Source organism: Syngnathus scovelli, chromosome 10, assembly GCF_024217435.2.
Source record: "Syngnathus scovelli strain Florida chromosome 10, RoL_Ssco_1.2, whole genome shotgun sequence".
Lineage (NCBI taxonomy): Eukaryota > Metazoa > Chordata > Actinopteri > Syngnathiformes > Syngnathidae > Syngnathus > Syngnathus scovelli.
The window spans coordinates 16241561-16313649 of NC_090856.1; the positions used below are offsets into that span (position 1 = coordinate 16241561).

The 72089-nt window shown below is 46.3% G+C and overlaps 3 long non-coding RNA genes across 3 annotated transcripts; all 3 read left to right on the forward strand.

Moving 5' to 3' along the window:
- Positions 1-19544: 19544 nt before the first annotated feature.
- On the forward strand, positions 19545-20341 carry LOC125973534 (uncharacterized). The gene is made up of 2 exons (XR_011087626.1): positions 19545-19669; positions 20039-20341. It is a non-coding gene; the product is annotated as an uncharacterized lncRNA (long non-coding RNA).
- Positions 20342-37267: 16926 nt separating this feature from the next.
- Positions 37268-39523, forward strand: LOC125973509 (uncharacterized). The gene is made up of 2 exons (XR_011087578.1): positions 37268-39133; positions 39192-39523. It is a non-coding gene; the product is annotated as an uncharacterized lncRNA (long non-coding RNA).
- A 7980-nt stretch (positions 39524-47503) lies between these two features.
- Positions 47504-51626, forward strand: LOC137840678 (uncharacterized). Its single transcript, XR_011087579.1, has 2 exons — positions 47504-49328; positions 49467-51626. It is a non-coding gene; the product is annotated as an uncharacterized lncRNA (long non-coding RNA).
- The last annotated feature ends 20463 nt before the right edge of the window (positions 51627-72089 follow it).

A 72089-nucleotide genomic window follows, 5' to 3' on the forward strand; every position in this document is an offset into this window, starting at 1 on the left:
AAGAGCAGAGCAAGAGATTTACCGTTCTTATTTCCCATCTTAATTTTAGTCGCTTAAGGTTTTACAATTTTTTTTCAATTTTTTTTTTTTTCTTTGAGGATCCTCAATGCAGGTTTAAATTGACCTTTCAACAAATTACTAGCCTGTTTTATTGCCATGGATCAACGCTAGAACTGCTTTTTAGTCAATTTATCCTACCAGTCACACACTCAATCACACTAACTCCAGCGCTTTTTTAGGCCTCATGGCTCGGACAAACCAAAGCCGTATCTCATAGCTCGGATAAACCAAAGCCGAATCTCATAGCTCGGACAAACCAAAGCCGAATCTCATAGCTCGGACAAACCAAAGCCGAATCTCATAGCTCGGACAAACCAAAGCCGAATCTCATAGCTCGGACAAACCAAAGCCGAATCTCATAGCCCGGACAAACCAAAGCCGTATCTTTAGCGCTTTAACTTACTTGTCCCCTGGTTCGTTGCACCGCCGGATCCCGTCAATCCACCTCTGTCAGACGAAGGCAGACCTAAGATGCTGGCCCAGCGAAGAATTCTCTTCCCAGGACTTTCTTTTCCAGGTCCTCCTAATGGACGCTGGCTTGTCGACAATGCAGCACGTCCTCCTTCGCCGGTCAGATGGTGGGTATGAGGATCCCGGGTTTCGGCACCAAAATGTTAGAGATTTGCTCACTCCAACTTATTTTGCAAGAACCAAACAGAAGACAAGCAAGTTCTTTTAGACACCTGCAGGTGGAGAGTCCATTCGTCGCTGTCTGAACAGCGATTATCGAATGAAGTCTGAAAGGTCTCCTTCCTGCAAGGGCATATTTATTAGGAGGAACAGAGTGGGGGTATGAGTGGGCTGAATAGAAAGCCCTTGTCCTCTAGTCTAAACATCTCAGGGGATGTTTTACGATCTTGTGATAAGGAGGACAAGGTAAGGTATTTATTACCTGTTGCATTCCAACATAATCCTATGATAAAGATAACCTGGAAAACCCTAACACGTGTGAATATTGGTCCAGGCGAAATGTTAATGTTTAATTTCATTCCTTTAGGTTCCACGGTGTTTGTTGGCTGCAAGTTTTCCACTGCAAGAAGAGGCTCGTATCATTGACCAGGAGCGAGCTACAACGGTGAGTAGCCATAACATTTATGTTAAACACTTCCTATTTCATGTCTAACAGTACTTGATTTAACAAATAACCATAAATAAATACAGTGTGGGCACTGAAGTTAACATATGTGATTATACTGCCTAATCTGTCACCGAGTATATTGTTGCAAAGTAATATAAGATCCAAAGTTGTAATTCAGAATAGTTTTCAAAAGAAGGCCATTAGAATTATATACAAGTCTGATTACCCTGAACATAACAACAAGCTATTAATTAAATCACAAATTCTTCAATTCAAAGATTTGGTAGATTATCAGAATAATAATGTCTAACAGTAATTGATTTAACACATCACGATAAGTAGATTGAGTGTGGGCACTCTCAAGTTAACATATGTGATTATACTGCCTAATCTGTTACAGAGTATGTTGTTGCCAAGTAATGTAGAATAGATCCAAAGTAGTAATCCAGAATAGTTTTGAAAAGGCCATTAGAATAATAAACAAATCTGATTACCTTGAACATAATAGTTAAGTGTTGAATATGTCCTATGAAGTCAAAATTTGGCACCATCATGTGGTGAAATTTGGAATTGCATCACATCCAATTTTGCCTGGGAACAAACAGATTAAATAAATCTTAGACTTAAATAAGCCACTCCTTCTCAAACAAGTAAACTCTGCCCATTTTGCGCAGTAGATGTTCTGTTAATATCTAGTATTTATACAAAGTCATAATTTAAATTGCTTTTAACCTTCATTCATCGCTTCAACCAACATTACTCTCTCTTATTACCAACTTGTATCGATTTAACTGAGCGTTTAATACTTCCTATCAGGTCTCAAGTCAAGATTTGGCAAAATACAATTTCAGCAAATCCAATTTTGCCAGGCAACAAAAAGAGATTAAATAAACTAAATAAGTCTTCTTCCCATTAAATAAATCAGAAAAGTCTGTCTTGCAACCAGTCCTCTTCAAACAAGTAAAGTCTGCCCGTTTTGTGCCGTAGATTTTGTGTCTATGCCTAGTATTTATACAAAATCATAATTTAAACGACTTCATTCCTTCATTCACTTTGGAAATTTGGAATTGCAGCAAATCGAATTTTGCCAGGGAACAAAAATAGATCAATTAAACTAAATAAGTCTTCTTCCCATTAAATAAATTAAAAAAGTCTGTCTTGTAACCAGTCCTTTTCAAACAAGTAAAGTCTGCCCATTTTGTGCCGTAGATTTTGTGTTTATGCCTAGTATTTATACAAAATCATAATTTAAAGGATTTCATTCCTTCATTCACTTTGGAAATTTGGAATTGCAGCACATCAAATTTTGCCTGGGAAGAAAAGTAGATTAAATAAATTTAATAAGTCTTACTACTTCCCAATAAATAAATTAAATACGTCTTACTTGTTCCCACTCCTTTTCAAAAAAGTAGTTTAAAACGAGGGCCCTTCACTCAACCTTTAACCTCAACACCGCACGTCACATTGTGTTGTATCTGTGAATGTTGGTTGTGGCCAAATGATAGTTTTCTTTCATTCGTTTAGGTTCCACGGTGTTTGTTGGCTATATGTTTTCCACTGTCAGAAGGATGAAAATACAAAGTACAACGCTTGGACGTGGGCGACGACGTCACCGGTGAGTCCTTCCTTCCTATTTATTTACCTTCTATGTGCTAGAGGCTAAGTGTTAGAAGCTAAGTGTTAGAGGCAACACAATACGAACAACACAACACAATACGAACAACTCAACACAATATGAACAACTCAACAAAATATGAACAACACAACAAAATACGAACAACACAACACAATACCAACAACACAATACAAACAACACAACACATTACGAACAACACAACACAATACGAACAACACAACGATACCGCACTGAACAACACGATACCGCACTGAACAACACGATACCGCACTGAACAACACGATACCGCACTGAACAACACGATACCGGACTGAACAACACGATGCCGCACTGAACAACACGATACCGCACTGAACAACACGATACCGCACTGAACAACACCATGCCGCACTGAACAACACCATGCCGCACCGAACAACACCATGCCGCACTGAACAACACCATGCCGCACTGAACAACACCATGCCACACTGAACAACACCATGCCGCACTGAACAGCACCATGCCGCACTGAACAACACCATGCCGCACTGAACAACACCATGCCGCACTGAACAACACCATGCCGCACTGAACAACACCATCCCGCACTGAACAACACCATGCAGCACTGAACAACACCATGCAGCAGTGAACAACATTATACCGCACTGAACAACATTATGCCGCACTGAACAACATTATGCCGCACTGAAAAACACCATGCCGCACTGAACAACATTATGCCGCACTGAACAACATTATGCCGCACTGAACACCATGCCGCACTGAACAACACCATCCCACACTGAACAACACCATGCCGCACTGAACAACACCATGCCGCACTGAACAACACCATGCCGCACTGAACAACACCATGCCGCACTGAACAACACCATGCCGCACTGAACAACACCATGCCGCACTGAACAACACCATCCCGCACTGAACAACATTATGCCGCACTGAACAACATTATGCCGCACTGAACAACATTATGCCGCACTGAACAACATTATGCCGCACTGAACAACATTATGCCGCACTAAACAACATTATGCCGCACTGAAAAACACCATGCCGCACTGAACAACACCATGCCGCACTGAACAACACCATGCCGCACTGAACAACACCATGCCGCACTGAACAACACCATGCCGCACTGAACAACACCATGCCGCACTGAACACCACCATGCCGCACTGAACAGCACCATGCCGCACTGAACAACACCATGCCGCACTGAACAACACCATGCCGCACTGAACAACACCATGCCGCACTGAACAACACCATGCCCCACTGAACAACATTACGCCGCACTGAACAAAACCATGCCGCACTTAACAACACCATGCCGCACTGAACAACACCATGCCGCACTGAACAACACCATTCCGCACTGAACAACACCATGCTGCACTGAACAACACGACGCCGCACTGAACAACACCATGCCGCACTGAACAACACCATGCCGCACTGAACAACACCATGCCGCACTGAACAACACCATGCCAAACTGAACAACACCATCCCGCACTGAACAACACCATCCCGCACTGAACAACACCATCCCGCACTGAACAACACCATCCCGCACTGAACAACACCATGCCGCACTGAACAACACCATGCCGCACTGAACTACACCATGCCGCAATGAACTACACCATGCCGCACTGAACAACACCATGCCGCACTGAACAACACAATGCCGCACTGAACAACACCATGCCGCACTGAACAACACCATGCCGCACTGAACAACACCATGCCGCACTGAACAACACCATGCCGCACTGAACAACACCATCCCGCACTGAACAACACCATGCCGCACTGAACAACATTATGCCCCACTGAACAACAATATACCGCACTGAACAACATTATGCCGCACTGAACAACATTATGCCGCACTGGACAACACCATGCCGCACTGAACAACATTATGCCGCACTGAACAACATTATGCCGCACCGAACACCATGCCGCACTGAACAACACCATCCCGCACTGAACAACACCATGCCGCACTGAACAACACCATGCCGCACTGAACAACACCATGCCGCACTGAACAACACCATGCCGCACTGAACAACACCATGCCGCACTGAACAACACCATGCCGCACTGAACAACACCATCCCACACTAAACAACACCATGCCGCACTGAACAACATTATGCCGCACTGAACAACATTATGCCGCACTGAACAACATTATGCCGCACTGAACAACATCATGTCGCACTGAACAACACCATGCCGCACTGAACAACACCATGCCGCACTGAACAACACCATCCCGCACTGTACAACACCATGCCGCACTGAACTACACCATGCCGCACTGAACAACACCATGCCGCACTGAACTACACCATGCCGCACTGAACAACACCATGCCGCACTGAACAACACCATGCCGCACTGAACAACACCATGCCGCACTGAACAACACCATGCCGCACTGAACAACACCATGCCGCACTGAACAACACCATGCCGCACTGAACAACATTATGCCGCACTGAACAACATTATGCCGCACTGAACAACATTATGCCGCACTGAACAACATCATGTCGCACTGAACAACACCATGCCGCACTGAACAACACCATGCCGCACTGAACAACACCATGCCGCACTGAACAACACCATCCCGCACTGACCAACACCATGCCGCACTGAACAACATTATGCCCCACTGAACAACATTATGCCGCACTGAACAACACCATGCCGCACTGAACAACACCATGCCGCACTGAACAACACCATCCCGCACTGAACAACACCATGCCGCACTGAACAACACCATGCCGCACTGAACAACACCATGCCGCACTGAACAACACCATGCCGCACTGAACAACACCATGCCGCACTGAACAACACCATCCCGCACTGAACAACATTATGCCGCACTGAACAACATTATGCCGCACTGAACAACATTATGCCGCACTGAACAACATTATGCCGCACTGAACAACATCATGTCGCACTGAACAACACCATGCCGCACTGAACAACACCATGCCCCACTGAACAACATTACGCCGCACTGAACAATATTATGCTGCACTGAACAACACCATGCCGCACTGAACAACACCATGCCGCACTGAACAACACCATGCCGCACTGAACAACACCATCCCGCACTGAACAACACCATGCCGCACTGAACAACACCATGCCGCACTGAACAACACCATGCCGCACTTAACAACACCATGCCGCACTGAACAACACCATGCCGCACTGAACAACAACATGCCGCACTGAACAACAACATGCCGCACTGAACAACAACATGCCGCACTGAACAACACGACGCCGCACTGAACAACACTACGCCGCACAGAACAACACGACGCCGCACAGAATAACACAATACCGCACAGAACAACACCATGCCGCACAAACAGTTTTAGATAATATTACGTCGCAGTCATGTGACGCGGACATGACGTCAATAGGCGGAACTCATGGCAAAATTATAATCCGTGGGCGTGGCTTGCAACAGGAAGTAGGAAAGCGGCAATGCTGGCAAACAAGACACAGCGGTTAGTAACACGACGACTAACAAGACAAATATTTTTGTTTTCAGCTTGCAACTTGACCGTCTAGAGTGTACAAGGTAATTACAACTCATTGTTTTGAAAAATATGTTTTTTTTGTTGGCCTGAAAAGCGAGGCAGTGTGGCATTTGGGAGGAACGTCGAACTCGGCGTCTGCTTCCAGCCACAGACGCCAAATTTCGACGATTATTTCGACTGGTCAACGTTTGTAAATTATTGCGTTGATTAAAAACTTTATTTAACTCTACTCTTAACTTTGCCGTTTCAGATATGCGGGTATTACACCGCGGAAATGACGTCAATAGGCTGAACTCTCGCCAAAATTCAAATCTGTGGGCGCAATGGCCTTGAGCGAGACAACGGATACAAACACGACGATTATCAACAGAAATATCTTTATTTTCTGCTTGCAAGTGGACCGTCTAGAGCGTACACGGTAAGTACAACTCATTGTGTTTAAAAGATTTACGTTTGTGTAGTTTGCGTTGCGTTGTATCTGTGAATGTTGGTTGAGGCTAAATGTTAATGTTTAATTTCCTTCCTTTAGGTTCCACGGTGTTTGTTGGCTGTATGTTTTCCACTGCAAGAAGAGGCTCGTATCATTGACCAGCAGGAGCTACAATGGTGAGTACCCCTTTCGTCGTCCATTTATGTTAAACACTTCCTATTTCATGTCTAACAGTACTCGATTTAACAAATAACCATAAATAAATACAGTGTGGGCAGTCAAGTTAACATATGTGATTATCCTGCCTAATATGTTTATCACAAATATGTCACTAATATGTTTATTTGTTTATCACAACACCTTTGGACCTTCAGCAATCGATTATTTCCCTTCATCTACATAGAGACAGAACGATGGTGTCTTAAACATCTCATTCATTTCACCAAATAACTTCACGCAGGTGGATAACGGCCGTCTCGGTCACGCTATGTTGCGTGATGCAGTTTTGAAGAACCAAATGCATTTATTCAATGAATAAGTCAAGCTAGATCTATGTTTATGATGTTGTACGTTACGGTACCGATTGAAGTTGAGTCCGAAGCCAGTGGAAAACAGCGCTGCGTTTGTGCTCTCCAGGTACAAATGTTGTGATCTCTGACTGACGACCGGGCGAGACTCGAGTAAGAGATGTCCAAACGAGCTCCGGCAGGGCGGGTCAAGGCGGAGCGAACGGACGCCTTTCAGGCCGCCAATGACGAGCTGAGAGCCAAACTGATGGACGTCCAGTTAGAACTTCAGCAGGAGAAGAACAAGGTGAAAACCTCAACAGACAGACACTGCCTTCCTCCCTGCCTGCTTCCCTGCCTGCCTCCCTGCCTGCCTCCCTGCCTGCCTGCCTCCCTGCCTGCCTGCCTCCCTGCTTGCCTCCCGCCCTCCCTCCCGCCCTCCCTCCCTCCCTCCCTCCCTCCCAGTTTCCCCGATGTAGATTTGACATGCGTGTGCCATGACTGTGTCAGCCTACGTCAACAAATGCACCGAGGACGTCAGCACCACTAAGAATATCATCACCCGGGGCAACCAACGACCCTGGATGACTGAGGAGGTACATCAAACGCTACGAGCGCGGAACTCTGCCTTCAAGTCTGGCGACAAGGAGACACTGAGGACAGCGAGAGCCAACTTGAACCGTGCCATCAGGGTAGCGAAGCGAGACCACAGTCGAAAAATTCAGGATCGTTTCCACGACGCCAACAACACCAGGAGTATGTGGCAAGGCATACGGGCGATTACAGACTACAACTCACCCTCCCCCCCCGGTGGGTGAAGTTGATGCTGACTTTCTAAATGGTCTAAATAACTTCTTTGGGAGGTTCGAGGCACTAAACGGCACTCCAGCAGTTAAAACTGTCCCCCATCAGGAAGAGGAGGTACTCTGCCTTGACTGCGCCGATGTGTTGAAGACCCTGAGGAGAGTCAACCCCCGTAAGGCCCCTGGCCCCGACAACATTCCTGGGCGTGTGTTCAGGGAATGTGCAAGTCAGCTGGCTGGGGTCATCACAGACATTTTTAACACTTCGCTGGGCCAAGCCACAGTGCCAGCGTGCTTTAAGACTGCCTCCATCATTCCGGTGCCGAAGAAACCTCAAATCACCTCATTTAATGATTACCGGCCTGTTGCACTGACTCCGGTCATGATGAAGTGCTTCGAAAGGCTGCTTAAAGATCACATCGTTTCCAGACTCCCCCCATTATTTGACCCGTTCCAGTTTGCCGACCGGCAAAACCGCTCCACTCAGGACGCCATCTCCTCCGTTCTTCACCTGAGCCTGGCTCACCTGGAGGAGAAGAACACCCATGTTCGGATGCTGTTCCTGGACTTCAGCTCAGCGTTTAACACCATCATCCCACAGCATCTAGTAGGAAAATTGGAACACCTGGGCTTCAACACCCCCCTTCGCAACTGGCTGCTAGACTTCCTCACCAACAGACCTCAGTCAGTCCGGGTCGGACAGAACACCTCTGATGTCATCACCCTCAGCACAGGCTCCCCTCAGGGCTGCGTCCTGAGCCTCCTGCTGTTCACCCTGATGACACACGACTGCGTCCCCAGGTTCACCACCAATCACATCGTGAAGTTCGCAGACGACACAACGGTGGTGGGGCTCATCAGAGACAACAACGACCTGGACTACAGAGAGGAGGTGGAGCAGCTGGTGGGCTGGTGCAGAGACAACAGCCTGATCCTGAATGTGGAGAAGATGAAGGAGATCATCGTCGCGCGGACAGAACATTGGACTCCGGTAAACGCAGAGGTGGGGGGCTTTGTATGTATGTGCACGAAAACTGGTGCAACAATGCGACCATCGTAGGCAGCCACTGCTGTCCGGACCTCGAGTACATGGCAGTCAGGTGCCGGCCTTTTTTCCTCCCGAGGGAGCTAGCTGTTGTTATCGTCATTGCTGTTTACATTCCACCCGACGCTGACGTAAGCACGGCACTCTCTCTCCTGCTGAGAGCTGTGAGTGAACAACAACGGGCTCACCCTGATGGCTTCCACATTGTAGCGGGGGATTTTAACAAGGCCAACTTAAAGACTGTTCTGCCGAATTTCCACCAGCACGTAAAGTGTGCTTCACGAGGTGAGAACACCCTGGACCATGTCTACACCAACATCAAACATGCATACAGAGCTATCCCCCTCCCCCACCTCGGGCAATCAGACCATCTGTCCCTCCTGCTCTTCCCTGCCTACACCCCCCTCAGACGCAAACTCAGACCCACCTTAAGGACCATCACCTCCTGGCCTGAGGATGCACTCCACAAACTCAAAGACTGTTTTCAACGGACAGACTGGGACCTGTTCGACCACCAGGAGCTGGGGACACACACAGACACAGTTCTGGGCTACATCCAGTTCTGCGCCAGCAATGTGACTGTGACCAAAACCATCCGGGTCTTCCCTAACCAGAAACCCTGGATGTGCAGCCAGGTCCGCTCTCTCCTCAGAGCCCGCGACACCGCCTTCAGGTCAGGAGACAGAGCTCTGTACAGCGCTGCCAGAGCTGAGCTGAGGAGAGGAGTCAAACGGGCGAAAGCGGACCACAGAAAACGCATCGAGTCCCACCTGTCCAGCAACAATGGCCGCAAGGTGTGGCAGGGCATCCAGGAGATCACCAACTTCAGGGGCAGTGCCGCTCAAGTCGAAGACCAAGGCGCACAGCTGGCAGAGGAGCTAAACAGCTTCTTTGCTCGGTTTGGAACATCCCAGCAGCACTCCCCTGTCCCTGCCCTGCCCCCTCCCCCACCCAGCTCTGACATCACTCCACTCACTGTTCAGGAGCACAAGGTCAGAAAGGTGCTCCTTACAGTGAATCCCAGAAAGGCCACAGGCCCGGATGGGGTCCCCGGCAAGGTGCTGAGGGCATGCGCTGAGGAGCTCGCCCCCACCTTCACCACGATCTTCAACCGCTCCCTGGCCCTAGCAACCGTCCCGCCCTGCCTGAAAACCTCAACCATCATCCCAGTGCCGAAGAAGTCGGCCATCTCTAGCCTGAATGATTACCGGCCAGTGGCCCTCACTCCGGTGATCATGAAGTGCTTTGAGAGGCTGGTTCTTCAGCACATCAAGGATTATCTTCCCCCACACCTCGACCCCCACCAGTTTGCATACCGGACCAACAGATCCACAGAAGACGCCATCGCCGTAGCCCTCCATTGTGCGGTGAACCACCTGGAGCAGCAGCAGAGCTATGTCCGGATGCTCTTTGTGGATTACAGTTCGGCATTCAACACCATCCTCCCGGACAGACTCACCACAAAGCTGGACACTCTCGGACTCCCCTCTCTCACATGTGCCTGGATTAATGACTTTCTGACCAACCGACTCCAGGCTGTGAGAGTTGGCTCCCGCCTCTCCTCCACCCGTACGCTGAGCATCGGCTCCCCACAGGGCTGTGTGTTGAGCCCCCTCCTCTTCTGCCTCTACACTCATGATTGCAGACCGGCTCACAAACACAACCGGATTGTCAAGTTCGCCGACGATACCACTGTGGTCGGTCTCATCTCCAATGGCGATGAGGTAGCCTACAGAGAGGAGGTCCTGGAGCTGGTCGACTGGTGCTCTGAGAACAATCTCGCTCTGAACACCAAGAAGACCAACGAGCTCATCATAGACTTCAGAAGACACAGCCCTGAGCCAACTCCCCTCTTCATCAACGGCGAGCAGGTGGAGAGGGTCCACAGCACCAAGTACCTGGGCGTCCACATCTCTGACCGGATCTCCTGGTCAGAGAACATCACCACCATCGTCAAGAAGGCTCAGCAGCGGTTACACTTCCTGAGAGTCCTCAGGAGGTACAACCTCAACACCGACCTGTTGCTGACCTTCTACCGATCTTCCATCGAGAGTCTACTGACCTACTGCATCGTAGTATGGTTCGGCAGCTCCACCGCCGCTGACAGGGAGAAGCTGCAGAGAGTGGTGAAGGCAGCCCAGAGGATCATCGGCCGCCCTCTCCCCTCCCTTACGGACATCTACACTACCCGCTGCCTCAGCAGGGCTAAGGCCATCTCAGCGGACAGCTCCCACCCTGGCTCCGCCCTGTTTGACCTGTTGCCCTCTGGAAGACGCTACAGGCAAATGAAGACCAGGACAAACAGACTCAGAAACAGTTTCTTTCCCCAAGCCATAGCCGCCCTCAACTCCAGCCGACACTGATGACACTTTCCTCCTGCACTATTACTGCACTTTGTCCGCACTACTGTTTCTGATTATTTCATCTACTTTTCTACTAGTCGATTACTTGACTGTTACTTGTGTCTACCTCATGCACTGGATGGAGGTCTCCAATTTCATTGTACTATGTAGAATGACAATAAAGGTTTTCTGATTTCTGATTTCTGATTGATTTCTGACTTCAGGAAAAACCAGCCTCACCACGCTCCACTGATCATCAACAGCTCAGCTGTGGAGGTGGTCAGCAGCACCAAATTCCTGGGGGTCCACATCACAGAAGACCTCACCTGGACTATGAACACTACGGCACTGGTCAAGAGGGCACAGAAGCGCTTGTACTTCCTGCGGAGGATGAGGAGAGCCCACCTGCCCCCACCCATCATGAGGACGTTCTACAGGAGCACCATAGAGAGCATTCTGACAAGCTGACTCTCTGTGTGGTGTGGAGGCTGCACCGCCTCCGATTGGAAGAACGTGAGGAGAGTGGTGAGGACAGCAGAGAGGATCATAGGGGCTCCTCTTCCCTCCATTCAGGACATTTCATCTCAGCGCTGCATGTCCCGTGCCCGTAACATCATCAATGACCCATCACACCCCCACCATGGACTGTTCTCCCTGCTGCCCTCTTGGAAGAGGTTTCGCACAATCCGCTGCAGGTCCACCAGGTTCTGCAACAGCTTTTTCCCTGCTGTCATCAGACTGTTGAACATTAGAACTGTTGAGCTCTAAACTGAACTCTGCATCACACATTCACAGAACTGTACTTTATGACACTACGGAACTCTATCTTGCACTATCTCGCACTACCAACTTTACTGAACTTGTGTAAACCCTTTAAATAGAAGTTTAATACATGGTTTAGCATTCCTCTGCACACTCTTGAATACTGTTTTGCCTACTTGCACTATTGCATAATTAGCACTGCTGCACTTTATACTTATTTGTAATATATATATATACAGTATATGTATATATATATTTTCATAGGATATGTTACTTCTATTCAACTGCAATATCACTACTTTGTTGTAAGCCGTGTGCAACGAAATTTCGTTTTGTATGCACCATGTGCAGACAAGATGACAATAAAGTTTGTCTAAGTCTAAGTCATGTCAGGTCAGCTGTCTGGAGAGAGAGAGAAGTCAGGACCTGCGGGCGGACCACCACCGTGCCACCGCCGCCATGACGGAACTCAAAAGCAAACTCCATGAGGAGAAGCAGAAAAAGTTAGCCGTTACCAGGGAGACATTACTGCGGCAGCATGAAATGGAGCTGATGAGAGTGATCAAAATCAAAGATGGAGAGATCCAGCGACTGAATGCCTTGGTCCTCAGCCTGAGGGACGGCTCCATGGACAAGGTGATCCGCTCAATCCGTGTCTGACTAACCGCACGCCACGTCGGGCTCCGATGCGGCCGCTACCGTATTGTGTAGCTTGTCCCCAGTAAGCGTCGCGGCGCTCCGTTGCGGTCTCAACGGCCCGATGTGGCGCAATGTCTGCTCAGGTGAGGAGCGGGGGCGCTTTGCTGGCGGAAGTGGAGGAGACGCGGCGGTGTCGGGAGACCGAGCGGTGTCGCCTCCACCAGGAGCGCGGAAGAAGCCCTGGCAGCGGCCCAGCAGGCCTGGCAGTCCCGAGCGGCCGAGCTCCGATCGGCTCATCACCAGCATCGGGAGGAGCTGAGCCGAACCAAGAGAGACTGCGAGAGGGAGATCCGCCGACTGGTAGGACTGATCAGATGCGCGGTGCGTGGCTATGTTCCCAATTTCGTTGTATACCTGCAGTGCAATGACACCTAAGGCATTCTATTCTATTCTATTTCACAAGAAGAAAACGTCCGGTTGCTCGCTTCGCTTTTGTCACAGCAATGGTGTTCTAGTCGATTCAAGATAAAAATTGGCCGGTTGCTCTCTTTGTTTTTGTCACAATTCTGGCAAATGAGTTTGCCCGCCTGCCTGAGCGCTCCCCGTTTGTACATCCAGATGGATGAGATCAAGCTGAAAGACAGACAGGTTAGTGTTTTGGATAAATCCCTGGGGCCGGCCACGTCCACCGCCTTCAGCTGCAGACTCAGGCTGCCGAGCAGCAGATCGCTGCCCTGAGGGATTCCCAAAGGGCGGGCCTAAACTACCCTGGAAGTGGGGTCAACGGCGCTACTAGCAATCCTCTTCATAGCGTAAGCCACCTCATCACACACTTGCAGTACGCATGACTTAGTTCGTTGCTGGAGGAAGGTAGCACAAAAACAGTTTTGAACTTTGAACGAGTGGTTGTGTGTGTGTGTTGCGGGGCGTTTTCAGTCTCAGGAGGATCGGGACACGCGAAGGTTTCATCTGAAAATCGCTCAGCTCAGCGCAGTCATCAGGAAACTGGAGGATCGAAACGCCCTGCTTTCTGAAGAGCGCAATGAACTGGTAATTTATTGACGGCACGCTTGAAGGTTTGCGCTACGTTTGTTGCGCGCCATCCAGCGAGGCACCCATTGCGCTTGCTTATTAGTTGAGCGGCGCGGCGAGTCGGTTGCCTGGTAGATGTCTTTTATTGGGAGCCAAAGCCACGATTCCGTTCAAACCGATGCAAAAGGAATGGATACGTTCTGGCCCGCGTGTTGTGCGTCTTTCGCATCCCGCACTTCATGCTTGCAGCTTAAGCGACTGAGAGAAACAGAAAGCCAGTTTCTGCCACTCCTGTACAAAAACAAACGCCTGAGCAGGAAGAATGAAGAACTCTCGCTGGTGCTGTGTCGCCTTGAAAACAAAGTGCGCTTTGTCACCCAGGAGAACGAGGAGATGGCAAGCTTGGTAAGTCGACGCGGACAACGGCGGCGTGCCAACAGAGTCCACTGAATTTGTGTTCCACAGAGAAGGCCTAGTTCGCTCAATGACCTGGAGCGCGGTTGCGGCCAGCAGGACGGTGAAATGGAGTTCCTTCAAGTTGTGGAGCAGCGGCACATCATCGACGACCTGTCCAAGGTCTTCAGGCAGGCGACTCGGTGCACGTACGGCAGCGCCGCGCTCGCTCACTGTCGCCAGGAAACCTTTTCCGTCCAAAGCTTGGCCGGCGGCCGCCATCCAAAAAATTGGCCCCTTAAATTCCGACCTTTCAAGCAGGAGCATTGTGCGCACGCGTTTGAACACGCTTTAGACTTGTTTTGCCGTTTTCAGCAGCTCAAAGCTCCCGTTTTGTCAGCGCCTTTGCCACTCGCTGTGCGCTGAAAACGACGGACTCGCCCGGCTGCTCAGCCCGTCAACCATGAGCCGCGAGCGCGACGTCATTGTCCGTAGGCAGCTAGTGGCAAAATGCACCCTGTTAGAGTTGCGCTCGCTCCAACTTATTTTGCAAGAACCACACGGGAGACAAGTAAGTTCTTTTGGACACCTGCAGGTGGAGAGTCCATCCGTTGTACGAATGAAGTCTGACTCTCGGCTCCTGCACGAGCATTTTTATTAAGAGAAACAGGGTGGGTGTAAGAGTGGATTGAATAGAGAAAGCCCTTGACCTCTAGTCAAAACATAGCAAGGGATGTTTTACGACTTTGTGTAGGAAGGGATAAGCGATAGGGATAAATAAGGGATAAATAATATTATTTATTACAGGTTGCAGTCAAAGTCAAAGCAACATAATCATACGATAAAGATAATCTGGAAAACCCTGACACACCCTGTAGTTGTCACTTTTGGAAAAGACGAGCGTCCCTCCAATCATCGCCGGTGACGGGTTTTTCAGGCTCTGGAGACAGGACCTCATGTCAGAAATGTCATCGTGAGTCGCGTTTGTTTCTGCGCCGGAGCCGTTCGTTCCCTTTGCATCCAAAGAATCTCAAAGGCGGATTATTTGTGTCGACAGGAGAGAGATTTGCTGCTACGATACCGACGTCGAGAATCTCTGAGGAGGAACAAAGCGTGAGGTCCTGCAAGGTGAGTCTGTTTGTTTGCGGCTGCTTGGCGTTGCGCAAGATGAAATGGCCTTTTTCTCGCTATCGTTCCTCTCGTCGATTCATCGTGAGGTGTCGCTTCAGTTTGTTCAGAGAGATGTTTGCTTCCGCGCCCGCAGGTCATCGAAACATTTTACGGCTACGACGAAGACGTGTTGGTGGACTCGGACGGATCGTCCTTGTCTTTTCACACCGACAGAACCCCCGACACGGAACCCGAAGAGGTAGCCCGCCATTTCTGCCAGCGTATTGGCGCCAAACATTCCTCTTCAGCCTGGAATCGGACTCGTCTTTGCGTCGCGGGTGCTTTGTCGCCGGTCTGACTGATTCTGGTACTAGTGCTGTGTTGCATTGGTGTGTGCATGAGGAGGCGGAGCTTCGCTACCGCCAGCTGACGCAAGAATATCAAGCGCTGCAACGAGCCTACGCTCTGCTAGCCCAGACCAGCGGAGGGGACTACGACGCCGAGAAGGAGATCAAGGTGGCGCCCCTTCCCGCAACCCCCGGCCGGGTCGCAGCCTCCCCGTTCTCACCCAGCCTCGGGTGTTCTCTGGTCTGAAAGGAGGAGGAGGAGCCTCCCTCCTCCTCCTTTCAGACCAAAGAAAAGCTGATGGTAGTGTCAAACGCACCTCTTTCAATAAGGTGCCCCCGGCTTCCCGGTAACGGGTTTGTCTTAGCCGGGTTCGGAGATTCGTCCGTAATCTAACCACCCGAGTTAAATTAACTCCACCGGAATCAATCTAATTTCTGTACGACGCCAATCCCTCTCAAGTCACCCTAAGCTCGAGCCGAGTAACTCAATTCGAGGCAAGACTTCGAAGTGACCGCATCGTATTGATGGCTCCCCGCTAATGTTTGAAGTTCTTATTATGTTACGGATATTTTTAGATGTCTTTGTTAAGACCTCAGGGATTCGTTTGTATAGCGCACCCTAGCACTAGTTTTGCCGAAGTAAATGTCTATATGGGTCCGTTCTACTTGGTCGCTCAAGCAGCGAGCCGACCAACTTGTTAATTCGAAAGAGAATCGAATTAATAAAAGTGTGACAATAATAGCATTTAAGGAGAAAATTAATGCACTTTACGTTATTAATTCTAACTTCTTATATGTAGATCTAGCACTTAACTGTCGGAGTGCTTCACCCCACTTGATTGCTTTAAAAAGAATAACAACTTTCTTAAAACGAATAAAAATGTCTTACTCTATTTAGATTTGTAATTAATTTGGAAGGCAAGTCTATTTTTCGATCGTGTCCTGTTTAACTTTTGACGCGGCCCGACAAAATTAAGAACTGGGCCGCGCCCGACGGACAATCGAAATACTTTTATCCTTCACCAACTCAAATGATCTATTTTAACCATCGTCGTTATTTTATTTAGAGGAAGTAAATTTTCAAACGAATTCACTTTTGACGAAATTCACTCTTCCCTTAAATATCTACGAAAGTTATTTAATTCTCTAACATGTTCGGAGTTACTTTTTACGCGGCCCGTCAAAAGGGGAAACGGGCCTGCGCCCTTCAAATAATTAAATTACTTTCAGTTCTACACCAAACCGATAATCCGATTCAAACACTTCCGTTAATTTATTCAGACGAAGCAAACTTTCAAACGGATTGAAATTCACTCGTGTCTCAAATAACTACGAAAGTTATTCAATTCTCTAAAATTGTCTGATGTTACTTTTATTTATTACGGTCCTATGTTATACCATAATAACCCCCCGCACATTAATCAAATTGTCAAATCAACCCCGAACCATCGATTGTACATTCAGTACAAATCAGCGCACAACAAAGTAGATGAATATACACAACACATTTATTGAAGAAACATGAAATAGAATTACAAATCTTAATCACTCCAGAAACCGAACAATTTCACCCACTGATACCCGTGTTAATAAAATCATTCAATCCCAGAACAATTCGATTGCAAAACACAGTTCATGAAAGAGGGAATCAATTTTTAGCCAAGCAAAGAAATCAAGAAGTAAAAATCACATTTGTGCTTCTCCAAACAATTTATGTCACGACACTATTCTCATAGTGACGGGTCCCTTGATCGAATTGACTAACAATATTGCTTTAAGCTGTTACAGAATACATTTTTAGCCAAGCAAAGAAATCAAAAAGTAAAAATCACATTTGTGCGTCCATGCGTGACTCACAATCCGACACCGTGTTCCTGTTTTATTTCTATTTTAACTTGCTTAGCTTATTTTGGCCCCTTTTTTGGTCTCATGTTTTGGTCTGGCGCCATCTTTTGGACAAATTTGGAATTTCAGCTCTGCCAATTTATTCCTGTGAATAATCCATATTTTACCATTTGCACCATCTCTTCCCCCCATGTTACATGACAGTAGAAATGGGTCACTATCAAAGCAGAGTAGCAGATCTGGAGTCAGCGCTGAAGCAACAAGGACAGGTAAGCTTATCAATGAGCACACCTTTTTCTCAGACAAAATAGCTACATTCTTCAGTCACTCATTCGTCTGGCATTACTGGACCAACCCCCCCCCCCCCCCCCCCCTGAACGTGGCTGGGAAAATGCGGAGAAAAGCAAATGTCATTTTCCAGTCAACCAAAGAATTTGTGGATGAAAATGACACAACATTTCAAAGCTGTCCACGCGTTTGTCTCTTCTAGAATGTCAAGTGGGTGGAGGAGAAGCAGCTGCTGCGTCAGAGCAATCAGCAGTTGGCCGAAAAGGTGACGGAAAGAAAGGCGCTGGGCGGAGTCGCTTGGCGTCACACCCGTCCGGAAGCCCCGCAGATGAGGTCTGACTGTCTTTTCAGGTCAGGCGGATGGAGGCGGAAGAAGCGCGTCTGAAAGAGCACATCCAGGATATCCGAGACCAAAACGAACTGCTTGAGTTCCGCATCCTGGAGCTGGAGGTGGGAAGACTCGCACAAGCGTGTTGAGGCCAGAGATGTGACGGACGGACGGACGGACGGACGGACGGACGGACGGATGGATGCATGCCTCTGCCTTTCAGGAGAGGGAGTGGCGCTCCCCCGTCTTGAAGTTTCTGCAAGTCCGTTTCCCAGACGGCCTCAGCCCTTTGCAGATCTACTGCGAGGCCGACGGCGTGAGCGTACGTAAGGCGTCCCTCGCAACCCTAACCTTAACCTGAGGTCCCAGAACACCTTACATTGCTCCTTGCGCCTTTCCCCAGGACATCGTCATCAGTGATCTGATGAAGAAGCTGGACATCCTGGGCGATAACGCCGTAAGTGTATGTCGAACTCCTTATGTTCGCACTCCACGAGACTCGGCGGCTCAAATGTGACTTTTGGAAGGCTTTGCGCTGAAAGAACCTTGTTGACGCTGTGCCTTTGGGCTCTTGCAGAATCTCACCAACGAGGAGCAGGTGGTCGTGATTCACGCCAGGACCCTTCCCACCCTAGCCGAGAAGGTAACGCGCACGTCCACGCACGCTCTCGCATTCTGCTTATGTGACAGCAGCCTTTCCTCAGTGGTTAGAATACATCAAAGTGACCAAGTCAGCACTTCAACAGAAGATGTTGGACATTGAAAGTGAGAAGGTAGACAGACACGCGACATCAGCCAAGGGGAACTCGGGGCAATGTGCCCCAACAATTCTGACCTTGAGCTGTGCTAGGATATGTTCTGCAACCAGAAGGGCTACCTGGATGAAGAGTTGGACTTCAGGAAGCGTTCCATGGACCAGGCTCATAAGGTAAGCCGCCCTCAAATCTCCCGCCGGACCACTGATGGACGAGGATTGCGGCCCAGAGGATCATGGAGCTGGAGGCCATGTTGTACGAGGCGCTACCGCAGCGGGACTGCCCCGCCACGGACGGCGAAAAAGCCAGCCACGCTGGCGTGTATGACGTGCTGACGGCGGATCAGAGACAAGAGCTTAGGAGCGCCGTGGACCAATGGAAGCGAGCCCTGATGTGGGAGTTGAGGGAGCGCGACGCTTGCATCCTCCAAGAGAGAATGGATCTGCTGCACAGCGCGCAACAGGTAAGGGCCCAAAGCCAGCCCGGCACTTACTTGCACGCTTACTGGCTTTTGAAGGCTACTTTCCATTTGTCCGTCCTAGAGGAACAAAGAGCTGAAAGAATTCATCGAAGCTCAGAAGAGACAAATCAAACAATTGGAGGAGAAGTTTCTGTTTCTCTTTCTAGTCTTCTCCTTGGCCTTCATTCTGTGGCCCTAACACCAGCTGGTGAGTGAGCTCCAGCGGCACCGCACTCGACACCTCCGATACACTGCCAGCCGGTCTCAGACGTTGGCAGACGCTCCGATGCCGACGTATACCCCCCGCCACGGTGACAGAGGCACCGCGTCACACCGGCGCTCATCCAATCAGAAGGCAGGAAAGGCAAATTCACATGCAGGGCACTCTTGAACCAGAAGAGAGCGCCACAAAAAACGGTTGTTGCCCCAAACGCGCACTAAAAAGGGTCAGAATAACAAGAGTCCCACCGGCCAGCCGGGGCCACCCGTCCATCCATTTCTTCAGGGGGGGAAAAAATTGGAGTCACCGGTGAGTACATTTTGCATTTAGCTCTGCTTTTCTGCTTCTGTCTTCAAGTGTGTGGCATCCTGCGACCAAAGATTCAGCCAACCCCAAAGCGGTTGACCTCAACGTCCCACCACCATTCCTACCAGAGCAGGTGACGTGATGCTTTGGACATCCTTCCGTCTCAGATGCCCAAAAGTACTCTTTGCCACATCTGCGGCAATACGGTGTCTTTTCAAAGGTGCAAATAAATCCAGCGTGGGCGGAACACGCACGTCTTCGGTTTTTCCCGCTTTGTTTGTGTGACAGCTGTTGTGAAAATTTTACACAAATAAAGTTGTATAGTACAGGTTTGGCCAAGCCGCAACTCCTGAACCGCATGCGGCTCTTTTATGTTCATATCAACATTTGTGTGTGTGTGTGTAGGTGTGTGTGTGTGTGGGGGGGGGGGGGTTGTGCGTGTTGGCTTCACTTGAGTTCAATTTAGTATTTTCGTCAAAAGCGCATGTGGTGAAATTCCACAAAGTAGGATGGGCAAACACATTCCAGTAAACTATTAGTGTCAATTGGGCTCTCGAAATGGCAGGGAAAAGATGCACAGCAAAACGAAAATATGTAGATGAACACAGGACGTTTTTATCAGAGTGGGAAAGTTTCTATTTTTTGTTGAACGTGATGGCAAACCATTCTGCCTGATACGTCAGACCTCAGCGCATTTCAAAGATTCAAATCTTCAGCGCCATGCACTTCAGCTCACTCCATGCTAACATTGATCAGGCGTCGAACCCGCAACATCATGCTTAAGAGGTGGACATGCTAACCAGTGCGCCATTATGTCAACGCATAACAACTGTAAATCTACTAAACAAAACAGCGGTTGCTATATGACATCTGCCGCGTGTGGTCACGTGACAGACGTCACGTGATGGGCAGAACTTCCGCCGGAATTCAAATCCGCGGGGAGAGTTAACTTGTTTAAAAGGGAGTGGGCAGAAGAATTATTTAATTTATTTAAATCTATTTGGAGTGTGCGCCATTATGTCAATGCATAACAACTGTAAGTCTACTAAACAAAACAGCGGTTGCTATATGACGTCTGCCACGTCGTGGTCACGTGACGCGGACGTGACGTCGACGCCTACTTTACATCCCACCGATCACAGGACCCCTCGGCTGCATAACCGCGCCCCCTTCCCAACCAATCGGATTTGCTATACGCGAAAACTACGCCAATGGGCGGAACTTCCGCCAAAATTTAAATCCGTGGGCGTGGCTCGCAACAGGAAGTAGGAAAATGGCGATGTTGACAAAGACACAGCGGATGGTAACATACGACTAACAAGAGAAATATTTTTATTTTCTGCTTGCAACTGGACCGTCCAGAGCGTACACGGTAAGTACAACTAATCGTTTTTAAAAAGAAGTACTTTTGTTGCCCTGAAAAGCGAGTGAGTGTGGCGTTTGGGGGGAACGTCGAATTTCGACGATTCTTTCTGGTCAACGGTTGTAAATGATTGCGTTGATTAAAAAAGAAAACTTGATGTAACTCTACTTTTAACTGCCGTTTCAGATAAGCGGGTATTACGTCGCAGTCATGTGCCGCGGATATGACGTAATTGGCTGAACTTCCACCAAAATTCAAATCTGTTGGCGCGATGGCCGTGAGCCACTGAGCAACGACGAATATCAACAGAAATATCTTTATTTTCTGCTTGCAACTGGACCGTCTACAGCGCACACGGTAAGTAACACTCATTGTGTTTAAAGAGATTTACGTTTGTAATAGCAACGTGTAGCTGAGGCGCTAGCAGAAGTGTAGCCGCGTTGCGTTGTACGTGTGAATATTGGTCCAGGCGAAATGTTAATGTTTAATTTAATTCCTTTAAGTTCCACGGTGTTTGTTGGCTGCAAGTTTTCCACTGCAAGAAGAGGCTCGTATCATTGACCAGGAGCGAGCTACAATGGTGAGTAGCCATAACATTTATGTTAAACACTTCCTATTTCATGTCTAACAGTACTTGATTTAACAAATAACCATAAATAAATACAGTGTGGGCACTGAAGTTAACATATGTGATTATACTGCCTAATCTGTCACCGAGTATATTGTTGCAAAGTAATATAAGATCCAAAGTTGTAATTCAGAATAGTTTTCAAAAGAAGGCCATTAGAATTATATACAAGTCTGATTACCCTGAACATAACAACAAGCTATTAATTAAATCACAAATTCTTCAATTCAAAGATTTGGTAGATTATCAGACAAATAATGTCTAACAGTAATTGATTTAACACATCACGATAAGTAGATTGAGTGTGGGCACTCTCAAGTTAACATATGTGATTATACTGCCTAATCTGTTACAGAGTAATGTACAAGTAATGTAGAATAGATCCAAAGTAGTAATCCAGAATAGTTTTGAAAAGGCCATTAGAATTATAAACAAATCTGATTACCTTGAACTAAGTGTTGAATATGTCCTATGAAGTCAAAATTTGGCACCATCATGTGGTGAAATTTGGAATTGCATCACATCCAATTTTGCCAGGGAACAAACAGATTAAATAAATCTTAGTCTTAAATAAGCCACTCCTTCTCAAACAAGTAAACTCTGCCCATTTTGCGCAGTAGATGTTCTGTTAATATCTAGTATTTATACAAAGTCATAATTTAAATTGCTTTTAACCTTCATTCGTCGCTTCAACCAACATTACTCGCTCTTATTACCAACTTGTATCGATTTAACTGAGCGTTTAATACTTCCTATCAGGTCTCAAGTCAAGATTTGGCAAAATACAATTTCAGCAAATCCAATTTTGCCAGGCAACAAAAAGATTAAATAAACTAAATAAGTCTTCTTCCCATTAAATAAATCAGAAAAGTCTGTCTTGTAACCAGTCCTCTTCAAACAAGTAAAGTCTGCCCGTTTTGTGCCGTAGATTTTGTGTCTATGCCTAGTATTTATACAAAATCATAATTTAAACGACTTCGTTCCTTCATTCACTTTGGAAATTTGGAATTGCAGCAAATCGAATTTTGCCAGGGAACAAAAATAGATCAATTAAACTAAATAAGTCTTCTTCCCATTAAATAAATTAAAAAAGTCTGTCTTGTAACCAGTCCTTTTCAAACAAGTAAAGTCTGCCCATTTTGTGCCGTAGATTTTGTGTTTATGCCTAGTATTTATACAAAATCATAATTTAAAGGATTTCATTCCTTCATTCACTTTGGAAATTTGGAATTGCGGCACATCAAATTTTGCCTGGGAAGAAAAGTAGATTAAATAAATTTAATAAGTCTTACTACTTCCCAATAAATAAATTAAATACGTTTTGTTCCCACTCCTTTTCAAAAAAGTAGTTTAAAACGAGGGCCCTTCACTCAACCTTTAACCTCAACCCCGCACGTCACATTGTGTTGTATCTGTGAATGTTGGTTGTGGCCAAATGATAGTTTTCTTTCATTCGTTTAGGTTCCACGGTGTTTGTTGGCTATATGTTTTCCACTGTCAGAAGGATGAAAATACAAAGTACAACGCTTGGACGTGGGCGACGACATCACCGGTGAGTCCTTCCTTCCTATTTATTTACCTTCTAGGTGCTAGAGGCTAAGTGTTAGAAGCTAAGTGTTAGAGGCAACACAATACGAACAACACAACACAATACGAACGACTCAACACAATATGAACAACTCAACACAATATGAACAACACAACAAAATACGAACAACACAACACAATACCAACAACACAATACGAACAACACAACACAATACGAACAACACAACACATTACGAACAACACAACACAATACGAACAACACAACGATACCGCACTGAACAACACGATACCGCACTGAACAACACGATACCGCACTGAACAACACGATACCGCACTGAACAACACCATGCCGCACTGAACAACACCATGCCGCACCGAACAACACCATGCCGCACCGAACAACACCATGCCGCACTGAACAACACCATGCCGCACTGAACAACACCATGCCGCACTGAACAACACCATGCCGCACTGAACAACACCATGCCGCACTGAACAACACCATGCCGCACTGAACAACACCATGCCGCACTGAACAACGCCATGCCGCACTGAACAACACCATGCCGCACTGAACAACACCATGCCGCACTGAACACCATCCCGCACCGAACAACACCATCCCGCACCGAACAACACCATGCCGCACCGAACAACACCATGCCGCACTGAACAACACCATCCTGCACTGAACAACACTATCCCGCACTGAACAACACCATCCTGCACTGAACAACACCATGCCGCACTGAACAACACCATCCCGCACTGAACAACACCATGCCGCACTGAACAACACCATGCCGCACTGAACAACACCATGCCGCACTGAACAACACCATGCCGCACTGAACACCACCATGCCGCACTAAACAACACCATGCCGCACTGAACAACACCATGCCGCACTGAACAACACCATGCCGCACTGAACAACACCATCCCGCACTGAACAACACCATGCCGCACTGAACAACACCATGCCGCACTGAACAACACCATGCCGCACTGAACTACACCATGCCGCACTTAACACCATGCCGCACTGAACAACACCATGCCGCACTGAAGAGCACCATGCCGCACTGAACAACACCATGCCGCACTGAACTACACCATGCCGCACTGAACAACACCATGCCGCACTTAACAACACCATGCCGCACTGAACAACACCATGCCGCACTGAACAACACCATGCTGCACTGAACTACACCATGCCATACTGAACAACATGACGCCGCACTGAACAACACGACGCCGCACAGAACAACACGACGCCGCACAGAATAACACAATACCGCACAAAACAACACAATACCGCACAAACAGTTTTAGATAATATTATGTCGCAGTCATGTGACGCGGACATGATGTCAATAGGCGGAACTCACGGCAAAATTATAATCCGTGGGCGTGACTTGCAACAGGAAGTAGGAAAGCGGCAATGCTTGCAAACAAGACACAGCGGTTAGTAACACGACAACTAACAAGACAAATATTTTTGTTTTCAGCTTGCAACTTGACCGTCTAGAGCGTACAAGGTAATTACAACTCGTTGTTTTGAAAAATATGTTTTTTTGTGTAGCCCTGAAAAGCGAGGGAGTGTGGCGTTTGGGAGGAACGTCGAACTCGGCGTCTGCTTCCAGCCACAGATGCCAAATTTCGACAATTATTTCGACTGGTCAACGGTTGTAAATTATTGCGTTGATTAAAAACTTATCCTCGGTTATCCGTGGCTAAAACACCACAACCCTGCAATAAACTGGGAGTCAGGGGAGATAAAGGGGTGGGCATCCCAGTGCCAAGTATCGTGTGTCAAACCGAACCCTTCGATCGAGTCCCCATGCACTTCTCCCTCGGACTTTGCGTCTCCTGAACCAGAGTTCAGAGCTCCGGATCTAAACCAAGTACCCAAATGCTACCATCAACTTGCGGAGGTATTTAGCAAAGCCAAGGCGAGCTCCTTACCACCCCACCGTCCCTACGACTGCGCCATAGACCTATTGCTCGGTGCTTCGATCCCCAAGGGGAGACTTTATTCCCTTTCGGGCCCCGAAAAGAAGGCCTTAAATGACTATATTGACGCGTCACTTAAAGCGGGTCTGATCATGCCGTCATCATCGCCTGCAGGGGCCGGGTTTTTCTTTGTGGGGAAGAAAGACGGAACCCTGCGCCCCTGCATAGATTACAGTCCCCTCAACCAGATCACTATAAAGAATCGGTACCCCCTCCCACTCATGTCGGCCGTGTTTGATCAGTTGCAGCAGGCTCGGGTATTCACCAAGTTAGATTTGCGTAACGCGTATCACCTCGTGCGCATTCGGGAAGGTGATGAGTGGAAGACGGGCTTCAACACCCCCCGGGGACACTTTGAATACCGGGTAATGCCGTTCGGCCTCACCAATGCCCCCGCGGTCTTCCAGGCCATGATCAATGACGTTCTGAGTGATTTCTTAGACCACTTTGTTTTCGTTTACTTGGATGACATCTTAATTTATTCACCAGATTTGAGGACCCATGAGAGTCATGTTAAGTCGGTCCTGCAACGGCTCCTGGACCATCGACTTTATGTAAAGGCCGAAAAGAGCGAGTTCCATGCAGAAACGATATCGTTCCTTGGCTTCATCATAGCCCCAGGGAAGGTCCAGATGGACCCAGCCAAAGTAAGCGCGGTGACCCAATGGCCGGTACCGGATAGCCGCAAAAGAGTGCAGCAATTTCTGGGATTTGCTAACTTTTATAGACGATTCATACGAGGCTTCAGCGCCACCGAGGCTCCCCTGCACGCTCTCACCTCCCCGACAGTTCCGTTTCGCTGGACGGCGGAGGCTGAAGCCGCCTTCCAGGAGCTGAAGAGGCGGTTCACCACCGCTCCAATCCTTACCTTGCCCGACCCATCTCGTCAGTTCGTGGTGGAGGTTGATGCCTCCAGTCAGGGAATCGGCGCCATCCTGTCTCAGAGATCCCAGGTCGACAACAAGCTCCATCCATGCGCCTTTTTGTCCCGACGGCTGACCCCCGCGGAGCAGAACTATGACGTCGGAGATCGGGAATTGTTAGCAAATTCAAAAAGGCTCTTGAAGAATGGAGACACTGGCTGGAGGGAGCCCAACACCCCTTTCTGGTTTGGACCGATCACAAGAACCTGCAATATATCAAGGAGGCCAAGCGATTGAACTCCCGCCAGGCTTGTTGGTCCCTCTTCTTTAACCGTTTCCATTTCACGTTGTCTTACAGACCGGGGGCCAAGAACACCAAACCTGATGCGCTGTCACGCATCTACAGCCCAGACCCGGTGTCCACAGAGCCAGAGCCCATTCTCCCCCCTCACTGCGTGGTGGGAGCCGTAACCTGGCCCATAGAGGACTTGGTGAAGCGGGCAAACCACGATGATCCACCCCCTAGGGGAAGTCCCGAGAATAGACTGTTTGTTCCGCCCCAACTACGATCCCAAGTGATCCACTGGGCGCACACCTCCCGGCTCACGTGTCACCCGGGCGTGCGAAGAACCCTGCACGTCATCCAACAAAGATTCTGGTGGCCCTCCATGGGGGCGGACGTCCGGGAGTATGTTGCAGCCTGTTCCATCTGTGCGCGGAGTAAGAACACTCCGGGTGGGGTTGCTGCAGCCTCTCTCCATTCCCTCTCGACCATGGGTCGACATCTCTGTGGATTTTGTCACGGGACTGCCGGTGTCTAGCGGTAAGACGACGATACTCACCGTCGTGGATAGGTTCTCCAAGATGGCCCACTTCATTGCCCTGCCCAAATTACCTTCGGCCAAACGTACGGCAGTAGTTCTCATGGACCACGTCTGCAGGATTCATGGATTTCCTCGGACGTCGTGTCAGATAGGGGCCCCCAGTTCGTGTTCCGCTTTTGGAGGGCTTTCTGCAAGCTTATAGGGGCCACCGTGAGCCTCACTTCGGGCTACCACCCGGAAGCGAACGGCCAAGCAGAACGCATTAACCAACAGCTGGAAATGGGCCTCCGCTGTTTGGTAACCCAGAACCCCTCGTCGTGGAGTCAAAACTTGACCTGGGTAGAGTACGCCCATAACTCCCTTCCCATCACGGCGACCGGGATGTCCCCCTTCATGTGCGTCTTTGGATACCAGCCCCTGCTCTTCCCCGACAGCGAGCCGGAGGTGTCAGTTACCTCGGCGTGCGCCGTGGTGAGACGCTGTCGGCGCATCTGGGCAGCGGCAAGGGCCATACTGGTCCGCCAGGGCGACAGGGTGAAGAGGATGGCTGACCGGAGACGTCGTCCGGCACCTGTCTACCGGCCCGGCCAGCGGGTCTGGCTGTCCGCCCGGGACCTTCCCCTCCAGGTGGGCTCCAGGAAGCTGGCCCCCCGTTTTGTAGGGCCGTTTCCGATCTCCAAGGTCGTCGGTCCAGCGGCTGTGCGACTCCGTCTGCCTCGGTCCCTTGCGGTGCATCCCACCTTCCACGTCGGGAAGGTCAAGCCGGTTAGGGAGAGTGGGATGGTGCCGGCTCCCGCGGCACCCCCGCCTACGCGGACGGTGGGGGGTGGGCCTACCTACACAGTTAAGAAGTTGCTGGACGTGCGCCGGAAGGGCCGGGGCTGGCAGTTCCTGGTGGACTGGGAGGGTTACGGGCCAGAGGAGCGGCAATGGGTGCCGCGTAGCTATATCCTGGATCCCGGGCTACTAGATGACTTTTACGCGGCTCACCCCGATGCTCCGGGTCCGTCTGGGATCCGGCCCTAGAGGGGGGGGGTTATGTCATGCTGTCATGTGTCGTCCGGATCACTTCCTGTTTTATTGTGTGATTTTCCTCTCGTTCCAGTCGGTGTGTCCTTCCCCTGTGCGTCCGGTCACGTGAACCCCTGATTCCAAGTGTGTGCACCTGCGTCAATGACCAACTGTCTTCACCTGTGTTCCCCTCCTGTGTCCATATAACCCGCGTCTTTCCCAGTATCCAGTGCCAGTGCGTCTTGCCTTGTAAGAACACTAGCGATCACGAAACCCTCGAGTTCCACGTACAAGCCTTGTTTGAGCGACTTTGATCCCCGATGTTAACTTGGTTACATCGCTATCTTGTTTTTGTATTTCCCTCGGTTCGAGGTGCTTTGATTTCCCCTTTTTCTCCCTCGGTTCGAGGCGCCTTAGTTTTCCCTTTTTTCCCTCCTATTGAGGCGTTTTTTGTTCGACTATCAGTGGAGACAATAAAAGCCTTTTTGGACATTGAAGTCTCTGCATTCGAATCCTCTCCCTGCTCTGCACCTGACATAAACTAAAAAGTGGTTGAAAGTAAAAGTTTACACTATCAAAAAAACAATACTTACCTGGATAACCTGAAACAGAAAAACACACAGTTATACTTACCTATGCCGAGTTCACATATTCACACCCAATCGGTACCTGCAAGAAAAGAGCAAAAACAACAAGTTAATAAGCTAAAATGAGTAGATGGAAAATTATCCGGAACGAAACGCAAATTGCTGACATGAAACACATATAAGGACCGCTCGGAGCAGGAAATTCAGTCTCGATGCGGCCATGAAGGAGGAAACAGCTCCACATGCAACAAAACTAAATTTAGCTTCCATTCCCGTGTGCCAGACCTGAGGAAGGCACAAAAGATGCCGAAACGTTGTCGATGGCCACACGGAGGAAATAAAAGGGAGCGCAAACTAGCGCCGATAGGAAAACAATTAGACGCAAAATTATAATTTACCCACGCTCTACCCAGATAGGAGAGCGGATGGATGCCGCACAGAGCAAGATGCTCTCGCTCCACCCAGATAGGGGAGTCGATGAATTAAGTGCGAGGTACGACTAATTTGACCGCAAATGCAGCTGTCAATCTATCATGCCAAGTCGAGACTCATTTATTACATATATAACAAAGGCGACCGGATAGGCAAAGTGCAAACACAAAAACAAACAACAAATACAAAGCAAATACATGTTTATTAAGCCCAACATGGCCTGACCAGCATGGCTGGCGCAGCCACGACGGACAGGTTGCTCTGGGGCTGGATGTGGGACGTGGGCGTGGATGGTAGGACCGTGCCTTTGCTCCTCTCCTTCGGGGGAGGAACTCCCTTCTTAATCCTAACTCGCCTGTGCCACCTCCACTGCCCCCCCACGTTTCCAGTTTCCATTGAGCTCCTGCTGCGTCTGTGCGCTGTCCCCTAAACCGATCCTACCCTAACCCTAACCTAACCCCAAACCCTAACCCCAACCCTAACCCTAATCCAAATCCCTCCCTGACTCCCATTATGAAAAAAATTTCAACCTGCAAGTCAAAAAATGGAAATTAAGAAGTCAAAAATTTGAACACAAACACGAAATTGAATATAAACTAAAAAGTGGTTGAAAGTAAAAATTTACACTATCAAAAAAAACAATACTTACCTGGATAACCTGAAACAGAAAAACACACAGTTATACTTAACTATGCCGAGTTCACATATTCACACCCAATCGGTACCTGCAAGAAAAGAGCAAAAACAACAAGTTAATAAGCTAAAATGAGTAGATGGAAAATTATCCGGAACGAAACGCAAATTGCTGACATGAAACACATATAAGGACTGCTCGGAGCAGGAAATTCAGTCTCGATGCGGCCATGAAGGAGGAAACAGCTCCACATGCAACGAAACTAAATTTAGCTGCAATTCCCGTGTGCCAGACCTGAGGAAGGCACAAAAGATGCCGAAACGTTGTCGATGGCCACACGGATCAAATAAAAGGGAGCGCAAACTAGCGCCGATAGGAAAACAATTAGGTGCAAAATTATAATTTACTCACGCTCTACCCAGATAGGAGAGCGCATGGATGCCGCACAGAGCAAGATGCTCTCGCTCCACCCAGATAGGGGAGTCGATGAATTAAGTGCGAGGTACGACTAATTTGACCGCAAATGCCGCTGTCAATCTATCATGCCAAGTCGAGACTCATTTATTACATATATAACAAAGGCGACTGGATAGGCAAAGTGCAAACACAAAAACAAACAACAAATACAAAGCAAATACATGTTTCTTAAGCCCAACTTGGCCTGATCAGCATGGCTGGCGCAGCCACGACGGACAGGGTGCTCTGGGGCTATTTTCTGGCACTAAGGTCATTTCTGCCTACAAGCGGAACAAGAGTCTGGCAGATATTTTGATCCGGGCAAAATTGCCAACATTGAAGTGGGACAAACCCTTATTGTTGGACACTCAATTCAAGAGACTAAATTTCATTAAAAATATAGAAATGGGAACAGTATTTGGAATTGACCAGGGAATCAACCCAAAATCTAGAAATTGTGTTTATGTTATTTTTTGTAACAAATGTGGGATCCAATATGTTGGCGAATCACGAAACAATTTGTCCACACGCATGTATCAGCATCGGTATAATGTGAAGAACAAGAAAGAAATGGACACACCCTTAGTTAAACATGTTGTTGATCATGGTATGGCCTCAATGAGAATGGCGGGATTACAAAGGAACATTAATTGGACAGACATAGAAAGAAAAGGGAGGGAACGATATTGGATATTTACATTGGGAACTAGGGAGCCAATTGGACTAAACATTAAGCATTGAAGATTCACCATACACCACTTGATTTGGATCCTTACTACAATCCCATCCCTAACCCCAATCCCTACTCCTTACCCATAATCCTAACCTAACCCCAATCGCTACTCCTTACCCATAATCCTAACCTAACCCCAAACCTAATCCTAACCCTAACCCTACCCTAACCCTAACCCTAACCCCAAACCTAATCCTAACCCTAACCCTAAACCTAACCCCTAACCCTAACCCCTAACCCCACCCACATCACACAATCCTAACATCAACAATCGCCTAAATTATAATTCTGCCGCTATAACATGTAAAAATAAAAAAAATGACAATTACAAATTTTCAAAAACACTAAGAAAGCTTAAAAATACATAAAAGTTTAGAACGTCAAAATTTAAAATGTATAAATACTAATTAATTTAAAATCATTTACGAAATTTCAGAAGTATTAAAAACACAGAGGTAACATTAAATATTAATTGATGATTGAGTCGAAAGAGATAAATAAATAAAACAATATTAACACAAATTATACATTTGATGTAAAATAAGCAACAGAACGAATGAAAATAATTAGACCAGTGGATTTAGTGGTTTATGGTGCGAAAAGTGATATACAAGTCAACAAAATAAAATCTGAATCAAAAGGAAAAAAGGAAAAAGGAAAAGGGACCCGGAAAAAAGAAAAAATGAAAGAGTATAAAAGGAGGCGAGAAAAAAACAGGTTCATTGTGCTTTTGTCTCTCGAACAGTCGACAACTCTCTGCTCTCTTAAAAACTAGCCAACTCTTTCACTAATATATTTTTTGGGGGTTTTCTTCATTTTTTTCATTTTTTTTTTTTTTTATAGTACCCGATGAAGACCGATTAAGGTCGAAACGTCGTATTTGTTTCAGTTCATATAAAAAGAAGTTTTTTTGTTGTTTTTGGCACAATACACTGGGTTTGGGTTATTGGGGACTTTATTGATTTGGGGGTCTCAATAAATACGTGAATAAATAAAGGGATTGAATTGGATTTCATTGGCAAATTAGTACATTAAATGCTTTGGTAAATAAATAAAGTTAAAAATACATTAAATTTTCAAAATTAAATAAGTTAAAAAAAAACAACAATGACAGAGTGGACGGTGGTTAGTCGTGGTCGGAGGGGACCACGTCAACCGCCCAATTTTTTGGACAGGGAGGATAGGGGATCCTGGGACCGGGAGGTCCGTGCACCTCCTCGCTCCTTTTGGAGTGGGTCTCTGTACTCAAAACCTAACCCTAACCCTAACCCTGACCCTGACCCTAACCCCAACCTAAAAAAAGACACTCAACAAGGTGAAGTTAAGAAGATTAAGGAGACTAAGAAAAAGAGAAAGAGGAGTAAGAAGCTCACCCACCACTCAGGGGAACAGAGGGATGCCCAACACATAGAGGATTGGGGAGCGCCTCAAACGACTTACCTTGACCAGCAGATGGAAGACTTACCTTCACCGACTCAAGAGGAAGACTCGACAGCTTCCGAAGAACCGACGACAGAGACTCTAATGAAGCGCATTGAAGGAATAAGGAGGAAATACCAGGAACCTACTGGCCCTAACTCGTCAGAAACACCAATTAGGAGAAGAGAGACACCACGACCGAAATTACTGGAAACAATATTCTTCCAGTCACGTGACACACAAACCGAACCACAATCGATGTACACCACACACGAACATGAAGGGAATAAGAGGGCAAATTGGTTTTTGTTTCCCCAGAGAAGATGGTTGATTGTAGGTGATTCAAACTTGGCCAAATTGCAGAAAATCGAAGACCGCGAAGTACAAGTGGACTGTTACCCGGGAGCTAAAATCCGCCATGGGATTCACCTACTCAGAAACAGAACTGCAACCTCTCCCAACGTGCTAGGGGTCATTTTATCCTTGGGCCTTAACAATAGAGGTAGGGTCATCCCAATATTCATATCCAAGGAGATAGCCAGATTGCTGGGAGCAGCTAAGGCCACTTTTCCTTATGCTAAAATATTCATTCCTAAAATTAATTATTCCCAATCACTTCCTTTGGAGATCCAAGCCAACCTTAGGGAACTGAATGAAATAATAGAGGAAACGGGTCATTCGATTCAACGCTTATCATCAAGACTGTTTACCACAGGACCGGACAACATCCATTGGACAACGGACACGGCTGAAGAGATAGATAGATAACTTGTGGAAAACCTTTTTTATGCCAAGGAGCCTCCCCTAACTCAAGGAGATAACCCTGGCTGATCCAGTGGTCAACCTGTCGACCTCCTTTAGTTTGACGAAAGATCATAGGGAGCTTCTGGAGAAGGGGCTTACATTCGTCCCCACCGCAACCATGATGAAGGATCAGAGAAGGATCACCAAGGCCCATGTGCGACAGTACCATAGAAGGTTAAAACTAGACTCTTATTTTGGAACTTCGACGACGGCAGCACCACCCAAATTCCAGTCGGCTTCAATGTGGGAGCCCAAGGATGATGAAGTACCCAGGGAGATAAAAGTATTAATACACAAAGACAGAGCAGTCCTAAAACAAGTGGAAGTCCCAAGAGAGATGCCAAATTTGACAGAGGGCGAAAGAAGAGCCCTGGACGACTTAAGTTCGGCAGAGGAATTGATTATTAAGCCAGCAGATAAAGGGTCAGCGGTGGTCATTATGGACCGAAAAAATTACGTGAGAGAGGCTCATCGACAACTTCGCAATACGGAGTATTACCATTCGATCCAAAAAACGATTTATCCGGATACAGAAAAGTTAGTCCACACAATATTAGATCAAATGAGAAAAGAGCACCACATTACTAAAAAAACAATTCTTGTATTTAACAGGAGCATCCCCGTCACGTCCGAGATACTTTTATCTACTCCCTAAGATTCATAAAGACCCGGCATCGTGGCCCTGGCCCTACGAAATGCCGCCAGGACGTTCCATCGAGTCAGATTGTAGTAGCGAATCCTACGGCTCGGCTGAGCTAGTAGATTATTACTTGAATCCCTTGTCAATTCTACATCCGAGTTACATCAAAGATACTAATGATTTTGTTTCAAAAGTACGGACCTTGACCGTGCCACAGACCTGTTGGTTGTTTTCCATGGATGTTGAAAACTTGTATACTAATATTGAAACTGCTAGGGGTTTAGAGGCGGTACGCAATGTTTTGGCACGTAATCCGATTTTGGGCCGCCCGGATGAACACATTTTGGCATTGCTGGAACTCAATCTGACTAAGAATGATTTTCAATTTGACAATGGGTATTTTTTACAGGTCAAGGGGACAGCAATGGGGAAACGTTTCTCTCCAGCCTATGCCAATATCTATATGGCTGAATGGGAGGAGAACGCCTTGACACAGTGCTCTAAGAAACCTATAGCTTACCTGAGGTTCTTAGATGATATTTGGGGAATTTGGGGAGATTCTAGGGAAGAATTTGACGTGTTTCTTAAAACCTTAAATGGCCACCACCCTTCAATTAAACTGACGGCACAGATTAGCGAGAGGGAAATTAATTTTCTTGACACAACTACATATAAGGGACCGGAATTTCATACAACAGGGGGACTTGATGTCAGAGTATTTTTTAAATCCACAGATACTCATGCGCTACTACACAAAAAGAGTTTTCACCCTAGACACACGTTTGGGGGTTTGGTTTATTCACAACTCTTGAGATTCGGGAGAATTTGCACTCGCACAGAAGATAGGGAAGAAGCGACCAAAGTCTTGTTCAGGTCATTACAGCAACGAGGTTATTCTCGGTCATTTCTTCGCACGATTAAGCTACAAACATGGAAAAAAGGAAGAAGAGGGGACACTCAGCGGGTTAAAAAAATGATACTTCCTCTAATTTCGATTTACAACTCTTACACAGTCAATGTTCACAGAAAAATTAAACAGAATTTGGAAGCGTCGGCGCTGACTGACCTGAAGGCGAAACATAAGGTGGTCTCAGCCTTCAAAAGGAATCCAAATTTAAAAGATTTGTTGGTTAGCACTAAAATGAAAAGTGGGTCCTCTCGTGCAGCCAGGAGATCAATAGGAGTGATAACAGACTCTCAGAAGAAAGAACATTTCTTCACACAGACGGGTAAGGCCTTGTCTACGCGGAATGCGGTCTACTGTATGAGCTGTCGATTGTGTGGAGTTATGTATGTGGGACGGACTCGAAATGATGTCAGAAGCAGACTGCATGCGCACCGCTACAGCATCACACATAACCAGAAGCGTAACACGCATGTAGTACGCCATTTCCGCCTGCACGGGTTACGTAACTTGAGAATACGGATTTTGGAGAGCTGTGCGGGCTGGACACAAAGGGATAGGGAAAACGCGGAAATGAGATGGGTCAGGAGGTTGAAAACTCAATATCCACTAGGACTCAATTTGGCAACAACGGAAACGGAGAACACTGGAATATCGGGGTTAAAATAGAAGTTCTAGTGGTGGAGTTTACACGGTTGGGGAAAATTTGGAGGGAATGCCCTCCCGAAACGATATATGGAAATTAGGGAAAATATCATAATTGTTCCTTGGTTTAAGTTCTTGTGGGGGATGTTTATGTGATTGGGAGACGGCTGAAAGGAGGTTGGAGAAAAACCTGACACTTTCCATTTAATCAAAGAGTCTAACTCTGGTTGGCTGGTTTTCCTGACAACATAGATAAAGTGCCCAACTCGGACACCAAATTCTAATCTTCATCCTTATTTGGACTCTACTCTAACATTAAATCCTAACACTTAATCAATTCATAAAATTTACATAAGTTCAGATTCAGAATGAAAACCTAACCCAAACCCTAATTCTAACCTTGACCTCTGACCCTAACCATTAACGCTAAATTAATTAGGAATTACACCAAATTTCAACAAAATTAATCTAAACTGAACCTTATGTTGATCCTAAATGCAATGAGATTCCAGAATGAATTTTAATCCAACCAAATCTAAAAATTTACGTTTAAATTGAATTAAATTACAAAACAAAAAAAAGGGGGGACTATAATCGAATTATATTTTTGATTTTAAGCAAACTCTAAAAGAAAAATATAAAAAAAAGAAGGATTTTTCTTCTAACACATAAAAGGAAAACATAGTACGTGATGGGACGCTTGAGGGCGCCCTTGGCACACTAAATCGCTGTGGTACGAATAGAGCTCGGCTAGACGCGAATATTAGGGGATTAATGATACCCTTTAAATTCAGAAATGAAAAAGTACTTCCGCGTTGCTAACGCTCATAACATTAGCCACGATACGCTTATAGTGATTTCGTTACAAATATACGATCGTATTAATGTTATAAATTAATTCTACGAATTAATGGAATCGGGTAACACACTTTAATAATACCAGGGGGTTGAGGAGAATTTTATTCCATATGAATTTTTTATTTGGACGAGGGGAGGGTTTGGGAAAATAGGGGGATTACAGAAAAAAAAAGAGCCGGCAGAGTAATTGACAGGAGTTTACGAGTATTTCCGGGGGGCGGGACCTAGGGGGATCGCGATTTACGTAGATGAATGTATTTCTAAATATATAATTTGATTTAGATGATGAATTCAATTTACATTTAAATGTTTCACGACTAACCTAATTAAACGGTACCAATAGGGTTTACAGAATGTCTTAGTGCTTATCAGTTAGATGTGGGAACGTGATTGAATGACGAGAGCCGTCAGTTGCTTCGCTGAGGCTCGTGGGAGAGAAAAGAAAAGAGAAAAGAAGGGTTGGCTTTCGGCTGTGGCGCTGTGAGGCAGGAGAGTGGCACTGGGGAAGCCCTTCTTTCCAGGTAATGTGGAAGATTCTTCCGATTCTTTTTGAGAAAAACAGGTGAACCCTTTTTAATCGCTAAAGCTAAGTTATACGGTACTACGCTATGCTAGCCTTTATTGGTATAGGATATGTGAGAGTATGCTAAGCTAAAAGACAACGAAAAGAGAAAATATTAAATTGCCGGATGAATGAGACCGGATATCAATAAAGGAAACACAGCTAACGCTCATAACATTAGCTACGATACGCTTACGGGGATTTGGTTACGAATGTACGATCGTATTAATGTTATGAATTAATTCTACGAATGAAGGGGATCGGGGTACACACTTTAATAATACCAGGGGATTTAGGAGAATGGTATTCCATATTGTTCGTTTATTTGGGCGATGTGAGATTTTGTAAAATAGGGGGATTACGGAAAAAAGAGCCGCCAGAGTGATTGACAGGAGTTTACGAGTGTTTCCAGGGGGCGGGACTTAGGGGGATCGCAATTTATGTAGATGAATGTATTTCTAAATATATGTCTTGATTTAGAGGATGAATTCAATTTACATTTAAATGTTTCACGTCTAACCCGATTAAACGGTACCATAGGGGTTACCGAATGTTTTAGGGCTTATCGGTTAGATGTGGGAACGTCATGGGATGACGAGAGCCGTCAGTTAATTCGCTGAGGCTCGTGGGGGGGGTGGCGTTCGGCGGTGGCGCTGTGACTCAGGAGAGTGGCACTGGGGAAGACCTTCTTTCCAGGTAAGGTGGAAGATTCTTCCGATTCTTTGAGAGAAACAGGTGAACCCTTTTTAATTGCTAAAGTTACGTTATGCGGTACTACGCTATGCTGGAATTTATTGGTATAGGATGTGCGGGAGTATGCTAAGGTAAAAGAGAACGAAAAGAGAAAATATTAAATTGCCGGATATCAATAAAGGAAACACAGCTAACGCTCATAACATTAGCTACGATACGCTTACGGGGATTTGGTTACGACTGATGGCGCCGCGGATGGCTGCCACGGTGAGTCGCTCTCTGTTTCTTTGTCTTATTTTGTGTGTTTTCTGTGTCTTCTGCTGTCCATCCCGGATCACTTTTACTAGAGAAGCACTGTTAAACATCGGTCAGTCTTCTTCTGGTATTTTCTCTCCTGTTCTCTCTGATTCAGACTGTTTGTCGGAGATTTTAGCCGGAGCGGCGGTGCTATACAAGCTAGCGCGACGGCGGCGACGCGGAAAACGAGCGGGAGCCCTCGTAAAGCTGAGGCAGAGAGGGTTCCGTTCTGCCCCACCGTCAATTCATCTGGCGAATGTCCGCTCCCTGGCGAACAAGATGGACGAACTGCTGCTCCTCACTTCAAGGAACACGGACTTCAGCAGATCCGCCGCGCTGTGTTTTGTTGAGACGTGGCTTAGCGAACGAACCCCCCACCACGCCATGGAGTTAGCTGGGTTTCGGCTAACGCGTGCAGATCGCAGCGCGGAGCTCTCCGGAAAATCAAAGGGAGGTGGTCTCTGTTTCTACATTAATGAACGTTGGTGTACCGATGTCATGGTGTTGAAAGAGTTTTGCAGCCCTCTCCTAGAAACACTTTTCATAAACTGCCGGCCGTTCTATTCACCACGGGAGTTCTCCTCGATCGTCATGGCGGCTGTTTACATCCCACCACACGCACGTGCGAGTGAAGCCACGCAGATGCTGGCTGACCAGGTGACAGACATGGAGAAACTTCTACCAAATTCACTAATCATTGTTCTGGGTGATCTTAACAGGGCGAACCTCGCACACAAACTCCCCAGATACAGACAGCACATAACGTGTCCCACCAGAGGGGCACAGACACTGGACCACTGCTACACCGTAATTAAGGATGCATACCACTCTGTGGCTTGTGCAGCTTTAGGACTCTCGGACCACTGTCTAGTTCATCTGATCCCTGCCTACAGACAGAAACTAAAAACTAAAAGCCTGTGGTGAGGACTGTCAGGAAGTGGACATTGGAGTCAAGGCAGGACCTCCGAGCCTGCTTTGACTGCACCGATTGGAGTGTTTTTGAAGCTGCAAATTCAGACTTGCATGAACTCACTGACACTGTCACATCATACATCAGTTTTTGTGAGGATCTGTGTGTGCAGACTAAGACCTTCTGCACGTACAACAACGACAAACCTTGGTTTACACCGAACCTTAGGAGGCTGCGCAAAGTCAAGGAGGAGGCCTACAGGAGCGGCGACCGGGACCTGTTCAAGCAGACCAGAAACACACTGAACCGAGAGGTCAGGAAAGCCAGGAGGTGCCACGAAGAACAACTGATGTTTTTTTTTGTCATTACAGCTGAGCTTGGGCTCCATGCTATGCTGAAATTGCTAAGCCACTAACAGGAGTGGCTCATGGACAGCCGTTAGCAGTCAAAGATACATTCGCGTGGACACCAAAAGTAGAAGAAGGATTGACAAGATTGAAAATGATATTAGTTCAAACAACAAAGGGTGTGATAATGGATAAGGTGCTATTGACGATGTCAATAACAAAACTGTTTTGCCAAAATGACTTTTAAGGCAACGCCTGTTGTGTCACTTATGTGACAACAGGGGGGAGATGAGTTATTAGTTACCTATTAGTTACCTTTGGTTTAGATTCTTGAAAAAAAAATGTTTTTTTAAGCATGTCCTGTTTGTGTGAAACATGATCCACACAGGAACCTAAAAGAAACTCTATATGAAAATTCGAAGATTCGAATAGTGGAGCCTAACAGGAACATGGAAAAAGTGAACAGCTGAGAAATGGCCTTCGATGTACTGGCAGTGAATTATAAATTCAGGACAGTTCAGTAATATCTGTAAAGTGAGCATAACACCATTAATACTGAGGTCAAAATAGAGATGATACTAGGCAAAATTTGGAAACTAGATCAGAAATTGAAGGCTCAAATCAGGAAAGGTGGAAAGGTAATAGAGAGAATGGCATAAAATCAAAGTTAGGAAAACAAAAGATAGATAGTGGCCTGAAAATAGGAGGAGTTTCTGGAAATTACAGTATAATTGAGAGAAATAACAGTTAAGACTTGCAATTTAAGTTTAGGGTAATCTGTCAATTTAAAATGGTTCAAATGAGGTCCATCACAGTATTTCCGTCTACAAGTTCCATCTGTAGACCGAATTCCTATCACTTGGAATTCACAACAAGGACTCCGCTGTCCTTACCCAGGTACCCTTTTTCTGGGGACTAAAATACCCCAACCACGCAGCCAACAAAAAGGTCTCACCGAGTCTCCGAGAGATTTCCTTTGAAGTTTCCGTCAATCCTCGCTGCCGAGAGGTGCTGAACCGGACGCCGGCCTGGTGGATGAACATTGTTCCCCAGGGCTTTCCTTCAGGCGTCCTGTGACCTCTGCCGTGCACGGATTCGGCGTCTTCAACACTCTTCGGATCAGCGAGCAGATTTTCAGGAAATCCCGGACGAGCCCCCAAAAATGTTGGGTTGACAACATTTACCAGAAATCAATCTCGGAGACGGTAGGTCTTTCTTGGCTTAGCGTTTTCTCCTGCGCAGAAGGGCGGATCCCGGACACAGCAAGTGTGGCTGAGATTCGCGCTCTGCTCTGAGATTTGCCGTGCTTTTATTGAGAGAGAAACAAAGGGGCAAGTGTACATGGTCGAATAGGTTTCCAGACAGAAAGAACAACATTCCACAGTTATATCCCATTACCACAGAACACAGGGAGTACTCTTTATGGAGTGGGCAGTATGGACGTCTCATGACCATTAGCTCAACAAAGATGTAGTCTTTAGTGCCTCTGGGAATACATTGCTGTGCCGTACTCATGACCTTTGTCCGCTTCAGCCGTCCCATGACAATCTCATGATCTACACATGTCTAGCTAACTGTGGGGCTTATTGTATAGTGCGGCTAATGACTGCCATATGCCCCCAAGTCATTTTCACGAGGCCAGATTCTGCGGAGAATCTTGCACACAAAAGTAGTTACATAGAATCCAATGATAAAAAGTATATCATTTCCATCAGTTTTATAACTTGTATTACTTTTGCAGGTTGTCGATTGCAGTCTTGGAAAGTTTATGTTGAATTCACGTGAAAATGTTAACCCTAACCCTTTTGATTTTTATGATGATTGATGATTTTCAGGACGGAATCCCCGTGCGCCATGATTCATTGTGTGTCTATTTTCATTTAGTAGATACTCGATGCCTGTGTAGTTTTGTGAGCACAAGTGTCCGTTGTTGGTATTGCCGAGTGTGAGGTGCACAGTCAATTTTCAGGAACTTGGGGATGACGATCCTGGATGACTGCAAGGTTCGACAGGACTGGCTGCAAGACGTGATGATGTGGTAGGACGTTTGCCGGTTCCTTTTTAAATGCCTAATGACACATTGGGCGAATGTGTTAAAGGGGGGTGGAGTTACGTTTGAGTGCGTAAGTAGATACATATAAAATTTAATTGTGACATTCAATGCTTTTTTGGATTCACTTGTTTTGGAGGCTTTAACAGGACGTGCCAGAATTCAACAGGCAGCAGTCACAGGAGAAATCGTGCGAGACTGACAGCACGATGAGAAATAAGGAAGATAATTCATAACTCCTGGGGGGAGTGTTGTTGTTTGTTTGTTTGTTTGTTTGTTTTAGGTTCACGCGGGCCTCTGGATCGTAGGAGTAGATGCAGGGACGCTTGGAGGTTCTATTGAACAACGACCACCAATCATCCCCGTGCCCCAAACAACCACAAAGGAGAAGAATTGTTTGCTGACGACTGGTTATGGAGATGTCGATTACTAGGGAACTCCTGAACGCTGACCGGGGCCTGGGAAGAGACTCTGAGGACGGTGAAGTGGACATAAAGATCTTGGATGGACAGCAGGCCCTGGGCAGTGATCCCAGAGCAATTCATCGACAGACACATACATATGCAAGGGGGGCAAAACTAAGAGCATTTCAACTTTGCAGTATGCTGTGATATTGTGTCAATATTATGTCCTTCATTACTTTATCAAACGACCACATGCGGCATTATTTTAATTAGTCACATGACTAAAAGGTTGACATCAGCATCTGCTGTCCAGAATATCATGTTGGCCCAGTGTGAACAAGATGAGTGGGACCTGTCAAACGCACCTCTCGTATTAAGGTGCCCCAGGCTTCCCAGTAACGGGTTCGTTTTAGCCGGGTTCGGAGATTCGTCCGTAATCTAACCACCCGAGTTAAATTAACTCCTCCGGAATCAATCTAATTTCTGTACGACGCCAATCCCTCTCAAGTCACCCGAAGCGCGTGCCGAGTAACTCAATTCGAGGCAGGACTTCGAAGTGACCGCATCGTATTGATGGCTCCCCGCTAATGTTTGAAGTTCTTATTCGTTACGGATATTTTTTAGATGTCTTTGTTAAGACCTCAGGGATTCGTTTGTATAGCGCACCCAAGCACTAGTTTTGCCGAAGTAAATGTTGATATGGGTCCGTTCCACTTGGTCGCTCATGCAGCGAGCCGACCAACTTTTTTATTCGAAAGAGAATCGAATTAATAAAAGTGTGACAATAATAGCATTTAAGAAGAAAATTAATGCACCCTATATGATTAATTCTAACTTCGTATACGTAGATCTAGCACTTGACTGTCGGAGTTCTTCACCCCACTTAATTGCTTTGAAAAAAATAGCGACTCTCTTAAACCGAATAAAAATGTCGTGCTGTATTTAGATTTGCCCAATAATTAATTTGGAAGGCAAGTCTATTTTTTGATCGTGTCCTATTTAACTTTTGACGCGGCCCGACAAAAAGGGGAACTGGGCCGCGTCCGACGGACAATCGAAATACTTTTATCCTCCACCAACTTCACTGATTTATTTTAATCATCGTCGTTATGTTATTTAAAGGAAGTAAATTCTCAACCGAATTCACTTTCAACGAACTCAACTCTTCCGTTAAATATTTACGAAAGTTATTTAATTCTCTAACTGGCTCAGAGTTACTTTTTACACGGCCCGTCAAAAAAGGGGAACTGAGCCGCGCCCGACGGACAATTGAAATATTTTTATTCTCCTCCAACTCCACTGATTTATTTCAGCCGTCGTCGTTAATTTATTTAGAAGAAGTAAATTTCCAACAATTCACTTCTAACGAAATCCACTCCTCCTTTAAATATTTACGAAAGTTATTTAATTCTCTAACTGGCTCAGAGTTACTTTTTACACGGCCCGTCAAAAAAGGGGAACTGAGCCGCGCCCGACGAAAAGGGGAAGCGGGCCTGAGCCTTTCAAATAGTCAAACAACTTTTCGTTCTACACAAAACCAATAATCTGATTTAAACACTTCCTTTAATTTTATTCAGACGAAACAACTTTCGAACAGATCGAAATTCACTCGTGGCTCAAATAACTACGGAAGTTATTTAAGTCTCTAACTTGTTCGGAGTTCCTTTTTACGCGGCCCGTCAAAAAGGGGAAGCGGGCCTGAGCCTTCGGTTGCATATTTAGTACAAATCCGCGCACAACGAAGTAAGTAATATACAAAACACATTTATTAAAGAAACATGAAATAGAATTACAAATCTCAATTACTCCAGAAACTGAACAATTTCACTCACTGATACCCGTGTTAATAAAATCATTCAATCCCAGAACAATTCGATTGCAAAACACAGTTCATAAAAAAGGGAAGAGGTAAATACCAGTTGCGTGCTATTTTTGGTGGAAGCAAAGTCGAGTGATCAGTTCGATCTTGCTTCTAAAATCCAAATTAGAGAAACAGGCTGGCCACGAGGAAGCCGGCGGCCCGATGACTATTCCCCCCTCTCGCTAAAATACATAAAAACGGTCATCCTCACCAATTTCTCGTTTAAAGTTGTCCAGTCCAATTTTTAGGAGTAAATCCAAGTTAATTTCAGTCCAGTGATCCTGCGTCTCACACAAAGATCTTTGGGACTTTGAAAAAAATCTTGAAACTCCTCCGGGCCTCTTCACGTATCAGAGCTCTTTTGGGGGGAAAAGCCCTGAGGCTACTCCAGCAGGACCTTTTATAGACCTCTCCGTCTCCCCCCCTCCCCTTTCTTTTCTCCTGTACTTTCCCTATAGGGTAAGACTGCCCAATTCTCCCACGCGTATAGAAGGGACTGTCCAGAAATCCCACGCCTATGGAGGGACTGGCCTTTAGCAGCTGTTTCCGCCCTGACCACGCAGTACTTTCCACCAAATGCACAGCTAGTGGCAAAACCTTTCACTTCCCCTTTTCACCTTTGACCTACTTTCTGTTACATGACTTGTTTTCACCTTTGACCTACTTTCTGTTACATGACTTGTTTTCACCTTTGACCTACTTTCTGTTACATGACTTGTTTTCACCTTTGACCTACTTTCTGTTACATGACTTGTTTTCACCTTTGACCTACTTTCTGTTACATGACTTGTTTTCACCTTTGACCTACTTTCTGTTACATGACTTGTTTTCACCTTTGACCTACTTTCTGTTACATGACTTGTTTTCACCTTTGACCTACTTTCTGTTACATGACTTGTTTTCACCTTTGACCTACTTTCTGTTACATGAATTGATCGAATTGACAAATAATATTGCTTTAAAGCGGTTACAGAGTACATTTTTAGCCAAACAAAAAAATCAAAAAATTAAAATCACATAATAAACATTTCATTTGTGCTTCTCCAAACAATCTATGTCACGCCACTATTTTCAGTGACGGGTCCCTTGATTGAATTGACAAATAATATTGCTTAAAGCGGTTACAGAGTACATTTTAGCCAAGCAAAAAATCAAAAATAAAAAACACATAATAAAAATTTCATTTGTGCCTCCATGCGTGACTTACACTCTGACACCGTGTTCCTCTTTTCTATTTTAACTGGTCTAGCTTATCCTGGCCTCTCTTTTGGTCTCATGTTTTGGTCTGGCGCCATCTTTTGGACAAATTTGGAAATATCAGCTCTGTCAATTTATCCCTGTGAACAATCCATATTCTACCATTTGGACCATCTCTATCTCCATGTTACATGACACCCCCTCCTTGGATTGAAAAACAGGTATAAATTTCCTCTGCTCACTCCCTCCCCCGTTACGAGCTAGGCAGTCATGTCGTCGTCTCCGTCTGAGATACTCACGACCTCAGCGGTTGTTAAAGTAGGGCAGGCCGCCGCCATATCACCTTGTCTGGCGATCTCTGCGAGGGCGTTGATCAGGCGCGACAACCGACTAGCAGCGTTGTCGTCGTCAGCGTGGTTCTCCACGGCGAGGGCTCTCAGCTCCGGTGTTGAACGCCCCGTGGCCACACTCTCGACATCTGCCTCCTCATTTTCAGCCTCGCTCCCGCGTCCTCCGTCTCGAGCCTCATCGTCGTCCTCAGGCTCAGAAGGAGCTGCATCCACTTCCAGCGGGCTTATCAGATGCAGACGGACCTGGTTCCTCGGGCCTGGTGTCTACCGCGTCATTCGACATGTTGTTCTCTTGGCTACCGGCTTGTTTCCTGGTTTCGGAGGCTTTGCGCTTCATTTCTGCCAGCACTGGACATGTCTTAAGGGTGCGGTGACGCTCCGGACCCCATCTGGTGTTTCCTTTTCCATCACATCCAGGCGTGGGACACACCTCGAGGCTCCCCACATACACCGGGCAAGCTCTAAATGAGCGGTGGTGTGTTGCCCCTGGTCGGGCGCAACCGCTCCCGTCGCAGCCAGGAGTAGGGCAATTTGCCGGATACAACTTCGTCCAATCAAAAGGGGTCCAGTCTTGTAACATCCTCCTGGGTTGGTCACTTACGCCACCGCCCTCCGCTTTTGGACATGATAAGTTTCCCTCCTGGACTTTTGCTTCTGGCAGGAGTGAAGTGGGTTGACTTTCCACTCGGACTTCTGGTTCTGGCGGGAGAAAAGTTGTTTGAATTTCCACTTGGGCTCCTGCTTCTGGCGGGAGTGAAGTGGTTGAATTTTCCTCCGTCACCACCGATTGGAACATGCTTCCTCCAGCTGGACATCCCTGTGTCCACTCCTGGCTGGGACCTTTATCCCATTCTCTTGCTTCCGACCGGTCAAGGTCATCTGTCTCCTTGGCCTTTCTTTGAGGTTCTATCGCCGCTACCGTGCCGTGCTCCTTTCTTGTTTGTATTTGTTCACTAAGAACATTCCGCATCTGGGACCCGGCGTTTCTTATGGCTACAACTTGGCTAAGCCTTTTGGCCTCCAATTTGATTCCCAGTGAATATATTCCTTCGTAAGGAATGATGGCCATTTTCACTGTAATCCTTACCAGTGCTGCTTCACCCTCATTCACTATAAGGACTGATCCAACTTTATTCCCAGGGGCAAAACAGTATATTCCTTTTTTTGTCACATACTGGAAGTCCTTGTTACACATGTCCAAAATACTTCGATAGCAGTACATGTTGCTCACAGTCGGGCTTGTTTCCGCAGGGGCTGCCTCCACTTTGACCAATGGTGCGTCCTTGCACGCCAACAACTGGGCTACAGCCCGAGCCCAAGTCATGGGCCTCCAAGGTCCCTCAAGCAGGTCCCCAAGGACTGCGGTTCCTCCTGCGGAAAGAACCGACTCACGAGCAAACAAGGCCATTTCGTCGGCCTCTTCTGTATAACTGTCGGGGGCAGGCCGGCCGACTGGCCTTGGCCAAGGCCAACAATGGCCCAAGGCCAGATAAAGGTTCTTCATGGCCTGATTATTATCATATGCCGGCCAAGATGCTCCTCCCAACACTGGATAGAGGGTCGCCAGGGGGGTCATTGCCCTGGTGATTTGCCATCCCTCTGCTTCTCCGACTTTCAATAATTTTCCTCTTGCCATGCGATCTAAACACATGAGGCAATATTTCAGCTCATCGCCGTCCCAAACACACGTGCACGAGCTAATTTGTCGAGCCCGTACATCCGTAGTTGGTCCGATCTCCCACTGTGAAAAGAACACCATTCGTGCCAAGATGGTAATTCGACACTGGTGGCATACCATGGCATCTAATACTTTAACTGGAAGCTTGTCCTCATTTCTCTGGGCAAATTCCAGCTCTCTTACTTCGGTGGTCAGTACAGGTGGCATCATGAAGCCTACTCCCGACCACATAGTAGGCAACAGGTTGGGTGTCAAACAAATGACACAAGCTTCGTTGACCCATGTCCAGTGAAAATGTTCTGGTCCACCGGGTGTGCAACCCCGCTTGGCCAATCTCACCAGATTTAGGGCCCTTTCGGTCTGGATCCCATTTGGTGTTCTTCTTACGATGACCGCACCTTTGTGTGCGGCCATGCGCACGAAGGCTGGGATTGTTCCGTGGTCCGTTGCCATATGTTATTTAAATTACTTCTTGGCTTGACTCGGGTTAGCCGATAACGGCTTCAGCTGTTCAACTCCTTGGATACCTTTCTTCTTTAGTCGTACTGTGTTTCTATCCAAAACTTCACTAACTATGTCCGAGCAGTCGTACTTGGCCTTCACTGCCGTGTTGCTGTTCAGGTCCCTCGACTTGATCCACACCTTCTGTCCAACGCTGATCCGACACTTCTCTTTATTCTGGGACAGCCGTCTTGGGTTCTGCCCACTTCTTGTGACACAAAAAGTCGTTGGTTCAGTTCTTCGGGCGGGGAGGGCCGGCTGCTTCTGCTCCTCCCGTTTAGGTCAATTTCCAAATCAAGCAATTTAGTACTCCACTCTTTTGGGATTCCTAGCCACATGCACCCATCTTCTAGTGTCTTGATCACACTGTTTGCATTGGCTTTTCTCACTGCTTTCAGCCCGACGTGTCCTGACATCGAGTCAACCAGCACAACAAGGTATTTCTCACCCTTTGCGCCACTTATTCCCATGGGGCCAGCTACGTCCATACAAACCGAGCCCCACGGCACAGTACTCCTAATCTTCACTCCATCCGTGCGTCGTCCTCTTCGCCCTGCGTTGTTTTTGTTGCACGGATTACAATCCCGCAGGACCGCACGAATCGTCCGGTCAGGGACCCAGAGTTCCAGCATCTCTAACTTTTTTCGCGTAGGCAGTGGACCCGCGTGGCCTAGTGCTTCATGCACTGCCGACACGACTTGCCTCACGCTCTCATCTGGGACCACTTTTCCGCGAGGGGTCTTGTCCCATTTTTCTGCTCCTACAACTTTTATTCTTCTTTTCTGGACGTATCAATCAACTTCGTTATTACCTCTCCAATAAGCTCCTTCTTTCACATGAGATTTCTGGTGAACCACATCCAAACTCAAATTTAGCCGTAACTCGGCTATCTTTCTCCACACTTCATAGTGGGCCACTAGTTTTCCTTTCGCGCCCTCGAAGCCATTCTCTTCCCAAATGGCTAGATCGAATTTGAGAGCTTGCTCACAATAATGACTATCAGTTATAAGTCTTACGCGTTCAGCGTGATTTTTTTTTTTTTTTCTAACAGTCCTTCCAACACTGCCGTGGCCTCTCCTGTTTGCGCGCTGCCGGGTGTCTTTCCTTTGCGGCGGCAACGCTCCACTCCATTTTGCTTCAGAACAAAACCCCAGTGGGCATTCTGCTCTCCTTCCTTTTTTGACCCATCGGTGTAAAGAGTCCATTCATAGGGCTTCTCTTCATCCGCGTTGAGAGGCATCCTGCCTCTATCGACGGGTTTGATCCCACTATGTACTCAGTCCATTTCTGAGGCCACTTCTCTAAGCCTCCTCCATACAATATTACACATGCTGGTTCTTCATGTCGTCTTGGAGAGTCTGGATTAGACCCCTCCTTTCCGGTTCCTTTCATAGGATTTCCAGGTTCGGGATCCAATCTCCTTCCACCGCTAGCCATCCTTTCAATGAGTAGCAGTTTCTCTAGTTGTAGGGTCGAGCTGTCTCCTTTCGAAGCCTTTCCGTGCGCATTCGGAACAGGGTCGATCCAGCTCTTAGTTACTCAGCGGCGCCCTTTGCGTCGCCTCTACTCAGAACACCAATATGAGAACTTTTGCCTCGCTTATTGATGCTCTCAACGGTGGGATGCACTTCTTTTTCTTTTTCTTTTTTACCCACCAGGTTTTCTACTGACAGGAAATTCTAACAAGGGTACATTCAATTGCAAATTCTAATTCAAACGTTATTGTAGCGAACAGGAAATGACGACTAATCATCAGCCCGAAGCCACTCAGCCTTTCAATTCTTGGGAACCTGTAAGTCACAGAAGGTCTCCAACAGTTAAGAATCATGTACCATACAAGCCTTAGAAGAATTATCTTGGCTGTTTTTCTTCTGCCTGGAGAGTAAGTATAGTTACTACTCCTGGTCAGCCTTTACTGTAGTCTTCAACAGCAGGAAAAAAGAAAAAAGAGAAAAGGGCGGAAAAAAGAAAAATCCTTTTGTGAGTTCAGCGGACAAAAATCTGTAATCCTCTGATGCGTCCGGGAACAAAAATCCTTGTAATCCACACAGGTGTCCAAAAACAAAAAAATTTGTAATCGACACAAGTGTCCGGGAACAAAAATGTTGTAATCCTCACAGGTGTCCAAAAACAAAAAAATTTGTAATGACACAAGTGTCCGGGAACAAAAATGTTGTAATCCACACAGGTGTCCAAAAACAAAAAAAATTTGTAATGACACAAGTGTCCGGGAACAAAAAATGTTGTAATCCACACAGGTGTCCGGGAACAAAAATGTTGTAATCCACACAGGTGTCCGGGAACAAAAAAAAAAAAATTTTGTAAGGGAGAAATGAAGGTTTATTATAGAGTTAAATTGAGAAAGAAAAAGGAAAAGGAAGAGGGGAGACAAGTCTTCTCTTTTTATCTTTCAAAATAAAAAGGCCTCTCTTCAGACGGTCTCCTAATTGGTTGCCTTCTCTTTGGCCTTGGCTTTGGCATGAAATCTAAAACATTTGCAGGCTCCTCATCGACTGGTTCATCTTCTGTATTTATACCCAATATCCGTGCCCATGTACCGGCCCCTCTTTCTCTTGCAAGTTCTGCCGCATACTCTGCGTACACTACAAACATTACTTTCAGCACCCCATACAAGTACAAGCTGTGAAGGATCTCCTCCTTACTCATGCTTAAAGTAATGTGCTGAGGGGCAACGGTCACCGTTTACTATGACACAATACAGTTCTAATCCTCCCGTGCTAATAAGGTTCTTTTCTAGGAAACTCTATTCCTTAAAGAGACTGTACTTATGTCACTCAAGGCCGTTCTGACATTTATTTGTATCAGTGAGCGGAATTAGGACAGTTTCTGGGAAGAAAAAACTGAAAAACTCCACACAGGTTCGTTTTGGAGCTGTGAGCAAAACAAAAAAACAAATGTTCTTCTATTGTCTCATTTCTATTTTTTTTCTAAACTTTTACTCATAACCCCCCTCCTACTCGTTGGGCGCCAAAATGTCAAACGCACCTCTCGTATTAAGGTGCCCCAGGCTTCCCAGTAACGGGTTCGTTTTAGCCGGGTTCGGAGATTCGTCCGTAATCTAACCACCCGAGTTAAATTAACTCCTCCGGAATCAATCTAATTTCTGTACGACGCCAATCCCTCTCAAGTCACCCGAAGCGCGTGCCGAGTAACTCAATTCGAGGCAGGACTTCGAAGTGACCGCATCGTATTGATGGCTCCCCGCTAATGTTTGAAGTTCTTATTCGTTACGGATATTTTTTAGATGTCTTTGTTAAGACCTCAGGGATTCGTTTGTATAGCGCACCCAAGCACTAGTTTTGCCGAAGTAAATGTTGATATGGGTCCGTTCCACTTGGTCGCTCATGCAGCGAGCCGACCAACTTTTTTATTCGAAAGAGAATCGAATTAATAAAAGTGTGACAATAATAGCATTTAAGAAGAAAATTAATGCACCCTATATGATTAATTCTAACTTCGTATACGTAGATCTAGCACTTGACTGTCGGAGTTCTTCACCCCACTTAATTGCTTTGAAAAAAATAGCGACTCTCTTAAACCGAATAAAAATGTCGTGCTGTATTTAGATTTGCCCAATAATTAATTTGGAAGGCAAGTCTATTTTTTGATCGTGTCCTATTTAACTTTTGACGCGGCCCGACAAAAAGGGGAACTGGGCCGCGTCCGACGGACAATCGAAATACTTTTATCCTCCACCAACTTCACTGATTTATTTTAATCATCGTCGTTATGTTATTTAAAGGAAGTAAATTCTCAACCGAATTCACTTTCAACGAACTCAACTCTTCCGTTAAATATTTACGAAAGTTATTTAATTCTCTAACTGGCTCAGAGTTACTTTTTACACGGCCCGTCAAAAAAGGGGAACTGAGCCGCGCCCGACGGACAATTGAAATATTTTTATTCTCCTCCAACTCCACTGATTTATTTCAGCCGTCGTCGTTAATTTATTTAGAAGAAGTAAATTTCCAACAATTCACTTCTAACGAAATCCACTCCTCCTTTAAATATTTACGAAAGTTATTTAATTCTCTAACTGGCTCAGAGTTACTTTTTACACGGCCCGTCAAAAAAGGGGAACTGAGCCGCGCCCGACGAAAAGGGGAAGCGGGCCTGAGCCTTTCAAATAGTCAAACAACTTTTCGTTCTACACAAAACCAATAATCTGATTTAAACACTTCCTTTAATTTTATTCAGACGAAACAACTTTCGAACAGATCGAAATTCACTCGTGGCTCAAATAACTACGGAAGTTATTTAAGTCTCTAACTTGTTCGGAGTTCCTTTTTACGCGGCCCGTCAAAAAGGGGAAGCGGGCCTGAGCCTTCGGTTGCATATTTAGTACAAATCCGCGCACAACGAAGTAAGTAATATACAAAACACATTTATTAAAGAAACATGAAATAGAATTACAAATCTCAATTACTCCAGAAACTGAACAATTTCACTCACTGATACCCGTGTTAATAAAATCATTCAATCCCAGAACAATTCGATTGCAAAACACAGTTCATAAAAAAGGGAAGAGGTAAATACCAGTTGCGTGCTATTTTTGGTGGAAGCAAAGTCGAGTGATCAGTTCGATCTTGCTTCTAAAATCCAAATTAGAGAAACAGGCTGGCCACGAGGAAGCCGGCGGCCCGATGACTATTCCCCCCTCTCGCTAAAATACATAAAAACGGTCATCCTCACCAATTTCTCGTTTAAAGTTGTCCAGTCCAATTTTTAGGAGTAAATCCAAGTTAATTTCAGTCCAGTGATCCTGCGTCTCACACAAAGATCTTTGGGACTTTGAAAAAAATCTTGAAACTCCTCCGGGCCTCTTCACGTATCAGAGCTCTTTTGGGGGGAAAAGCCCTGAGGCTACTCCAGCAGGACCTTTTATAGACCTCTCCGTCTCCCCCCCTCCCCTTTCTTTTCTCCTGTACTTTCCCTATAGGGTAAGACTGCCCAATTCTCCCACGCGTATAGAAGGGACTGTCCAGAAATCCCACGCCTATGGAGGGACTGGCCTTTAGCAGCTGTTTCCGCCCTGACCACGCAGTACTTTCCACCAAATGCACAGCTAGTGGCAAAACCTTTCACTTCCCCTTTTCACCTTTGACCTACTTTCTGTTACATGACTTGTTTTCACCTTTGACCTACTTTCTGTTACATGACTTGTTTTCACCTTTGACCTACTTTCTGTTACATGACTTGTTTTCACCTTTGACCTACTTTCTGTTACATGACTTGTTTTCACCTTTGACCTACTTTCTGTTACATGACTTGTTTTCACCTTTGACCTACTTTCTGTTACATGACTTGTTTTCACCTTTGACCTACTTTCTGTTACATGACTTGTTTTCACCTTTGACCTACTTTCTGTTACATGACTTGTTTTCACCTTTGACCTACTTTCTGTTACATGAATTGATCGAATTGACAAATAATATTGCTTTAAAGCGGTTACAGAGTACATTTTTAGCCAAACAAAAAAATCAAAAAATTAAAATCACATAATAAACATTTCATTTGTGCTTCTCCAAACAATCTATGTCACGCCACTATTTTCAGTGACGGGTCCCTTGATCGAATTGACAAATAATATTGCTTAAAGCGGTTACAGAGTACATTTTAGCCAAGCAAAAAATCAAAAATAAAAAACACATAATAAAAATTTCATTTGTGCCTCCATGCGTGACTTACACTCTGACACCGTGTTCCTCTTTTCTATTTTAACTGGTCTAGCTTATCCTGGCCTCTCTTTTGGTCTCATGTTTTGGTCTGGCGCCATCTTTTGGACAAATTTGGAAATATCAGCTCTGTCAATTTATCCCTGTGAACAATCCATATTCTACCATTTGGACCATCTCTATCTCCATGTTACATGACAGACCGCCTTGCGTAAATCGCCTACCTGTCTATTTTTCTTGACGATCCAGAACAAAATACATTCCATTATAACGAACATAGCCAAAGCCGGATGAAGGGCTGTAGTTCTGATAAACTCTGGAATGTAAACTTTCATGCTTTTTGATGGTACTATACTATATTGTGTAAGCATATACTCATTTATACACATATGTAGTTATTAGTTGATGTTTTGTTTTCCCATGAATTCCAATGTTAAAAACAGGAGGGAATGTTGGAAATGATATACTTTTTATCATTGGATTCTATGTATCTACTTTTGTGTGCAAGACTCTCCGCAGTATGTGACCATCTAGCCTTGTGAAAATGATTTGGGGGCATATGGCCGGCTAATGACTGGAGTCATTAGCCGCGCTATACAATAAGCCCCATAGTTAGCTAGACATGTTCAGATCATGAGATTGTCATGGGATGGCTGAAGCAGACAGAGGTCTCATTTAAGTTGAAGTCATGAGTACGACACCGGGATGTATTCCCAGGGCCACTAAAGACTACGTTTTTGTTAAGCTAATAGTCATGAGACGTCCATACTGCTCCGTCCATGAGAGTTTGTTCTGTGGTAATGAGATATAACTATGGAATGTATTTCCTGCCTGTGAACCTACCCGATCATGTACACTTGCCCAATTGTTTCTTTCTCAATAAAAAGCTCGGCAAAACTCAGAGCAGAGCGCGAATCTCAGCCACACTTGCTGTGTCTGGGATGCGCCCTTCTGCGCAGGAGAAAACGCTAAGCCAAGAAAGACCTACCGTCTCCGAGATTGATTTCAGATAAATGTTGTCAACCCAACAGTCCTCTCCCCACTGCTCTTCTCTTCTACACCAACGATTTCTCCGCAAGTGACTCTTCCGTGAAGCTCCTGAAGTATGCAGACGACACCACTCTCATCGGACTGATCCAGAACGGTGATGAGACTGCGTACAGACAGGAGGTGGAGCGGCTGGTCACTGGTGCAGCCAAAACCACCTGGACTTGAACCCGCTCAAGACCGTGGAGATGACAGTGGACTTCAGGCGAGGCCCTTCACCACTTTCACCCCTCACTATCCGCAGTAATACTATTGTCTCATCAGACACCTTCAAGTTCCTGGGAACCACAATCTCTCGGGACCTGAAATGGACCGGCCACATAGACTCTGTCCGGAAGAAGGCCCAGCAGAGGCTGTACTTCCTGAGACAGCTCAAGAAGTTCAACCTGCCACGGGAGCTGCTGAAGACCTTCTACACTGCCATCATCCAGTCTGTCCTCTGCACCTCCATCACTGTCTGGTTTGGATCGGCCTCCAAACAAGACAAGCACAGACTGCAACGGACAATAAGGACTGCAGAAAAGATAATTGGAATCAACCTCCCATCTATCCAAGACTTGTACCTGTCCAGGACCAGGAAACTTGCAAGTAACATCTCAACAGACCCTTCGCACCCAGGTTGCAGCCTGTTTGAACTACTCCCCTCCGGACGCCGTTATAGAGCTCTGTACACTAAAACCAGCAGACACAGAGACAGCTTCTTCCCCCAGGCTGTCGCTCTGATGAACTCACACCACTCTTAGAGTCTCAGAGTCATTACTGTGCAATAACATCCCGCTTGCCACACCTTTTTTGTCTACACTGTTTGTACTATGTGTCCTCTCTGCATCCATTGCAGCCTGGTCATCCTAGAAGAGGGACCCTCCCATCTGTGGTCTCTTCTCAAGGTTTCTCATTTCCCCTAGCTGGAGTTTTGAGTTTTTCCTTGCCCTCTTGGGAGTTTAAGATCAGGGGGTGTTTGAGAATATCTTTCGTTCTTCACATGTCCTGAGTGTTGTTGTTAGTCACCTAAATGTTGAACAGAGGCTGTGATTTACCGAAGTCAAATTCCTTGTTTGGCACGCTCAAACATGGCGAGTAAAAAACTCTTGAATCTTGAATCTTGAATGTACGATCGTATTAATGTTATAAATTAATTCTACGAATGAAGGGGATCGGGGTACACACTTTAATAATACCAGGGGATTTAGGAGAATGTTATTTTATATTGATCGTTTATTTGGGCGATGTGAGGTTTTGAAAGATAGGGGGATTACGGAGAAAAGAGCCGCCAGGGTGATTGACAGGAGTTTACGAGTGTTTCCAGGGGGCGGGACTTAGGGGGATCGCAATTTACGTAGATGAATGTATTCCTAAATATATGATTGGATTTAAATTATGAATTCAATTTACATTTAAATGTTGCACGACTAAACCAATTAAACAGTACCGATAGGGTTTGCCGATATATATATTTTTTGGTGCTTATCAGTTAGATGTGGGTGCGTGATTGTATGACGAGAGCCGTCAGTTGCTTCGCTGAGGCTCTGGGGAGGAGGTGCTCGGCGGTAGGATGGTGACTCGGGGGAAGGGCACTGGGGAAGACCTTGTTTCCAAAAGGTGAAACTTTTTTAATCGTCAAGGCTAGGTTATGCTGTATTACGCTATGCTAGACTTTATTGAGATGGGATATGCGGGAGCATGCGAAGCAAAACTATACCAGGTTAGCCCTAAACTTTGTTTTACCAGACTTGTGGCATGCCATACAAAGGAATACAAAGGTTTTGTACGTAGGTTTAATGGTTGAACAAATCAGCACAACAAAAGGACTAAAAGACTGACCAATTGATTTATGCTGTCTGCGTTAAAGCTGGACAGTTGACTAGACAGATACTGAGATTTCGATTGAGGAGGTAGACACACTCCGGGGCTTGATCGACCCCGGTGGGGCCTCCCTTGGGCGAGGGTGTCTGGTGATAATGGCCGAAACACTCTGTGACCCCAAGGTCCACTACTGATGAGGTGTCTACAAAATTATGACGTTCAAATTACCCAGAACAACAATGTCGACTTAATGGGATCCCTTTTGAAGAAAGTGGTTGGTTGAGTATAGAAACAAGATATTGGGTCAAGAATGCTGCAAGGGTGGTAGACGTGATGTGGTCCAGGGATGGGGTGGCTTTCTTCTCTCGCGTCTCGCTGTTTTTCCGTCTTGCTGGCTGGGGTCCTGGGGGGCGCCTCGGCTGCTCCGGGGGGGGGGTTTCTGGTTGAGGTGCGGTCTCGCTTCGCCGTCCTTCGTTCCGGAGTTTGTGCGACTCCGGTGCGGCGGGGTTTGCTGAGGGGGACATGCGTCGGCCTGTGCCCTCCGCTGCCTTCTGTCTGGCCGGCTGGGTCGGCGGACCCTTTGGGGAAGGTGTAGCGAGATAACCTTATAGACCTAGTCCTAACCCCTAATCCCTAAACCTAACCCCTAATCCCTAAACCTAACCCCTAATCCCTAAACCTAACCCCTAACCCTAATCCCTAACCTTAACCTCTAAAGAAAATGGTTGGTTGAATATAAAAACGAGATATTAGTTCAAAAATAGTTAAAAGGGAATAGACAAAGGTAATCCAAGGGTAGGACTTTAAATTAGTGTTTTTTTTTCCCTCAGGTGACCAGATCGGGTAAGTACAGTCAAAATCAAACATACAAGAAGCACAAACACGAGTTCAAGGTAAAAAAAATAACTTTATTAAGCCCTAAGTAGTCCGGGCCAACATGGCTGGCGCGTCCGCAATGGGTAGGATACTTTGGAGCCGGTTATGGGGGGCAGGTAAGGATAGAAGGACCGTGCCTTTGCTCCTCTCCTTCGGGGGAGGAACTTTTTAGCTGACCCTAACCCCTAACTTCTAAGGAAAACGGTTGGTTGAATATAAAAACAAGACATGAGGTAAACAATGGTTCAAAGTGAATAGACATAATGTAATCCAAGGGTAGGACTTTAGGTTGTTTTTTTTTCTTCTCTTATTTTTTCCATCTTGCTGGCCGAAGACCTGGGTAGCGCCTCAGCTACTCGGGGGAGGTTCTGGCAGAGGTGCATTCTCACTTCGCTGTCCTTCGTACCCAATCCAGATTTTATGTGACCTGGTACGGCGAGGTTTACTGGTGAGACATGCGTAGGCTCGTGCCTTCCGTTGCCTTCTATCTAACCGACAGGGTCGGCGGACCCTTTGGGGAAGGTTTAGCGAGATAAACTCAAAATACCTAACCCTAAACCCTAACCCCCTAACCCTAACCCTAACCCACATGCAACAAAACTAAATTTAGCTGCAATTCCCGTGTGCCAGACCTGAGGAAGGCACAAAAGATGCCGAAACGTTGTCGATGGCCACAAGGAGGAAATAAAAGGGAGCGCAAACTAGCGCCAATAGGAAAACAATTAGACGCAAAATTATAATTTACCCACGCTCTACCCAGATAGGAGAGCGCATGGATGCCGCACAGAGCAAGATGCTCTCGCTCCACCCAGATAGGGGAGTCGATGAATTAAGTGCGAGGTACAACTAATTTGACCGCAAATGCAGCTGTCAATCTATCATGCCAAGTCGAGACTCATTTATTACATATATAACAAAGGCGACCGGATAGGCAAAGTGCAAACACAAAAACAAACAACAATTACAAAGCAAATACATGTTTATTAAGCCCAATTTGGCCTGACCAGCATGGCTGGCGCAGCCACGATGGACAGGGTGCTCTGGGGCTGGTTGTGGGACGTGGGCGTGGATGGTAGGACCGTACCTTTGCTCCTCTCCCTCGGGGGAGGAACTCTCTACTTAACCCTAACCCTACCCTTACCCTAACCCTAACCCTGTGCTGAATGATGTGAATGTCAAACTGGAAGGATGGAAATGCTTTGGAATGGGTTGAATCGGTTGAAAAATGTACAAATAATAAATGAAATGTCGGCGCACCTAGATTTAGTGCTGGTGCACCTAAATGAAAGCGTTTAGAGCAGGGGTGTCAAACTCATTTTTGTCGAGGGCCGCATCATAATCATAGTTTCCTTCGGAGGGCCATTATGACTGTCAATATATGATATACAGTATCTTCCGTATAGTATTGACACAAGTTGATGCACAATTTGTCTTTGCGGGCCACATAAAATGATTTGGCGGGCCGTATCTGGCCCCCGGGCCTTGAGTTTGACACCTATGGTTTAGAGTATCCATTGCCAAAAGTTAATCTGGCGCTTTGATGATGTTATTTAGTCACCTTTTCAATTCCACTGCTATGAAGCCATTTACTAACCTTTACATCTGTGTATGTTGTAGAATGGAGCGTTACTCCTGACTCAGTCACCTGGGCACTCAGGTGTGTGAATTGGAAGGAACCCCCTACCTTCAGCTCTACTAGATTAGCCTCCCGCCAAAGGCCAATTTTGCGGTAGTTTAAAAATGCGTATAAGTATGCGTGCAAAGTGGGAAGTACAAATGGCTACTTACTTTACTTAAGTGTTAAACTCCGAATTGGCGCAAGGCGGTTCCCTCCTTGGCGCACCATGCAGATTGGACGCATCTAAAGTGGACCAAATTGATATCCCAATTACAATAATTGTGTTTGACAATGAGTGTGTCCTGTGTCTGTGTACACAACCTTAAAGATGACAAAAAAATAATAACGTTTGGTACCTTAGTACTAAACAGAGGATTTCAATGATTTTGTGTGTGTGTGTGTGGGGGGGGGGGGGGGGGGGGGAGCTTTGCATGCGTATGCATGTACATTATTGCACATGCATCATGTCTTCACAAGTGTACACAAATACATGTGTGTACATGTGCATTTGTGGGTGCAGGTAACTTAAATTGGTTACTATGCCATCCAGTGACACCCATCTCAGGTAGTTTTGTGACTACCTCCTGAGGAGATGATACCACTGAGTTGGGGTAGACCAGGGCCCTGGCCTCTTCCTACAACTGTGGGCTGGTGTGCACTTCCGCCCCGATGAAAATTCTGGAGCCGGGTTTGGTGTGGAGCAAAAGGCCCCGTTCATCCACACCAAAGTTTAAAAAAAATGTACTAACTGTTGCCCTCTGTGAGTGTGTAGCATATCATGACTGCTACAAATTAACACTGGGCAATGATTCAATATTACTGATTTTACTTGGTCAGTACATATCAGTGCTTACAGTTATAATGTCATCTGGTAAATAATTTTGGAAGCACATTTCATAATGGCGCCTGTGCATTTTTTTGGGGGGCCAACCGAAATCAAAGATTTTGATAAAAGAACACTTTAAAAGTTGTTTTTATCCGTTTATGTGTCGTCTGAAATAAATGAATTACGCATCGTGTTTCTTTCCAGAAATGTCCTTACTCCGTAACGCAAAGTGCATGCATCATGGGTGTGGCGCATCCATTTTGTTAGATTGCGGCAGATGCACACGGTAGACGATAGGTGCAAATAGTCATACCCAAAAGCTGTGTGTCCGTGTGTGTGTTCCATCAACACACAGGGCATGTGATGCGTCAGTGCAGTAGTATTGGAGTAGTAGTGCCTGTAGTTTGTGCATGCTGCCTCGGCTTGCTACTTTTCTACTTTCAGCTACCGCCACCGGCTAGCCCTCTGTTTCCGGGGGTGACAAGAGGAGCCGAGTGTATAAGCCTCCTCAGCCGGTACACAGCCGCTCCATTGCCAAGACTTGCACACGCCTCCTCGTAGCCACACACGGTAACTGGCACCTTGGTGGCGTCACAACGGCTGGGAAGGCGGATGAAGGCTGCAGCAGAAAAGGGTCACCAGTCGTCTTGGTCTCCTTGCCACTGGATTCTGACCCCGATCTGTCAAGGATAGTGTGGTGACTGTCTGTCAGTCTCCCCACTTTAAACAAAGTCACGCACAGGCATCTTTTTCAGGGAATCCACCTTACATCCCGGATTAAAGTCCTGTGGCGACCAGTAAGTAGCAACGGGGGCAGGATTGTGAAGCCTGGAAGCCCCTAGTCCGAAGCTGGCACATCAGGCGGTGGATGTTAGATGATTGTTGGGCTCTTGGACCGAGGCAGAAAGAGCTCTTTGGTAGCTGCATCCACGACTGAGCAGCCCTTTTTAGGATCCACTCTGCTCACCCCTGATGGGGAAGGGGCTAGAAAAGGTGCCCTAAACATAGCCTGCCTCAAACCTCCCGACTGGATTACCGCGTTCAGAGGGATCACCAATATGCGGTCGAAAACACAAACATGAATTTTGGAGCATGGAATGTGAGCACTCGAATGGACAGTGTAACCAGTGATAGGCTGGAGAGGAGAACCACCATCATTGCCAGGGAACTGAGAAGATGCCGGATTGACATAGCTGCTCTTTCAGAAACCCAACGGGCAGAGGAAGGTCATCTGAAGGAGGAAAAGGGTGGATACACTTTCTTCTGGAAAGGAAAGGCCACAGATGAGCCTAGGATCCATGGGGTTGGTTTTGCCATCAAGAACCAACTGATCAGTCACCTCTCTGAACTCCCTGTGAGCGCTTGATGACCCTCCGTCTGGTGCTGGCAAACAACCAGACGGCAACAGTTCTTAGTGCTTATGCACCTACCCTCGTTTCTGATGAGGAAAAAAAAATGCCTGTCTGGATGAGGTATTGTCAAAAATCCCCAAGGAGGACAAGATTATTATATTGAGAGATGTCATTGTCAGAGCCAGGGATCAGCGCGACGTGAGCATCACAAAAGCCATGATGGATTCAGAGGCCTGCTGGACAGATCACCGCCTGATACGATCCACAATGTCCATCAGACTCAAGAGGAAGAGGAGACTGCAAAAGAAGCTGAGCCGGCAAACACTAAACCTTGAGACCCTGAATAAAACTGCCGCCCTGCAGCTGTCTCAGGCCTCTCTTGGAGAAAGCCCCAATCAGGAATACCCTGAGGACATTGAAGAACACTGGAGCCTGCTCAAGTCTTCCATCCTCGACACCTGCAGTGCCACTCTCGGGTACAAGGCCAGAAAGCATCAGGACTGGTTTGATGAGAACGACACAGAGATAGAACAGCTCATCTCCAAGAAAAGGGAAACATTTCGTGTCTGGCAAAATGACATCACCTGCACAGCAAAGAGACAGGCTCACTCCAGAGCCAAGGCTGACGTCCAGAGCCGGGTGAGACAGATTAAAAACTCCTGGTAGACAGAAAGGGCACTGGAAATCCAGAGTTTGGCAGACTCTGGTGACACCAGGGGCTTTTTCAATGCTACCAAGGCTGTCTACGGTCCAAGCCATCGCGGCCAAAACCCCCTGCGCTCTAAAGACGGGCAGGAGCTGTTGAAGGACAATGAGTCCATAAACAACCGGTGGAGAGAGCACTTTCAGGAACTCCTCAACCGTGACAGCACAACTCAGTCAGATTTCCTCAGTCACATCCCTTAGAGTCCCATCAGGGAAGACATGGGTGAACCTCCCACTTCAGCAGAGGTCCAAGATGCCATCAGGAGCCTGAAGAACAACAAGGCCTCTGAGCCAGATGGGATCCCAGCTGAGGTCCTAAAGGAAGGTGGACCAGAGCTCCAGCTCTACCTCCATTCCCTCTTTCTGAAGGTCTGGGAAACTCCCCTCGGAGCACAGGGATGCTCTGATAGTGACCATTTTCAAGAAAGGGGACAAAGCGGATTGCGGAAACTATATGGGCATCTCGCTCCTTTCAGCAGTTGGCAAAGTACTTGCTCGTGCTCTTGCCAATCGCCTACTGCCACTGTCTGAGGAAGTTCTCCCAGAAGCACAGTGCGGTTTTCGCCCATCTAGAGGCACTGCAGACATGATTTTTACAGCACGCCAACTCCAGGAGAAATGCCGTGACCATAAACAGCCTTTGTTCATGACTTTCATAGACCTGACAAAGGCCTTTGACACGGTGGATCGCCAGGCCCTATGGAGCATCCTTCTGAGGTATGGTTGCCCGGATAAATACGTCAGAATACTGCAATTATTACATGACGGAATGGCAGCCACAGTGCTCAACAACAGCTCCTTGTCTGAGCCTTTCACTGGAGAGACAGGGGTCAAACAGGGATGCATCGTTGCACCCACCCTGTTCTCTGTCTTCATTGCCGCCATACTCCACCTCATCGATGAAGAACTACCACACGGAATCCCGATTTGGTACAGAACTGATGGCAGGCTCTTCAACCCTAACAGGTTCAAAGCCAAAACCAAGATCAGAACCACCACGGTCATGGAGCTCCAGTATGCAGACGATAATGCCATTGCAGCACACTCTGCAGAAGACCTCCAGGGCATCCTGAACTCCTTTGCTAAGGCATACAGAGCCCTGGGTCTGACCGTGAACATCAAGAAGACCTAGGTGCTACATCAACCCCCACCCAACCAGCCATCTACTCCGCCCATCACAAATGTGGATAACATTGCACTTGAATATGTTCACCACTTCCCCTACCTCGGCAGCCTTCTCTCCTCCAAAGCGGACATTGACTCTGAGGTCAAGCATTGCCTGAGCTGTGCCAGTGGAGCGCATGCCAGACTCCGGAAAAGAGTCTTTAAAGACAGAGACCTCCGGGTTGACACCAAGCTCCTGGTTTACAAAGCTGTGGTTCTCCCCACCTTACTTTATGGGGCAGAATCATGGACAACCTACAGCAGGCACCTACTAAGAGCTCTTGAACAACAACACCAGAGAATCTTGAGGAAAATACTCAGGATCAAATGGGAGGACAGACACACAAACATCAGCGTTCTGGAGGAAGCCAGGATACCGAGCATCACCACCTTAATAATGCAGCACCAACTCCGATGGACAGGACATCTCATCCGCATGGCTGACACCCGCCTCCCCAAACAAATGTTATACTCCCAGCTGAAGAGAGGTCCGCGAGCCCCGGGCGGGCAAAAGAAACGTTTCAAGGACAACCTCAAGTCCAATCTCAAGAAATTCCAAATAACATCTCAGGACTGGGAGCGCATCACCTTGAACAGGAACTGCTGGAGGGCAGCGGTGCAAGAAGGTGCAGCACATCACGAAAAGGAACTCCGCCGTGTCGCAGAAACCAAACCACAACGCCGTAAGGAAAGACAAAAACAGGCTCCAGCACGACCACAACCCACCACGACTTTCCCCTGGCCACAGTGCAGAAAAATATGTGGATCCTGGATCGGCCTCTACGCCCACCTGCGGACCCACAAGTAGATGACCCAGAGAAGAAGACAGTCATACTCGTCCCGAGTGACCGCCGATGATGATGAATTGAAACGCAAAACAAACATGTATTTTTGACTGACTAATTAATTACTAATTACACGTTCACCGACTGATCCGTTGATGCACAGGAAGGCAGTTCACTCATTGACCCGTTCGCGAACGGGAAAGTCAGGATTCGTTCCCTCACTGATCCGCTCTCGCGATGAACTGGAAATGCAAATCACTCACTGATTCGTTCACTCGCAGATTCGTTCTTTGGTGAATGGGAAATGCAATCCCCGGCTCGTTCGTGAACGGGAAGTTACGTCACTGACTCGTAAAGTCCCTCCTCCATCTAACGCTCGCTGGCGCTGCTGATTGGTCTTCACGAGTGAGTGAGTGAGTGAGTGAGTGAGTGAGTGAGTGAGTGAGTGAGTGAGTGAGTGAGTGAGTGAGTGAGTGACAGACAGCATTGCTGCTATGCCATTGCCAGCCGACACACGTTATGCTAACATTGATGTTTTAATTTTGTGTTTGTTGGCTTGTAGTTGATGGTGTTAATATACCAAATGTGTTTGTGTTTGAATACAAGGTTGAAAAAACCCGTTATGCCGACATCTTTTTATTTTGGGGGGCACCATGTCAGGCGCAGAGCAGGGAGAGGACTCGAATGCAGAGAGTTTAATGTCCAAAAAGGCTTTTATTGTCTCCACTGACAGTCGAACAAAAAACACCTCACTAGGAGGGAAAAAAAGGAAAACCAAGGCGCCTCGAACCGAGGGAGAAAAAGGGGAAATCAAAGCGCCTCGAACCGAGGGAAATACAAAAACAAGGTAGCGATGTAACCAAGTTAACATCGGTGATCAAGTTTGCTCAAACAAGGCTTCTACGTGGAACTCGAGGGTTTCGTGATCGCTAGTGTTCTGACAAGGCAAGATGCACTGGCACTGGATACGGGGAAAGACGCGGGTTATATGGACACAGGAGGGGAACACAGGTGAAGACAGTTGGTCATTGACGCAGGTGCACACACTTGGAATCAGGGCTTCACGTGACCGGACGCACAGGGGAAGGACACACTGACTGGAACGAGAGGAAAATCACACAATAAAACAGGAAGTGATCCGGACGACACATGACAGCATAACATAACCCCCCCCCTAGGGCCGGATCCCAGACGGACCCGGAGCATCGGGGTGAGCCGCATAAAAGTCATCCAATAGCCCGGGATCCAGGATATAGCTACGCGGCACCCATTGCCGCTCCTCTGGCCCGTAACCCTCCCAGTCCACCAGGAATTGCCAGCCTCGGCCCTTCCGGCGCACGTCCAGCAACTTCTTAACTGTGTAGGCAGGCCCACCCCCCACCGTCCGCGGAGGCGGAGGTGCCGCGGGAGGCGGGTTAGGGTTAGGGTTTAGGGGTTAGGGTTAGGGGTTAGGGTTAGGGGTTAGGGCTAGGGTTAGGATTGGATTGTGAAGTCCAACCCCTACCAGGGACGGGGAACTGATGTCCCTCCCTAGCAGAAGAGGACAACGGTTAGGGTTAGGGTTAGGATTGGATTGTGAAGTCCAACCCCTACCAGGGACGGGGAACTGATGTCCCTCCCTAGCAGAAGAGGACAACGGTTAGGGTTAGGGTTTGGGTTTGGGTTAGGGTTAGGGTTTAGGGTTAGGGGTTAGGGTTAGGGTTAGGGGTTAGGGTTAGGTAAAGAGTTCCTCCCCCGAAGGAGAGGAACAAAGGCACGGTCCTACCATCCTGGCCCGCACCCCACAACCAGCTCCAGAGCATCCTGCCCGTTGCGGCCGCACCCGCCATGCTGGTCAGGACTAATTAGGGCTTAATAAAGATCGTTTTTGACCTTGAACACGTGTTTGTGCTTATTGTATGCTTGTTTTTGATTGCACTTTACCTATCCGGTCGCCTTTGTTATATAATTAATAAGTGAGTATTAGGTAAAGAGTTCCTCCCCCGAAGGAGAGGAACAAAGGCACGGTCCTACCATCCTGGCCCGCACCCCACAACCAGCTCCAGAGAATCCTGCCCGTTGCGGCCGCACCCGCCATGCTGGCCAGGACTATTTAGGGCTTAATAAAGATCGTTTTTGACCTTGAACACGTGTTTGTGCTTATTGTATGCTTGTTTTTGATTGCACTTTACCTATCCGGTCGCCTTTGTTATATAATTAACAAGTGAGTCTCGATTTGGCATGTAAGATTGACAGCTGCGCTTGCGTTCAACTAAATATTCGTACCTCGCACCTAATTCATCGACTCCCCTATCTGGGTGGAGCGAGAGCATCTTGCTCTGTGCGGCATCCATGCGCTCTCCTATCTGGGTAGAGCGTGGGTAAATTACTATTTGTTTCCAATTGGTTTTGTACCGGCGTCATTTTGCGCTAAATTTTGTTCATCTGTGTGGCCATCGACAACGTTTCGGCATCTTTTGTGCCTTCTTCAGGTCTGGCACACAGGAATTGCATCTAAATTTAGTTTAGTTTCATCACATGGGGAGCTGCTTCCTCCTCCACGGCCGCATCGAGACTGAGAGCTCCTGCTCCGAACGGTGCTTATATACACTCCTCCAAGTGGGCGGAGCCAGCGATTTGCGCTTGTTTCTTTAGCATAGTAACTTGTTTTCTTGCAGGCACCGATTGGGCGTGGATTTGTGATCTCCGGATTAGGTAAGTATATTTTTGTTTTGGGTAAGTATTTACTTTTAACTGCTTGTTTTGCTTTTTTTTGTCCCAAATAATGCTTATTTGCAATTGTTTACATTCAAATTTGATAGGTATGCACATTTTTTTGTTTTGGGTGAGTATTGTGATTTTATTTGAAGTAAGTATTTACTTTTAACTGCCTTTTGGTCTCAAATAGTGCTTATTTGCAATTATTGTTCAAATTTGTGTTTACGTTCAAATTTTGACTTGTTTATTTTCAAATTTTAACTTGCAGGTTGACGTTTTTGTCTTATCGGGAAATGGGGTCAGGTTAGGGTTAGGGTTAGGGTTAGGGGTTAGGTTAGGATGGGGGATAGGTTAGGATTAGGGCTGGGATAGGACCAGTTTAGGGGACAGCACACAGACGTAACAGGAGCTCGATGGAAACCGGAAACGTGGGGGGGCGCACTGGAGGTGGCACAGGCGAGTTAGGATTAGGTAAAGAGTTCCTCCCCCGAAGGAGAGGAACAAAGGCACGGTCCTACCATCCTGGCCCGCACCCCACAACCAGCTCCAGAGCATCCTGCCTGTTGCGGCCGCACCCGCCATGCTCGCCAGGACTAATTAGGGCTTAATAAAGATCGTTTTTGACCTTGAACATGTGTTTGTGCTTATTGTATGTTTGTTTTTGATTGCACTTTACCTATCCGGTCGCCTTTGTTATGTAATTAATAAGTGAGTCTCGATTTGGCATGTAAGATTGACAGCTGCGCTTGCGTTCAACTAAATATTCGTACCTCGCACCTAATTCATCGACTCCCCTATCTGGGTGGAGCGAGAGCATCTTGCTCTGTGCGGCATCCATGCGCTCTCCTATCTGGGTAGAGCGTGGGTAAATTACTATTTGTTTCCAATTGGTTTTGTACCAGCGTCATTTTGCGCTAGATTTTGTTCATCTGTGTGGCCATCGACAACGTTTCGGCATCTTTTGTGCCTTCTTCAGGTCTGGCACACAGGAATTGCATCTAAATTTAGTTTAGTTTCATCACATGGGGAGCTGCTTCCTCCTCCACGGCCGCATCGAGACTGAGAGCTCCTGCTCCGAACGGTGCTTATATACACTCCTCCAAGTGGGCGGAGCCAGCGATTTGCGCTTGTTTCTTTAGCATAGTAACTTGTTTTCTTGCAGGCACCGATTGGGCGTGGATTTGTGATCTCCGTAATAGGTAAGTATATTTTTGTTTTGGGTAAGTATTATGGTTTTAATTAAGGTAAGTATTTACTTTTAACTGCTTTTTTTGCTTTTTTGTCCCAAATAATGCTTATTTGCAATTGTTTACATTCAAATTTGATAGGTATGCACATTTTTTTGTTTTGGGTGAGTATTGTGGTTTTATTTGAGGTAAGTATTTACTTTTAACTGCTTTTGGTCTCAAATAGTGCTTATTTGCAATTATTGTTCAAATTTGTGTTTACGTTCAAATTTTGACTCGTTTATTTTCAAATTTTAACTTGCAGGTTGACGTTTTTGTCTTATCGGGAAATGGGGTCAGGTTAGGGTTAGGGTTAGGGTTAGGGTTAGGGTTACGGTGGGAGCCCCCCCTCCTAGAGGAGGGAAAGGCAAAAGCACGGTCCATCCATCCGGGATTCCAATCAGCCCCCAGCTCACGGTTCCGGCGGGCAACGCGGTGGCGTCGGCCATAGTGGACCGTCGTCCAACCCTGATCCATGGCTGTGGATCCAGAATTTGCCTTTGTCATATATTTAATAAAGTTATTTTTTTTTTAAATAAAGTTTCTTTTTTGATTTATTCTGGCCAATATGCAGTGTGTGCCCTGACAACGTTTCGGCTATCTAAAGCCTTCATCAGGTCTGGCACACCTGACATCAGGTATTATATGAAAAACTATTTTTGTTTTGTAAGGTGCAACAATGTGTCTTGCTTGCAGTCCAAATTCGCACTAAAGGCCCTTTGCCTTGCGGATTCCTTTTATACCCTCAGCTCGGTTGAAGTTTTAAATCTTTTTTGTTTTTCGAAATTTCGTTTTAGAAATGTAACGTGTTTTAGCTTATATTTTCATTTTTCAATTAATTTTCATAATTAAACTAGCCTTCATATTAGGTTTGAACAAAATAATTATAATTTGGTCAACTTGGAATTGGTATTATAGAAATGTAAACATACTAATTTTGTTTTTTAATGTTTTTTAATTGTTTTTTTTCATGTTTTTTGATGTTTTTTGTTTTTCAAATAGACGTGGTCTAGGATCTCGGATTGCGGTCCAAACTACAGGTAAGTAGTACATAGGTAGGTGGATTATATATTGGGTTTTTGCAAATTTGTAATTATATTATTGAGAACATTTGGTGACTTTTGTTTATATTTTTGTTTTATTCCGTTTTGTCAATTTTTTTCTGCTTTTTTCAGGTGGGCGTGGTCCGGGGACCAGACGCGTGGTTCCAATTGGAGGTAAGTATCCAGGTAGGTATTAGATGTAAGTGGGTCTGAATAAAGTAAAACCAATTTGTCCTAATTATGTTAATTGTCCTACTTGTTGGAAGTTCTGTTCCTGGTGGGACGTAAAAAGGGACTGGGATTGGGGTAAGGGTTGGGGTTAGGGTTGGGGTTGGGGTTAGGTTTAGGGTTGGGGGTAGGGTCAGGATTGCAGTAGGAGCCCCCCTTCCTGTTGGAAGCAGGGGCAAAAGCACGGTCCATCCGTCCGGCACACCTCCCAGCGTCCAGCCCAGGGTTCTGATTGCAGTAGGAGCCCCCCTTCCTGTTGGAAGCAGGGGCAAAAGCACGGTCCATCCGTCCGGCACACCTCCCAGCGTCCAGCCCAGGGTTCTGACGAGCAAAGCGGCGGCGTCGGCCATAGTGGACCGTGGTCCAACCTTGCTACATGGCTGGAATTCGCCTTTGTTATATATGTAATACACTTGTTTTTATCAAACAAAATTGTTTTTAATATGGTTGTTTTTAATGAAGTAGTTTTTAATAAAATTTCTTTTGTTAGATTTTGTTTGGCCAATATATAATGTATGTGTGCCTTGACAACGTTTCGGCCGCTAGGGCCTTCCTCAGGTTTGGCACACAAACAAACAAAAAATAAAATTGATGCTGAAATCTACTGTTTGTAATTGCTGCTGAGTTGTTTTCTCTTTGTTCTCTCTCCACGCACTGAGTGTCTTTTGCGCTGCGCGTCCTTTTATAGTCTCTGTTTGGTTAGAGTTTCTAATTTCAAATTTTAGTTTTTGTTTCTGACTTTTTCTTTTTTGGAAATAAAATTGGTTTTAGCCTCAATGAATGTGTTCCAATTACGATTTGATATTGTGAATTATGATTTTGAATATTTTATTGTTTTGTTTTTTGTTTTGTTTTTTATTTTTGTTTTTTATTTTTTGTTTCTCATTTTTCTTACTACAGGTATGTGGATTATTCAGGTAAGTTTTTACGTATATATTTTTTTGATTTTTGTCTTTTCTAATTTTTTAGGTGGGCGTGGTCCGGGGACCAGAGGCGTGGTACCAATTTGAGGTAAGTATCCAAGGTAGGTATCTAAGGTAGGTATCTAAGGTAAGTGAGTCCGAATTGATTTTAATAAATTTGTCCTAATTGTGTTAATTGAGCCTGCTTTGAACACTCTGGACTCTGAAACCAGTGATCCCAGCTCAAGTCTCGGTTGGACCTCAAACCTTTGGTCACATACGGTCTGTCATGTAACATGGGAGTAGAGATGGTGCAAATGGTAGAATATGGATTGTTCACAGGAATAAATTGGCAGAGCTGAAATTCCAAATTTGTCCAAAAGATGGCGCCAGACCAAAACGTGAGACCAAAAGAGGAGCCAATAAGCTAAACATGGTAAAATAGAAATAAAAGAGTAGCACGGTGTCAGAGTGTGAGTCACGCATGGAAGCACAAATGTGATTTTTATATTTGATTTCTTTGCTTGGCTAAAAAAGTATTCTGTAACTGCTTAAAGCAATATTATTTGTCAATTCGATCAAGAGACCCGTCACTATGAGAATAGTGGCGTGACATAAATTGTTTGGAGAAGCACAAATGTGATTTTTATTTTTGATTTCTTTGCTTGGCTAAAAATGTATTCTGTAACCGCTTTAAGCAATATTATTTGTCAATTCGATCAAGAGACCCGCCACTATGAGAATAGTGGCGTGACATAAATTGTTTAGAAAAGTAGGTCAAGGGTTTGGATTTTTATTTCAGAGTTAATTGAAGCGTAACTTTAAAAAGTTATTTTCATGTAACAGAAAGAGAAGAAAAGGGGAAGTGAAAGGTTTTACCACTAGCTGTGCATTTGGTGGAAAGTACTGCGTGGTCAGGGCGGAAACAGCTGCTGAAGGCCACAGATAACCAAGCGTGGGGAAACTGGCCAGTTCCCTCTATGGGCGCGGGAAAACTGCCCAGTTCCCTCTATAGGCGTGAGAAAGCTGGCCAGTCCCTTCTATAGGCGTGGGAAAACTGGGCAGTCTTACCCTATAGGGAAAGTACAGGAGAAAAGAAAGGGGAGGGGGGGGACGGAGAGGTCTATAAAAGGTCCTGCAGGAGCAGCTTCAGGGCTTTTTCCCCCCAAAAGAGCGCTCATACGTGAAGAGGCCCGGAGGAGTTTCAAGATTTTTTTTCCAAAAGTCCCAAAGATCTTTGTGTGAGACGCAGGATCGCTGGACTGAAATTAACTTGGATTTACTCCCAAAAATTGGACTGGACAACTTTATAGGAGAAATAGGTGAAGATGACCGTTTTTATGTATTTTAGCGAGAGGGGGGAATAGTCATCGGGCCGCCGGCTTCCTCGTGGCCAGCCTGTTTCTCTAATTTGGATTTTAGAAGCAAGATCGAACTGATCACTCGACTTTGCTTCCACCAAAAATAGCACGCAGCTGGTATTTACCTCTTCCCTTTTTTATGAACTGTGTTTTGCAATCGAATTGTTCTGGGATTGAATGATTTTATTAACACGTTCACTGATACAGTGAGTGAAATTGTTCAGTTTCTGGAGTAATTGAGATTTGTAATTCTATTCCATGTTTCTACAATAAATGTGTTTTGTATATTACTTACTTCGTTGTGCGCGGATTTGTACTGAATATGCAACCGAAGGCTCAGGCCCGCTTCCCCTTTTTGACGGGCCGCGTAAAAAGGAACTCCGAACAAGTTAGAGACTTAAATAACTTCCGTAGTTATCTGAGCCACGAGTGAATTTCGATCCGTTCGAAAGTTGTTTCGTCTGAATAAATTAAAGGAAGTGTTTAAATCAGGGGCGGCTCGGTGGCGCACTGGGTAGCACGTCCGCCTCACAGTTAGGAGGGTGCGGGTTCGATTCCACCTCCGGCCCTCCCTGTGTGGAGTTTGCATGTTCTCCCCGGGCCCGCGTGGGTTTTCTCCGGGCACTCCAGTTTCCTCCCACATTCCAAAAACATGCTTGGTAGGCCGATTGAAGACTCCAAATTGTCCCTAGGTGTGAGTGTGAGTGCGATTGGTTGTCTGTCTCTGTGTGCCCTGCGATTGGCTGGCAACCAGTTCAGGGTGTCCCCCGCCTACTGCCCGATGACGGCTGGGATAGGCTCCAGCACGCCCGCGACCCCCGTGGGGACTAAGCGGTTCAGAAAATGGATGGATGGATGGATGTTTAAATCAGATTATTGGTTTTGTGTAGAACGGAAAGTTATTTAACTATTTGAAAGGCTCAGGCCCGCTTCCCCTTTTTTGACGGGCCGCGTAAAAAGTAACTCCGAGCAAGTTAGAGGATTAAATAACTTTCGTAAATATTTAACGGAAGAGTGGATTTCGTTAAAAGTAAATTCGGTTGAAAATTCATTTTTTTTTAAATAACATAACGACGACGGTTAAAATAAATCATTGGAGTTGGTGGAGGATAAAAGTATTTTAACTGTCCGTCGGGCGCGGCCCAGTTCCTAAATTTGTCGGGCCGCGTCAAAAGTTAAATGGGACACGATCAGAAAATAGACTTGCCTTCCAAATTAATTATTGGGTAAATCTAAATAGAGCACGACATTTTTATTCGGTTTAAGAAAGTCGCTATTTTTTTTTAAAGCAATCAAGTGGGGTGAAGAACTCCGACGGTTAAGTGCTAGATCTACGTATAGGAAGTTAGAATTAATGATATAAAGTGCATTAATTTTCTTCTTAAATGCTATTATTGTCACACTTTTATTAATTCGATTCTCTTTCGAATGAAAAAGTTGGTCGGTTCGCTGCATGAGCGACCAAGTGGTACGGACCCATATCAACATTTACTTCGGCAAAACTAGTGCTTGGGTGCGCTATACAAACAAATCCCTGAGGTCTTAACAAAGA